The 62,721-nt window shown below is 37.9% G+C and overlaps 2 protein-coding genes across 3 annotated transcripts; one reads left to right on the forward strand and one right to left on the reverse strand.

Annotated features, from left to right (window-relative positions):
* Positions 1 to 5,336: 5,336 nt before the first annotated feature.
* On the reverse strand, positions 5,337 to 34,756 carry LOC140837261 (phosphoglucomutase, cytoplasmic). 2 transcript variants are annotated; one of them, XM_073203355.1, is made up of 19 exons: positions 34,591 to 34,756; positions 34,379 to 34,470; positions 33,349 to 33,430; positions 32,331 to 32,386; positions 21,161 to 21,274; positions 20,999 to 21,061; positions 8,164 to 8,283; positions 7,938 to 8,038; positions 7,596 to 7,655; positions 7,401 to 7,500; positions 7,146 to 7,303; positions 6,977 to 7,072; positions 6,813 to 6,876; positions 6,640 to 6,721; positions 6,348 to 6,523; positions 6,173 to 6,249; positions 5,957 to 6,092; positions 5,764 to 5,880; positions 5,337 to 5,625 (listed from the first exon to the last, which is right to left on the reverse strand). In XM_073203355.1, exons 2-19 carry the CDS (start codon positions 34,457 to 34,459, stop codon positions 5,554 to 5,556), a joined length of 1,755 nt encoding a protein of 584 aa, XP_073059456.1. In that variant the 5' UTR covers positions 34,460 to 34,470; positions 34,591 to 34,756; the 3' UTR covers positions 5,337 to 5,553. The 2 variants fall into 2 exon arrangements, with proteins under 2 accessions (XP_073059456.1, XP_073059457.1); XM_073203356.1 differs by lacking the exon at positions 34,591 to 34,756 and adding an exon at positions 34,560 to 34,578.
* A 2,314-nt stretch (positions 34,757 to 37,070) lies between these two features.
* LOC140835718 (uncharacterized) lies at positions 37,071 to 37,823 on the forward strand. The gene is made up of 2 exons (XM_073201123.1): positions 37,071 to 37,355; positions 37,434 to 37,823. The coding sequence occupies exons 1-2, from the start codon at positions 37,071 to 37,073 to the stop codon at positions 37,821 to 37,823; spliced, it is 675 nt and encodes a 224-aa protein (XP_073057224.1).
* Positions 37,824 to 62,721: the final 24,898 nt, after the last annotated feature.

The raw sequence follows: 62,721 nt of genomic DNA on the forward strand, positions 1-62,721 counted from the left end.
ACTCGATAAGTGATAACCACTTGAAAAGTCTTTTATGGAGGTTTGTTCAGTGCACTCTACCAGGATCACCTATCTGCATGATCGGACATCACAATGTCCCCTACCAATGAAACATGGTACTCACATCGCAGATACTAGTCTCGAACTCGAGCGGCCTATATCCTTCTTAAGTATTCCAAATATGAGTTTCACGATAATCATCATATGAGCATCTCATATTCTTTCTACTATTTGTATATTCAAGGGCTTTATCTATGCAACTAGCATGGGTATACAGATAAAGATGTGCCAAAATAATAATTTCAAATATTATTAAAATAAAGATCGTTTATACATAGAGTTTCATTGTGAACACTCGGACAACACTTGGCTCGACGGCCACCAACTCTAACAGAACCTTGGTTAACAATAAGCTCAGGGCTCTACACCATGGCTTGGGGCTCCGCACCTCGACCATTCCCATGTCCCGGGATAGGATCCCCGGCCCAAGGCTGCGTATATTGGTTATTAATAAGCCCAGGACTCTGCACCCTGGCTCGGGGCTCCGGCACCTCGACCATTCCAAAGTTTCGGGACAAGATCCCCGGCCCAAGGCTCCGTACCTTGGTTATTAAGAAGCCCAGGGCTTTGCACCCTGGCTCAGGGCTCCACACCTCGACCATTCCCAAGTCCCGGGACAGGATCTCCGGCCCTAAGGCTTCGTACCTTGGTTATTAATAAGCCCATGGCTCTGCACCCTTGGCTTGGGGCTCCGCACCTCGACCATTCTCAAGTCCTGGGACATGATCCTCGGCCCAAGGCTCTGTATCTTGGTTATTAATAAGCCCAGGGCTCTCCCCTGGCTCGGAGCTCCACACCTCAATCATTCCTAAGTCTCGGGACATGATTCTTGGCCCAAGGCTCCGTACCTTGGTTATTAATAAGCCCAGGGCTCTGCAACATGGCTCGGGGCTCCGCACCTCGACCATTCCCAAGTCTCGAGACATGATCCCCGGACCAAGGTTCTATACTCTGGTTATTTATAAGATCCAAGGCTCCGTAACCTGACTTAGGGGATTTACACCTCAATCATTTACTGAGCACCGGGATCTTTATTCAGCTCAGAGCTCCACATCCCGACTAATTATTTGAAGTTACCGGATATTTTACAACACTTAGAAAAATTTTGAGATTCAGAAGTAGTTCATGGTTAAGCTGTTCTAAGTCCGGTTATATTGCAAGTGATATTCATATGGAAACAAAGTATATTAAAGAGAAAATGAACTTTCATTAATGAAAGCCCGAATGCCAGGAGTGCAAGGAAATTAAAAGAAATAAAATAAAAACAAGTACAAGCCTATTATAAATCTACATGGCTTGACCACGGCTGCTCATCCTCTGTGGGGTCTTCATTCTCCTCTTTGACATCCTTGGAAAGGGATGCTATGACTCAGTCGAAATCGAAGAAGTTTTCCCTATCCTCAGGCAGAAGCCCGGCTTCTTCAAATTGTTCTCGGTATCTGTCAAAACCTGTCTTGAAGAGAGGATAGGCCGGATCTTCGACGACCACCTTGAATTCGAGAGACTGGAGAAAAAAGGCCTGCCACATATCTATGTTGTATTTGACACAGTCATGGTCCTCTCAGCTACCTCCGCCCGGCCTTTTCCAGCTACTGGTTGGCTTCGTCCAAAGAAGCGCGGAGGCCAGCAAATTCTTCTTAATGGGCAGTCCGAGCCCGGGCAAGCTCTCCTTGATCCTGCTCAATAAGCTATCGAGCAACCAGAGACTGATGGTTCTTTGCAGTAGCTGCTGCAGCCACCTCTTCAAAGGCTGACCCCAGCATTTGAAATACCTGTCCAACAAAGGGTTAGCAAAAAAAAACGAGAGCAAGAAAGAGGAGGGATTGGAGAACTTACGGATAAAAGCCGGTTTGAGCCCTCGAAGAATTTGGCGTTAGGACGGGAGCTCTTCAAGAAGGCCTCCTCAACAGGTTGTTCAGTCTGAAGGGGCTCGTGGAGGCTGTTCAGTCTGAAGGGGCTCGTGGAGGGGCTCCCTACTGAAAGATATTAGCCCGGGTAGGCTGTTCAGTCAGAAGGGGCTCGCTGATGGGTTGCTGGCGAGGAGTAGCTGATTGAGTGGCTTGAGAGGTGCCCTGGTCCCCTTCCTGGTTACTCTCAAGCAGTATCAGCTCCAGGCTTGTTATAGCCTTTCACTTCCTCTGAACGAGAGGAACGTGGTCTTTAGACTCTTCATGGGAATCTGCTCGGGCCATTTCCTGTTCTAGCTGAGTCTCCACTCGGGTAGACTCCTTGGCTCGTGCCGCCTCCTCTTCAGCCTGCTTCTTTTTCTCGGCAGCTGCCCTTCGAGCTGCCAGTTTCTTTTCTTTGGCCACCTTCTCGGCGGCCCATTTCCTAGCGAATGCCTCTTGCACAAAACTCACGTACGGTTCTGGAACGGAGATTCTTTTAATTGAATGTCGATCGTAACAGGAGTTATCTGCAAAAGGAAGGAAGCATGGTTATTGAAAATATAGTACGCAATAAAAAGTAAGTACAAAGGGGGAAGATTAAATTACCTGGTTAAGCGCCCGAGCCCGCGACTTCATCAACTACCCGATCTAAGGGGTCTTCAACCCGAGCACTCAACCCCTATGATACTAAATTTTCCTCAGAAATGAGGTTGGAAGAAAAAAAATTTGACCCTCCACCAACTCTTGGTTTCAGGTGTATGGCTCCTCGAATTTATAGGACCGAGGAAGAGTAGGTTGAGTAGGAAGAGAAGGGAGGAAGCCGGTCAGACAAGAAGAGGGAGCTTGGAGTTGAATTTTAAAGTAACGTTCTTTCCATCTCTTCTGAGAAGAAGGGATATTATCAAGGAATCGAGATTTGAGCTGCGCAGACACGGAGAAGGCGTTGTCTCCCAACCGACAAACAAAAAAAATAGTGAAGAATAAGGGGGTGATTAGAAGGTTGTGCATACGGAAAATGACGTAGGCCGAGGTCATAATCCGAAAGGAGTTAGGGTGGATTTGGTTGATAGGTATACAAAAAATTTGACAACCTCGATATAGAAAGAAGGAATGGGGAAGCGAAGCCCATTCCTAACCTGTTCTCGAAAGAAGGTGGTGAAACCAAGGGGGAGGTTGATTGGCCCCATCAGAAGGGTGGGGTATTAAAATTTGAAAAGTCGAAAGGATGGAGCCAAGAGTCCTAAGCTCCTCATCCACTTTCGAGCGCTGAGTGCTGCTCATTGAAGTGAACCATGGAACTCCCGGAGTCTTAGATTGGGGGAGGGGGGAGAAAGCCCAGGCTTTACCCTTGCCTTCGCTCTTTTTCAGAGCTCGGGAGGGCCAGGCAGAAGAGGGTTTTGATTTTTTGGTTTGAGTTTTGAAGAAAACTGGGTATAAAACGTTTTGGGGAGGGAGAAGGAGTTGAATCGGAGCGCATCGTGGTGTACTCATAACTAGATGAGCCTCGCGCATTTGCTTCGGAGGTAGAAGAGGTATAATCAGATATTTTTTTAAAATGAAAAATGGCAGAAGGTGGATTGAGCGAATGATTGGTGGATGGAAATTCGTCGGAGTGAAAGAGCGCCGCACGTCGGAGGAGTTGAGAGAAATCTTGAGAGAATTTGAAATTTCAGAAAGTGACAAATGAAGAGGGGTCGTTGTTTTATATAGGCGATGGGGGTATGATCTCCACCATTGATCTAAAGGCGAGTCGAACGATCATGAGGCGTTTTGGAAATTGTGCGGGTATATGAAAGGGCGTGCACAGATATCGAGGCATGTCAAACTTATCCTATTCTCGTAAAACAAAACGTGTCGGAATTTTTAAATTATAGGGCATACGTCATCATGACATCAACACAACTGACCGAGAATACTAAACGACAAGAATATTTAAAGACCGGGAAACTAGAGCTCCCGGCACCTCATCCCATATTTGGGATATGTGAAGCCCTCGATGCTTTTATAGTCAGGATTGATCATATTTATTATGGAGTCCAAGCATGACTGATCGGGACAGCGAGTAGGACTCTAGCCCGACTATTTAAGGGATGGATGGTGAACCACCCATAAGAGGCCGGGTCATGGATGACCCAGGATATTAAATGACTAGCCCAAATCAGAGCCAGTGTACAAGATGATTTCTTCAGAAGCCGGGCAGGTGGATGCCCGGGACATCTTCTCCCCGAGTTACTAAGTGCCCGGGCTCTCATAAAAATTCCAGGGAGATTTTCTACCGAGGCTACCTCGAGAAGCGAACCTCAATTAAGTGTATCAGTATGGGCTATCTTATGCTTGTCATTCATTATTGTCAGAACTATAGGGGTTTGACGTATCAAAGAAGTCATCAGAAATAGGGTATGGACAGTCATCTTACCGTACTTAGCAGGTGGACACTGAAAACAAGGTAATCATGAGATTTATTGCTGATATGTTTCTCATTTGAGGGATCTTTTCGGACACACATTCTGGAATTTTTTATATTCAAGAACTCACATATATCTCCACATATATTGTCATTATCCTTCACCTTCAACCTGCTGATTTAAGAATCGGAGTGGCTACGCCGGACACTCCTCTGACGCTCATTCATGAGTTCGTTTCTTTGTTTGTAGGTTACAGTTGAAACCATATTAGAGAGATATATCTTCTCCACAAGATATATCCCTTTGCTCATTTTTCCCCTAACAAAACTCTTATGCAATCCGATAGATTGCCTCGATCTTGCTCATTCAATTCACCCTGATTATATAATCAGTCATCCACAAAATTTGGACTAGTTAATAGGAAGATGAACCCATGCATGTTAGAAATCTTGAAACCGAACGAATACCAATATTATTACAAATTCTGACTAACGTTACTCTTTTGCGAAGAAATAATTCAAATTTTAAGCAATACAAATTAACTTGCTATTTTTCACTTTTCCTATATTAACCCAAGAAAAATAATATTTTATATTTAAAAAGGCATGAAGATCTCAAATTATTTCACTCACTGTAAATTTACATTTGGTTTCTAAAACATGCGAAGAAAAGATAAATATCGAGATTAAACATTAACCATAGTAAAATAAGGCATCTTATACGAATCTTAAACATAAAAAACAAAAAAAAAAATACCCAGGTGAAGATGATAAATAAAATAAATATAAATATGAAATTAAATACATAAATTTCTTAATGAGCGAAATTAACGTACCCAGAAATTTTCAAAGAATTTCAAATTAATCGAAATATTTTATATTATACTTTATCAAAAGTGTTATATTCTTGAAATATTAATCGTGAAATTAAAAAACAAATGCTTTCAATTCAATACTTTTTATCCACACTTCAAAATGCTTGAGACATAAAGGAAAGACCAAAAGTGGTAATGAAGGCACACCTCCCTTCGATTTATTTGATTTTTGCCCAAAAAAATTGTCTCGCCCTTTAATATTCTATTAAAAGATAAGTCTCGTTGCATGACTGGGATATTAATAGGTGCAGAATTTTTATTCCAGATCCGTAATTCTTTTATTTTACTTCATATCATAGGGAAAATTCGAGGTTGCTGCATCTATCTATGTGATAACTGTAGGGGCAGATCGACCTGTAAATTCTTGCATCTTAGAGAGCTTTAGAGCAACCTCAACCTGCAAGCCAATAATTGATAAAGTAAGTTGGGTGAGGATGCAGGATAGCGAGAGGCAATCGAATCGAGCAAACTTAAAATATACACTGAAAATAACCATTTCATACTTGGTCATATACAGCGAAAATAAGAATCTCACCAGCGGAGCAAGCGCTTGTTGGGAATCCCTCCCGGTCTTGGATGGATCCTTCTCGTATTGCTCGATGTAAAGGCGGATGGTCGCTCCCTCAGAACCCGTTCCAGAAAGCCGGAAAACCTGGTGCATTATCCCCAATGGATCAGCATCGATAATTTTTATCTTGACAAAATTGAATTGTTTCAAGATGATTTACCAGTCGGGAACCATCTTCAAACAAATATCGGATGCCCTGATGCTTTGCAACAGAACCATCAACAGGATCTTTGTACTCGAATTCATCAGCATCAATGACTTTAGAGACGTCGGAGCGTATTCCGTTCACAATAATACTAAAATTCATGGAGAATTGTTCAGAACTCGTCGTACCAATTCAACAGAAATATAAGCTTACATGGAAAAGAAAGCTTACTCGTTAACTTCACCAAGGGAGGATTGCAACTTGACCAGATAAGCCATAAGTTCCTTCGCACCACCAGCATCAACGTTCTAGAAAATGCAACAAATGTTAGCACACGATTCAAGGAAAATACAATAATGTCACGTATAATACAATTTATTATGGACCAGGTGAGTTTTGTGCATACCTCATAGTCATAACGAGTATAATAATGACGCCCATATGTACCCCAATGTTGGGTAACAATGTCTTCGACGGTCACGAGCTTGTCTCCCGCGAGAATATCCTTGTTCTTATAGGCGAGAATAGATAGCCAGGCCAATACAGCCCAGATTCCATCTTTTTCTCGTATGTGGTCCGAACCTGTGACATCAAGTGTTACATGAGAAACAACTGTGGTAGTCATCTCATTCCGGCCGAGAAAATAAATTGCCAGTGATTCACCTGTGCATTGTGGAGAATAAAACGTTTTTTCTTACCGGTTCCAAAGCTTTCTTCACCGCAAATAGAACACATTCCAGCATCCATCAGGTTGCCAAAGAATTTCCAGCCAGTGGGCACCTTACCAGCAAGAACAGAATCATTATCAGACCAATAAAACTAGTGCATTAAAAGAACAAAATCATCCTGGAAAGTTTATTTAACAAACTACCTCAAAAAATTTCAGATTCAGGCTTGTCGCTACAACGTCAAGAGCAGCTGATGTGGGCATGCTCCTGCACCAGGACTAAATATATAAATTGTGCATTATCCATAATTCACATGCATTCAAGAGCTGAAAAAGACTCGAAATATATAAAAGAACTAGAGTCAAACCTTGCAACTCCTTTTAGACCACCAGAAAAGTAAGGAATGGCTTCTACAGCATTTGCAGCAATGATAGCGACAGAGTCAGACGGAGTCACAAAAAACCTTAGAGCAGCGCACAAGTCAAAAGCATGAAATTATCGTCTGCAAAAACAAACATTAATGTCCAAAGAGTCACCTTTTGCCAAGAATCATATTGCGGTCTGCATCTCCATCAGCAGCAGCGCCAAATTCTGGTGGATCCTGCTCACTGTTTGTCTTACTGAGGCCCATACGTGCGACTAATTCTTTTGCATAGGTCAGATTGGGATCAGGATGACCTCCACCAAAGTCTTCCTGTTCGGATTACAGGGAAAAAGGAGAAAAAATATTGCATCAATGATTCATTACTACAACTATGATTTAGTCAAAAACCAGAGTAAAAGCAAAAAACCTTTGGCACACAGTTCAGTAGAGAGCTTTCATTTGCACCAAGCTCTTCCACAAATATACGTGTCGCATAGGCCCCAGCAACTCCATTAAGAGCATCATAACTAACAACAAATGCAAAATTTAATGCAAACAAACAGACTATTAAAGCAAAAGTGAAAAAATAATCTACACGTCATCAAAACAAGATTACGCATACCAGAAAGTGAATTTTGGAGATGACAGTAACTTCTGGATGGACGGAAAGTCAAAAATGGACCTGGGAAGTATCAGAAAACAAAAGTTGGAATGGAACAGCGATTGTGTCACAAGATTAGGAGAATTTCCATTAAAAAGACAACGCTGATATCAATTTCACGGGGAAATCATCATAGCTAAAAACTGGCATGTTTATTAATTTATTATTAGAATGGGCAATAATCTGATAGACTTCCAAATTATCATTCCCACTCAAAAGATATTATGGAACGTACGATATTTTTGTATAAATTTGGACAATAGCAGGAAAATACAAAGTTCAAATAATTTGAAAAGAACATACTTCATCAATTTGACATATTCGTCGGCTGAATCAAAAACATCAACGTCAAACTGCCCTTCCGGACCAGCAAAGCTAGTCAATCCTACCCTAGAGATATCCACCTGCGATGTAGTTTGAATGTCATGAGAAAATTGTTTAATTATGAAAATTCATACATATGTGTGAGTGCAAGTTCATGCATGAATGTCTGTATGCACAAATGGATATGAGTTCCAAGAGCTAATACGTCCGGCAGCCCTTCGGAGATGAAGTATTCCTTTATTGTAGTAGTGTTCTTGTAGATCTTGTCAGTAATTCCTTCCGGCGCAGGTCCACCGTTCTCCATGTTGTATTTTATTCCAAAATCCTGTTAAAGAAAGATATAAATATGGAATCAAATAATTATCTAAGGCACATGAAATATTGCAACAACATGCAGTTAAAGAACGAAAAATTCAGATACAGAAAATTTCAGAAATAGCTCCACAGCCATCCCCTCCTGCAATGATAGGTGCAAGAATGAGTCAAGGTATATACCGGCAGACTACAAGCTCTTATTACACAGTTTTCTTTGGTAATTTGTAGAAAATGAAAGAAAATATTGTAATTAGTGTCGGAATATTTGATTGATATTTATTCTCGCGGTTTGTCTCCTAATTAAGGTTAGACCGTGAATGTCATATAGAAATAAGTTTTGTATATATAGTGTAGGGTTGTTTTGTGATTAATAATTAAGAGTAAGATTATTTTGTACCTAGTCTCAGATACCCGCTGCAAACTTTGCGAGCATGTCAAAATCGAACGAAGACCAGAGTACAATATCTTCGGGCTAGAGTGGTGGTACGAAAGGTGCTAAAGCACCAAACCCATATCCTATGAATCATATTGGGTTCGAAGGCTCCGTTCAATTGACCATCTATAAGTTGAATGACAAAAATTATTTGGAGTGAGCTCAGTCAATCAAGCTTGACATTACCTAACGTGAGAAATGGCAAAGCCTGCCAAAGATGATCCAAAGTGGATAGGCTAGAAATCTGAAAATTCCATGGTAATCGCGTGGCTTGTTTCATATCCACCGCAAAAGAGGTTTGGGAGGCTGTTCGGGAAACTTTACTCTGATTTGGATAATTCATCCCAGATATTTGACTTGAAGACTAGACTCCAGCAGTCTAGACAAGGAGAAAAAATTGTCATCGAATACTATAAGAACTGGAACTGGATCTGGCAGGTGACCGGGTATATTTGTTTTGGGCAGGGCTTAACCGTGACTTCAATAAAGTTAGAGGAAGAATTCTGGGAAGAAATCCTTTGCAATTATTAAGTGAAGTGTTTGTTGCAGTAAAGAGGAAAGAAGGCAGAAGGAAAATCATGTAGAGCGAGAAGGCATCATCAGATTCAGAAACTTCAGCCCTGTTCAGCAAATATTTTCCTACTGCACCTCAAAACAGATAGCATATTGTACAGCCAAGATAGGGAGAAATTGTGTGTGAACATTGTAAAAAGCCCTGGCATACTACAGAAACATGTTGGTACTTACATGGCCAACCACCCAACTGGAAACCAAAGTCTTTCAGACAAAAAGGTAGTTGGGGTTTCAAGGGCTCATCAATCTGAACTGGAAGAACAAAACCGCGCTGAAAAATCTTCGGGAACTGCTTCTTTCAATAAGGAACAATTAGAATAATTGTATAAGCTTTTTCAATCCACACCTTTTTCACAATCTACTCCAGTGTCTTGTTCCATAGACCATAAAGGTACTGACTTGCGATCTACTTGTTTTAATCTTCCCACCCTATCTATATGTCCTTCGATAATATACTCAGGTGTTAGTGCTACTAATCACATGGCGGGATCATAGTTGTCAAGGGCGCAAGGCGCACCGAGGCGCACAAGGGCCATGGAGCCTGAGGCGCGAGCCTTACCGAAGCAAAATGCACATTTTTTTATTTTTTTAAAAAATATATTTATGTTAGAATAAATATTTTAAAATATAAAATAATTAAGTCACAGTGTCACTGAAAACAAAAAATAATTAATAAGTTTACAGTAATTCGTAACATGATTAAATTCTTCAATTATCCAAATAAAACTCATCTTCTTCCATCGTCACATCAGAGTCCCCCAGAACTTTTGGACTTGTATTGTAGTGCCCAAATTCAGTACACGTATAACCCATGCATTTAATTAATCATTAAAGTATTTACTAAATTTTAAAATGAGTCTTAGTAGTGCATGATTTATTTAAATGCATTATTTTAAATTAATTATGTTTATGTGATGCACGTTAAAATGTTTTTCGAGTTTCATGTTTCAGACGATTATTCGAGGCGGGATCGAGGAAAAGACTGGGGACGATTATTGTCAAATTAAAAAGCGGTATTTTTATTTTATAAGCTAGGAAGGGGCATTTTAAATAATTTATTTAGTTTAGCATTTTAAAACTTTATTTATGTGTTTAGTGATTTAAGAGGTTAAAACTTTTAAAATTAGCATTTTTGGTGTGCGTTATTTTACTTGAGGGATTTTATTAAAGTTTAAAGAGTGTTAGTATTTTAATTAGTAGTTAATTATTTAATTAAGCATAATTTACTCCCTAATTACTAAAACACACGCGCACACACACTTTTACACACACCTGTACACAACTAAACACACACACTCACTTCACATTCAGATTTTATTATTTTTTAGAGAGAAAACCTAGGGTTCCTCAAGCTAGAGCAGCCGCCCCCTTCCCTCTTCGATTTCCAGCAACTTTTCGTGTATTTCTCTGAGGATTTTAGTACCACGTTCGTCCCGGATCAAGCCTCGCTCCGTTCCCGCATCGGTATCGTTGTTTCGGTAAAGTTTATCATCAAAAGGCACGTATAATCTCTCTATTGCTGCGTCGATCATGTCATATTATGTGTTGCGTTGTTTTATGCATAAAAATTTATGTATGATGTTAATAGTTTGAGCGGTTAATCGTTTGGATCGATTTTGAAGGACAATTTTTAGATCTAAATCACGTTTTTACTGTTCTCTTAAAACTGCGAATTTTCGGTCGCGAATCTGAGAAAACTTTCAACGTGAAAAATGTAGAATTTTTCGATACCTTCGATTTGATTTAAAATTCGAAATTTTTGGACGAAAATTGAGTGAGTTATGACGCTTTTCGTGGGACTGCTCAAACTGCGTTTTCAAAAAATTATGTATTGATATGTTCTCGAGATTTTGTTGTTGCAGGCTTCGTTGGGGATCGACGGGTGATCGTTGCTGCGTATAGGTATATTGATAATGATGTTGGGATGGTCTTTGACGTTATGTTTCGCGTCGTTAGTGTAACGCCCCAGATTTGACGACTGTCCTCAGTCTCACTGTACCAAGACGAGTCTTTCCAGCGTGCTTATGTCCTCACTCACACGCACCCTAGGAAACTTCCCAGGAGGTCACCCATCCCAAAATTGCCCCAAGTCAAGCACGCTTAACTTTGGAGTTCTTATGTGATGAGCTACCGAAAAGAAGATGCACCTTCGTGATATGAGTAGTACCAATCAAATCTTTTAAGCCCTCTTCAACTGTTCAGTCCATTACATTGCCCAGTCTCGGAATCCCTCTCATTCCCGTGTGGGTCGGTTCATTCATGTTCCCTTCACCTAGAAGTCTGCCAGGAGCCGCTCATTGTCCGTGCAACTGATGGCACCGGCGTTCACCCCCCGCCCTCTTCGGCCCCGGGTCTCACATGCCCACCAGCTTCCGCTTGGTTCGTCCCCGAACCACACCGTACTAAGAGAGGTCGGCTCTGATACCACTTGTAACGCCCCAGATTTGACGACTGTCCTCACTGTACCAAGACGAGTCTTTCCAGCGTGCTTATGTCCTCACTCACACGCACCCTAGGAAACTTCCCAGGAGGTCACCCATCCCAAAATTGCCCCAAGTCAAGCACGCTTAACTTTGGAGTTCTTATGTGATGAGCTACCGAAAAGAAGATGCACCTTCGTGATATGAGTAGTACCAATCAAATCTTTTAAGCCCTCTTCAACTGTTCAGTCCATTACATTGCCCAGTCTCGGAATCCCTCTCATTCCCGTGTGGGTCGGTTCATTCATGTTCCCTTCACCTAGAAGCCTGCCAGGAGCCGCTCATTGTCCGTGCAACTGATGGCACCGGCGTTCACCCCCCGCCCTCTTCGGCCCCGGGCCTCACAGTTAGGCACATTAGAGATCGAGTAGTCGTAAAACTATTTTGTTGTGTCAAAATTTAAGTTATGAGTTTATGGTGTGGCGTGGGGTGCGTCGTCCCTTGGAGATGTTTGGGACATTTGTGGAGTCGATTCAGTGCCATAGTCTCCTAGGATGGGTCTCGAGGCGTTGTTCACCATTTGTGTAATCTAATTCGAAAAGTATAAGCTTTTAAGTTGCGGAGTCCAGTTTACTCGGCGCCCGAGCGGTAACTTTCTGCCGCCCGAGCGCCATTCCTTCTGTTCGAATGTTTTTCCCCGTAGCCTTAGCGCCCGAGCGGGATTTTATTACCGCCCGAGCGCGGACCCTAGCGCCCGAGCGGTAAAGTTTCACCGCCCGAGCGCCACCCCTTCTGTCCAAATAATCTGTTCTTTCTTCTCTTCAAGTTCTAAAAGTGAGTTCATGTCTTCTATGGTTGAGAAATGTTCGCACGGCATCTTAGAGTTTGTTTCGGGGTTTGATGTCCTGGTTAGTATGTTTAAACGAGGTCAAATCCCGAGTGATCTAGAATGTCATAAGCTATTTATGCACTTCGGTGGTGAGCTCGAGTACCTACGTCTAAGTTATGCAAGTGTTGAAATTCATGTTAGTGTGCAGCAGCGGCCCCAAATGAAATCCAACGAATCCCTCAACGCCAAGTAAGTATATTGACGTGCAAGAAAATATTTTTATTTTTGAGGTATGCTAAGTGTCTTGTGACCAAATTATGAATGGGTTTGGAAGTCGGTGAACGTGGCCGATGACCTCTCCACCCCGTTAAATTATGAACGGGTTAGATCGTGGTTGGAAAGCGTTAAATTATGAACGAGGACCAACCAGCCCGTTAAATTATGAACGGAGATCTCATGTATGTGGCAAGTGGATACGTCCTTGTCAGCCCAGTATTGTGGTTTGTCTGATCAGGCGTTTATTATGTATGGGTCACTTGCTTTGAAACATGCCTCTACGCAAAATGAAGTCATGTATGTTTAAGTATGATCAAGTATGCAAGCATGCTTATGAAAGCTTTTAAGTTATGGCACGTCTATGTATGTATGCAAGTTCAAGTTCATTTCAAATCCAAGCTTCAAGTATGTATGTTCTATTTTAAAGTTGCATGCGATTTTATAATGTATTATTTGCTATTCGCAGTTTATACGTGTTGAGTTTTTAGACTACACTAAACTTGATCGATGCAGGTGAGGATGTCTATGAGGAGACAGGAGGTGGGGACCAAAGAGCAGGCTTGGACTGAGCGGGAGGCTAGACCCGAGGACCGCCCACGTTATTTTAATGTTTTTATGCAAGTTTAAAATACTCTGATTTTATGTTTGATGCGAGATGCTTTGAGCAAACTTTTCTTTTAACAAGATTTTTATTGGTGAATGGATGATGTAGTGACGACTGTATTGATTTTATTTTCGTATTCAAGAAATTTTTTAATTTTTCCGCAAATTTTAAGTAGTAAAAAGTACGGTTCGTTACATGTATTCTTCTTGATATTCATAATTTTCTAGATCAACATCAATTTCTTCTTCCTCTTTCCAAAAGACGTGAAATCGCACATTTTCTGGTTGTTTTAGATGTAGATTCCCTCACCTTGTTCTTTTGATCAGTGCTCACTTTTTCCGATTCCAGTATTGGAGTGTAAGGGTGGCTAGGGAAAACGATTGGCATTGCTAAGGAAGAGGCCTTTGCTACTTTGAGGAAGAAAGTCACCCACGTGGCCAAGCCCAATAATCTAGTTCATACCAAACTCTAATTATAGTAGCGATGAGGTAATGATTTGAAACCGTAGATTACTGACACCCAAATTTTGATTATTTGAAGCATTTGTTTCCAAAGTTATTTAGTAATAAAAATTATTTTGTTTTCCAATGTTATATTTGTCAGTTTGCCAAACATCATTGTGCATCATTTCTTGTTCATCCGCATCAAGCATTGAAACCCTATGCAATTTTTCATAGTGATGTGTAGGGACTATTTAAAACGAGAAAACGTTTCACTTTTATTGATGATCACACATGTTGGAGTTGGGTTTTTTTGTTGATAAATCAGAAGCCCAACAAATTTTCAAAAATTTCTATGCAATGATTGAAGCACAATTTCATGAAAAAGTTCAAGCGTTCAGAAGTGGTAATGGGAAAGAATATTTCACTAAACTTTTGGGCCAATTTTTTCAAAAAAAAAGTATAATTCATCACAATTCTTGCACTCAAAACCCACAACAAAATGGAGTAGCAGAAAGAAAGAATAGACACCTTCTAGAAGTAGCTAGTTTACTTATGTTTGCCACTAATGTACCGAATACTTATGGAAGGAAGCTATTCTCAGTGCTACATATTTAATTAACAGAATGCCTTCAAGAGTGTTTTTAAAACTTCCTTTCCCATGTCTCATTTATATTTTGATTTACCTCTCAAAGTGTTTGGTTGTGTGACTTTTGTTCATGTGCATCATCATACTCGTGATAAACTAGACCCCCGTGCTGTAAAATGTGTGTTTCTAGGATATTCTCCGACCCAGAAAGGGTATAAATGTTTTGAACCCCATACAAAAACGTTTTTTTATCTATGGATGTCACATTCTTTTAATCTAATTTTTTTTCACGTCCTCTTCCGGGGAGAGTAAGTTGGAAGACTCGATATTTGATTTAGGCTCAAAGAATGCAGACAGAACTGAAGTTTTGGTTATAGAAACACCTCATGTAGTGTCAGAGCAAAATCTTGATACTAAAACACGAGTTGATGATGATAAGTTGTTTGGGAAAGTTTACAACTTTACAGGAGGACAAGACGGTCCCAAAGTAAGCAAGACTCCACAACTCCACACGACCAAGTGTCTGAACCAAGGACATAAACTGAAGTCCATACTCATTTTTACCCAATCCAGATAACGTACCAAAATCCACCTCTAACATACTAGACTCCTCTATGTCGTTAGAACATCTTATTGCACTTAGGAAAGGTGTTGTAACTTGTACTCAACACCGAATCTCAAATCACATGTCCTACAAAAATTTATCAACACCCTATTCAAGTTTTATCTCTCAGTTACAAAGTGTGGATGTTCCTAAGACTATACAGGAGGCTCTTAAGTGTTCCAGAATGGAAGAAAGTTGCCCTTGAGGAGATGAATGCACTGAACAAAAGTGGAACATGGGAAATAATGCATCTACCTGATGGAAAACGAATAGTGGGATGCAAATGGGTATTTATTGTGAACAGGCAGGCATATATTAATAGGACTCCTTACAAGCGTTGTTTCTATCTACTATTATCTAAAAATAAACAAATTCAGATGGATCATTGGAATGTTATAATGCAAGACTTGTCGCTAAGGGTTTTACACAAACATATGGGATTGACTACCACGAGACCTTTGCACCAATTGCAAAACTGAATACTATCAGAATATGGTTGTCCTTGGCTGCAAATCTTGATTGGCCCCTATATCAGATGTATGTAAAAAATACCTTCCTGGATGGAGATTTGGAGGATGAAGTGTTCATGGATGCTCCACCAGGCTTCGAAAAACAATTTTGAGAACAAATATGCAGATTAAACAAGTCTTAGTATGGACTAAAGCAGTCACCACGGGCTTGGTTTGATAAATTCTCGAAATCAATCAAGAAGCAAGGTTATGTTCAAGGGCAAGCCGACCACGCAATGTTTGTAAAGCACACTAGAGAAGGTAAGACGACAATCTTAATTGTATATGTTGAAGACATAATTCTCACAGGAGATGATGAAGAGGAAATAACCCCTTTAAAGGAGGCCTCGCATTGGAATTTGAGATAAAGATATGGGAACCTTGAGATATTTTTTAGGGATGGAAGTTGCTAGATCAAGAAAGGGAATCTATACATCCCAAAGAGACATTAAAGAGTGGATGCAGACCCAGTGATGTACCCATGGATTCAAATCAAAAGCTAAACTAAGTGTCTAGAGAAGAGAGTGGATGCAGACCCAGTGATATACCCATGGATTCAAATCAAAAGCTAAATGAAGTGTCTAGAGAAGCTTCTGTTGAGAAACAAAGATATCGACGTCTTGTACTTAAACTTATTTATTTGTCCCATACATGTTAATGCGGTTTAGGCATACACTGATGCAAATTGGGTAGGCTCTATTTCTTATACGAGGTCTAATTTAGGGTGGGTACTGTACTTTTCTATGGGGTAATCTTGGGTCATGGAGAAGTAGAAACAAAATGTTGTGGCTCGTAATAGTACAAAAGCTGAGCTTAGGGCTATGGCGAATGGAGTGTGCGAGTTACCATAGCTAACGCTAGTTGAAGTTAGACTAGGAAGTGCCAATGATGTTATTCTGAGACAAGAAGTCAGCAATTAGCATCGTGAATAATCCAGTATAACATTATCGTACAAAGTATATGGAAGTTGATAGACACTTCGTCAAAGAAAAGCTTGAAGAAGGAATAATTTATATACCCTTTGTTACATTTGGACAATAGATTGCCCATGCCTTAACAAAGAGTCATTTCAAACCAAATTTCGAAGATTTCATCTGCAAGTTGGGCATGATAGATATCTTTACTCAAACTTGATGGAGAGCGTAGGAAAGGAAAGAAAATATTGAAATTAGTGTCAAAATATTTTTAATAGTTATTCCTTATGGTTTATAAATGGATTAAGGTTAGATTGTGAATTTAAAATAGAAATAAGTTTGTATATATAGTGTAAGGTTGTATTGTGATTAAGAATAAGATTATTTTGAACCAGACATATGGTGTCCCAATTGTTCTTGTTTGTCCTCAAAATTATCTCTTAAAGAGCGGACCAATTACACACCCAACTGAGCATAAGAATAAGTGTAGAGCCCAAAATCATTACACGTAACTAATGTATTTATTAAATTGTTAAATTATTTATTTAATTTTAAAATGATTTTAACGATGCATGATTTATTATTTGCATTATTTTAAACTATTACATGTTTATTTGATGCGCGATAAAACGTTTTCTTGAGTTTTATGTTTCAGGCGAATATTGGATGCGGGATCGGAAAAACAGACCGGTGATGATTTAGACGATTTATTAATAATGTGATATTTTATTTCAAGTCAAGATAATTGGTTTTTTAAATTATTTATGAAATTTAAAGCATTTTAAAGCCTAATTTAATTTAGTAGGTGACTTTACAATTTTAAAATTTTCAAAAATACTAATTTGAATAGTTGGGGATTTAAAATTTTGAAAATTTGACACATGTGTATTTTATTAAAATGAGGGGTTATAGTAAAGTTAGTGGTGGATTAATAGTATAGAATTAGTATTTTAATTAACCTATTAATTGGTTATATCTATTTTTATTAGTCTAATTAAGCCCCTAATTAACCCCCTGATCACCGCATATACTCACTCACACGTTACAACACACACTCATCGGCTTGCACACACACACTTTGTAAATTTCTTTTTGAAAGAAAACTAGGGTTCTTAAGTTCCTCCAGCAGCCAACCTCTTTCCCCTACGATTTTTCAGCAGACCCACGTTTGATTAGTAGCAAGAAATGTGCCACAAGTCGTCCCGGATTGGTTCTCTCATCTCCTCGCTCAATATTCGTCGTATCGTGAGTATAAATCATTAAGGCACGTATAATCTTTCATTTTTCCGCATCGATCTTGTCATAGTAAATATTTTGACGCATATTGTGTGTAAAAATCTGTATATGTTATGCAAATCTGCTGTCATTTCGAATCCTGCGAATTTTCGATCGGTTTTCTTGAAAAACTTTCAACATATAAAAAAGTGTAGTACTTTTCGATATCTTCGATTTGACAGTAAATTTGTAATTTTCAGACAAGAGACGAGTGAATTATGATCATTCTCGTGTGACTGCTCAAACTGTGATGCTATCAAAATGTGTTCATGTTTTCTCGAGGTTTATTGGTTGCCGGCTTCGTTGGAACCGCCGGGTGGTCACTGCTGCGTTTAGATATGTCGTGTGTTGTGATCAGACGTTATTTGGTGTTTTGTTTCGGGTCGGAAAGGATTTGGTTACAATAGAAGTCGAAGGGAAGCGAATTATGTTGAATTTCGGGTTTATGGGATTGTGACGCGTTGTGGTTGCATGTTATTGCTTGGGGACGTTTGGGGCGTTTGTATGGGTTTGAGTCGATGTCATAGCGTCCTAGGATGGGTCTCGATGTGTTGGTTCACGGTCCGTACGATTGAGTTAGGAGGATTAAGCCACAAGTGTAGTGATTTCCGCTGGTTTACCATTGTCATAGGTACACGTACCCGGACCCGAACCTGGACACGGGGTCCATGCCATTGTTTCTTTCGAAGTGTGAAATTCCAAAGTCTACACTGACTCAGACCCGGTTGTGTACACAAGTTCTGTGTCTTCCATTGCTTGGGAAATGTTCATACTCCATATAAGGATTGTTTCGGGGTCGATGTCATGGTTTAGTATGATGATTAAACACGGTCAAGTCTCGAGTGGTCTAGAAAGTCCTAAGTTATTTAATTACTTAGGTAGTGAGTACGATTGGTACGGTTAAGTTATGGAATTTAAGTCGCATGAATATTGTGTTAGTATGTGCAGCAGTAGCCAAGCGAGATCCAATGAAGCCCTCAACGCTATGTATGAATATTCGACGTGCAAAAAAAAAAAAGGTTTTCTGTTTTTTAGGTATGGGTTTGGAAGCCGGAGAACGTGTCCGAGGACCTCTCCACCCTGGTAAAGCATGACCGGGTTTTGATCAGAATTGAGAAGCGGTAAAGCATGACCAGGGACCAATCCACCCAGTAAAGCTTGACAGGGGATCTTATGTATGTGGGAGTGGACGTTCGGTCGAAAGGCTGTGATGACCCCTGCCAGCCCAGTACTGTAGTTTAGTCTGATCAGGCGCATAATGTTATAAGTCACTTGCTTTGAAACATATCTCTACACAAAATTATGATGATTATGCATGTTTAAGTATGCACGTTTATGAAATGATGACACATCGATGTTTATGTAAGTATGTTCAGAGTTTAAGTATGTATGTGCTACTTTAAAATGCATGTGGTTTTACTATGAATTACTTGCTATTCTCACTTTATACGTGTTGAGTCTTTAGATTTACTAGACTTGATCGATGCAAGTGAGGACAAGAACGAGGAGGCGAGAGGTGGGGACCAGTGAGTAGGATCGGATTGTGCGGAGGACTAACCCAAGGACCGCTTAAGTTTTCAAGAATTTTATGCATGTGAAATTCATTTACTTTGATTTTAATGAAATTACTTCATGTTGTTTAAACAAGTATTTTTTGCAAGCTCGTTTTGATTGTGACATTGATAACACGGAAATAGTTTGTACTCGTTTATATTTCAAATATTTAGTCAAACATTTTATTTATATTTCATTTTGAAAGATTATTACTTATTTAAGAAAAAATTTTATATTTCGCAAATTTTACGTAGTTTTAAAGTACGGTACGTTACAATAAGTCAATGCATGGATGAAAATCCAAGGGGTATAAGTGATGTTGCCCATTCTAGGCCACCCTTTACTATTGCAAACCTTTCTATCCCAGCAATGTTCACTTGAAGACTAATTAGCCACGCATTAAATTGATCAACTTTTAAGTCAACAAAGGGAACCAAAATTTGAGGAGTTGGCGGCTTTAATTTTTGGTTGAGCTGTCAAATTTATTATTACAAACAAAAAATTGAAAAAGAAGATAAAATTCCCATTTGTGGTTAAATGCAAAGATATCAATCAACATAAAAGGGATGTTGTATGCTAATGAAGAAGGCATTTGCGTGCCTCATTTTAAAAATGGTGGATAAAAAATGAATAGAGTAGAAAACTGAGTACATTGACTACACTTTGAATGTACTGAGAGAAAATAGACATACTGTCACGCCCCGAGCCCGGGCCCGCACCTGTGTGACTGCACAATAGGCCCCTATAGCAACTAATTTGTATTCGTCCTCACTTTATAAAAATGATTAACTCAAGTTGCTATAGAAGTCCATTGTAGCTCATTATAAACTCATTTTGAATCTTTAATTTTTTTACCATGTGGGACGAGGTATCACATTCACCCCTCCTTCAGAACGCAACGTCTACGTCGCGCCTGACCCCTCGATCCACCAGCGCCGAGAATCTAGAAATGACTCTTACAGGTTCAAGAGCTAGCTCCCGTCATGTAGCACTTTTCTTCGAAGGTTTAAGAGGTGGCTCTCATGCACATAACATTTTGCCCTGCATAGCACTTATTTTCTGGTGTTCCTTGCCCGTGACCGTCTCTGATACCATCTGTCATGCCCCGAACCCGGGCCCGCACCTGTGTGACATGCGCAATTGGCCCCTATCGCAAAAATTTCGTATTCGTCCTAACTTTACGAATGAATAACTCAAGTTGTTATAGAACTTCATCGTAGCCCATTACAAACTCGTTTTAAATATTTAATTTTTACCATGTGGGACAAGATATCACACATGTTTTCAAGTTTCAAACATTTTCCTAAACAGAAGTATTGAATATATCTTACACGGTCAATTTTGGCAACTGTTTCCATAAATTTGTCATCTTCCATGACAACATATAAAAGTGGGCAACAGTAGCCAAAAACAGTTCAAGAAAATAGTCACTTTCTTCAAATATCAATGACTACAGCACATAAATTCAAGTGAAATTCGATTCAAAATTACAGACAATAATGAAAGAGGCATTAAGATATTTCTAATATATAATTAATGAAACACTTTGACAAGACAGAAGACATGGTTTTGGTCTGATAGTATGGGTCATCGTGATTAGATCTCATGAGTTCAATTAAACAGACATATGTCCATTTCGAATATCATCTGAAAATGCTTCAGGACATATAAAGCATATAGAAAGCCCGTAACATCAAGAACATACCTCATAGGGCCCACCTGGGTTATGGCTTGCTGTCAGTATAAATGCCCCAGTTGCCTTGGATCCCTGCACAGGTTTCACAAATACTTTTCAAAAATTACATTTGTGAATGTATATAAAAATTGGAGAAATGGTTCCATGTAGGTTTTTCAAGTTGTTGCTTACATCATGGCCTACTCTTTCACGTACGACACAAGATACGGCAGGAGTGGACAGCAATCCATTTTGACCAACCCAGATACGCCTTACTCCAATAGCAGCAGCCATTTTTATAATGATCTACCATTGGGTAAGGAAAAAAATCATATTAAGAATCTCATTACAGAGGAAAATCATAATTATCCAAAACCCAGATGTAAAGACACTTAATTTATTACAACAGAATCAATAAATTATCATCATAAACTATAAACTTTACAGTTCTGAAGCGACACAAAGACATCAAAATTAAATCTCTTGATACAAGTGAACCAAGAAAAAATTATTGCTTTAGCTTAGGAAACACTCTCATTATTCAAAACCTTCAAATTTAAAGAACGCACAAGAGAGATGCTCTCCATCTAATTAATTGTTCCATTTTTTTAATCCAAAGTAATGACTTGCGTATCTTAACTTCTCAACAATGTGAGCATGGAGCTTTGATAAGTGCAAGCTTTGCACTTAAATTACCCAAGGAATTGGCATGAAAATGTGCGAATATCGATGAAATTTACGTGTTTTGGTAGTTTTTATTTCGTTCGCTAGAATCAAGCATGAGAGCATAACGTACGACCAACGAGGAAGTGTGGAACAGAAGACACTCGCATCCGTGCGGGTTGATCATTCCAGGGCAGAAGCTCGCGCGCAGCTGCGCAGCATCTTGCGAGCAGATGAATAATCCATAGGCGGAAGTGCGCAATCCTGCAACCGGCGCGGGCCCAAGAGGCGCAGGAAACAGAAGAGCGTGTTGTGCAGCTGCACGCGGAGGAGAGGAGAGAGTGGAGTCGCGATCACCTGCGCGGAAGTTCGCGCACCAGCGCGCGACGCAAATCTGACGGGCTTTTTCTTAGGCTTTCACAACCATTCACGCACTTATAAAGATCGAAACCCTAGCCACAGAGAGAGGAGAGCCACAGTCACACACAAAAATATAGAGAACAGGAAAGAGAGCGAGAACGAATACGAAGAGCGCATCTATCGGGGAAGGATTCGCAACTCTGATTCAATTCTTCTTCCCTTCTTCTTACTTAATTTTAGTCTATTAGTGATGTTGAATAACATGAATTTATTTTCTCGTTTTTCATTCATGAACTAATTTATTAAATCTAGAAGACGACGTATTTTGGTTATTTATGAATTGTTGATTTATATATGCGAATAACTTCTTTGTTTATTTATATTTTCCGGATCTTATTACTTTCAATTACTTGATCAATAATTAAATTGTCATATTTATTTGAGATCTATCACTCGAGAGAGAGATTTTCAATAAGTCCGTAGGAAAATATATCGTTGGTATTTGTAGAGTTCGTAAGGATTATAACTCCAATGAATAAATTAAAAGAATTATTGTGCTATTGAAATTATTTATTGTTTGATTTTTAATAGGGATATTGAAATTGACTTTAGGTATCTAAGCACAACTTGGGAAATGGATTAGGAATAATTGAGAATTCTTAGACAGTAAACGGGTTGAAATTATAAATATAGATGTCAATGATAATTTAATATAGCGAAGACTAAGTGAAATCGTACCTCTAGATTCTTATTCTCACTAATTTTAAATCATTTGCACGCTTTTATTAATTTTAGTTCATAATTAACAACAAACATTCTATTAAATTTTCTAAATAAAGTCTGATTATTTTAATTGTGTAATTAATTTATAACTAAATTGCACTCTCTGTGGGATCGATATTTTGCTCTACCGAGTACTACACTTAACATTGTACATTTGCGAGTAGCAAAATAGTGCAACAAGTTTTTGACATCGTTGACAGAAAGTGCACTAATTAATTTTAATATTAATATCGCTAAAAAATTAGTCTAGACTTTAATTTAGATATGTTTTTTTTTATTATCGGGTTTTCTATGTTACTATTTATGCAAAAACCTCAGAGCCTCGACTCATTGCTTTTTGACCCATTGAGAAAAGCACGAAGAGAAAGGTTAAATCAATGGCTGAACACATAAAGAACGAAAACCCACTCCCTCTTGTGGTGCTTATCAGAGACCATCTCAAACCGGTGATCAACGCTCACTACTCTGGCATAGCTCGTGGAACGATAAATGCTAACAATTTCGAGCTAAAGCCAGCACTGATTAACATGGTTCAACAGAACCAGTTTGGGGGAGCAGCAACTGCAGATCCTCATCTGCATAAGAGGACATTCCTGGAGATTACAGACACGGTAAAGATTAATAACGTTCCCGATGAAATTATTAGATTGCGTCTGTTTAAGTTTTCAATCAAGGATCAAGCTAGAGGTTGGCTCCAATCATTGTCGCTAGGGAGCATAACTATTTGGCAAGAATTGGCTACAAAATCCCCTGAAATACTTTCCACCTGCCAAGTCTGCAAAGATGAAGATCGAAATCAGCAGCTTCCGGCAAAACGAATATGAGCAGCTGTACGAAGCTTGGGAGCGTAAGAAGGAACTGCTCAGAAGATGCCCAAACCATGGATATCGAAACTGGGTGCAGATTGATTTGTTTTAAAACGGGTTGAATGGCCAGACATGGACGACAGTTGATGCAGCTGTTGGTTGTACAATATTTGCGAAATCTCCTGACCAAGCATACGACTTGCTTGAGTAAATGCCTATCAAGAGCTACCAGTGGCCCAGTGAGAGATCGGGATTGAAGAAGACGGCCTGATTTTATGCAGTGGACCCCATCACTTCACTTATTGCACAAGTTTCCGCAAACTGCCAAACTCGCATCAATGAATAAAGGCCAATATACATCTGAAGTAGCAACTGTGGTTACATAAGAAGGGCCAAGCATGGAAACATCACATTACGTCAATAATGGCTATCGAGGTAACTCTTTTCATAATCAATACCATCCTAGCTTACGTAACCATGAGAATTTTCGTATGATAACAAGAAGAAGTTGAATCCTCAGGGGTTCAATGCACAAAAGGTAGAATGCAAACCATCGCCTGAGGACTTGGTCGACTTGGTCAGTACTTCTGTGAGTGAGTCTTCAAAGAGGATAGAGCGGAGAGAGACTAGGCTTGACGACCTAGAGACGCACACGGCCAATGTTGGCACTTCTTTGAAAATCCTTGAGTTGCGGTTGGGCAGATAACGAGGCAGTTTGCGCCTCAATCTTCATGCACAATACCAGTGAACGTCGTTTTCATACAGCATGAGGAGATTGGAATGGCAGAGGGAGAAGACGAGAAAGTTGAGCCCACACCCATTTGGGAAGAATAATCAACTCCAAGAAAAGGCATCCGAGGTAAGAAAGGTAAGGAATGAGATTTGGATCAATGCATTGATATTTCCTTACTTCCCTACCCACATATTTATGTGGTTGACTGCTGAGTTTCAAAAAAAAAGTCTCGAAGATTTCAAGAACCTACGAATTAACATTCATTCCGCAGATACGGCGGAAGTGACACTTACCGAAGGAGCCGATGAGGAGATACAAAGAAATTTTTCACAGAAGCTACAAGACCTGGAGAAATTCGTTATACCATGTGCAATAGAGGGCCAAATGGTGGGAGAAGCTATTTGTGATTCAGGGGCGAGCGTGAACGTAATGCCAAGTTCTCTGTACGATAAACTCATAGTTATTTAGGACACAAGGCGCACTAAAACGTAAGGGTACCCTGGAGCCTACAAGACGAAGTACGCGCTTTATCGAAGTAAATTGCATTTGGAAAAATTTTAAAATTCAATATATATAGTGATTTATACTACAAATCTATAAATTACATAAATTTGTTAAAAGTAAAAATTTACGATAAAAAGTAAAAATCTCAAACTCACAAAATATATTAAACTACACACTTTATAAATTTACTACATTCAATTGTGTTTTTTTTCACAAATTGAGAGACCTATTTATAGAATTTCTTTGGAAATAATCCAAAAATAAATACATCATTACATACATCATCACACATTAATTTTCAATATTTAAAACTCTTATTTTCAACATTCAATAATTTCAACCCTCATTTTCAACACTCCCCCTTGTGATGATGATCATGATACAATGATTGTTCTCATTACGTGTTTTTGTAATGCCTCGTTAAAAACCTTCAGAGGAAAAACTCATTGGGATAAAAACCATAGTAAGAGAAAATGAGTGTAATCACGTAAACTCCTCCTCATGTTAACACAAACGACTCTTCAAAAATTTCGTAGATTTCGCATCTCAATATTATATATATGATTTCAAAATATTGTCGTAAGAAGTGCCTCAGTGAAGAAATCTGATAAGTTTTCACTTGATTGAATGTAACGAATATCAATATCTTTATTCTTCTCAAGCTTTGGGTGAATGCGAATATATTTGGTGGAATATGTTTAGTTTCGTCGCTTTTTATGTATCCTTCTTTCATTTAAGTAACAAATCAAACATTATCTTCATGTAGTGTCACAGGCTTCTTGTCGAATGATAATCCGCATGAGATTTGGATATGTTGGGTCATTGATTTTAGCCACACATTCACGGCTTGCTTCATGTGTGCAATAATCTCAGCGTGATTTGGTTAAGTTGTTACGAGTATTTGTTTCTGTGAACGCCAAAAAATTGCAGTGCCTCCACGAGTAAATAGATATCCGGTTTCGGAACGTGTCCTGTGTAGATCAGATAAGTACCGGCATCAGCATAACCAATTATACTTTGATTGGTATCTTTTGAAAACAAAAGTCCTAACTCTGTCGTTCCTCGTAGATAACAAAATATATGTTTAATTCCATTTCAGTGTCTCTTTGTTGGATATGAGCTAAATATTGCCAATAAATTTACAGCAAAAGATATATCAAGTCTTGTACAATTTGCAAGATACATTAAATATGGTACTTCTGGACTAAGAATAACTTCTTCATCTTCACATGGACGGAATAGATCCTTTCTATGTTTAATGATCTAACAACCATTAGAGTACTTAAAGGATTTGATTTATCCATGTTAAAACGTTTAAGGACATTTTCTGTGTAATTTGACTAGTAAACAAATATTTCACATTCTTTTTTTTCAATTTGCAAACTCAGAAAATACTATGTTTTTCCAAGGTGCTTCATTTCAAATTCTTCCTTCAAGCTCAACACAACTTGAATTTTTTTATTCGTACGAATGTTGTTTAAATAATCAACATATACCGCAATAATTACGAATCCGGATGTTGATTTATTAATGAAAACGCAAAGGCATGTTGAATTGTTTACAGATCCTTTTTTCATCAAGTGTTCACTTAGCCGATTATACCACATTTGGCCGGATTGTTTTCATATAATGATCATTGCAAATTCACAGAATAACATTCTTTGGGTTTTCATCTTTGTGCTACAGGTATCTTAAATCTTTCGGGGATTTTCATATATATATTACTATCGAGTGATCCGTAAAAGCAAACTGTGACAACATCCATAAGAAGCATTTCTAAATTTTCAGATACCGCCAAACTAATCTAATACCGAAACGTAAATGCATCCATAAGAGAATATATTTCTTCATAATCAATTCCAGGTCTTTGAAAAAAACCTTGTGCAAGTCGAGCTATACTATTTCATTTTTCTGATTTCGCTTTCCAATAAAAACTCGTTTGTACCCAACATGTTTTACACTTTCAGGTATAAGGACTATAGGTCCAAAAACATTACGTTTATTTAACAAATCCAATTCAACCTGGATGGCATCTTTCCATTTTAACTAGTCCTGTCGATTTTTACATTTACCAAAAGATTTTGGTTCATGATCTTCATTGTCATTTATGATGTCAAATGTCATATTGTACGAAAAACATATCGACTTCTTTTATATCTTTTCGGTTCCATATTTTTCCAATATTAATATAATTGATAGTAATTTCACGATTCTCATCAGTTTGTGGTACTAACAGAACATTTTCATCATCATTTATTTCTGCCGGAATATCATTCTCTATTTTGTGATCATCGTGTTTCTCTATGCTTTTTCTTTTTCGAGGATTTTTATCCTTGGAATCGATTGACCTTTCACGCTTCCAGCGTTTTATGACATCACGAGTGTCTTCAATTTATTTTTTGGAATTTCAATTCGAGCAAGTGCATTTACAGCATGTATATATGATTTAATTACCCTTTTTGTATCTGCAAATGCATCTGGTATTTGATTTGATATTCTTTGCAAATGCACAATTTGTTTTACATCTTTTTCACATTGTTTAGTTCTTGGATCCAGATGTAACAATGATGATTGATGATGTATACCATGTAATTTAATTTTCGATATTTTTCTTTTCTCCTCAGAACTTACTCATCAAAATGACAATCAGCAAAACGTGTTGTAAACACGTCACCTATCTGAGGCTCAAGATATCGAATGATTGATTGTTTATCAAAACCGATATAAATTCCGATCTTTCTTTGAGGTCACATTTTTGTTCGTTGAGGCGGTGCAATATGCACAATATACCATACATCCAAATTCTCAGATGAGAAATGTCTGGTTCTTTACCAAAGTCCAGTTGCAATTGGGAGTATTTATGATATGCACTTAGTCTGATGCGAATTAATGCAGCAGCATGTAAAATTGCATGTCCCCATAGGTCTAGCAATCAATTGTAGACGTTTAATCAATGATTCAGCTAATCCATTTTCTGTATGTACATGAGTAACAGGATGCTCAGCAGTGATTCAGATTGACATACAATAATCATTGAAAGTCTGTAAAGTAAATTCACCAGTATTATCAAGTCTAATTTTCTTGATCGTATGATCGAAAAATTGATTCCGCAATTTTATTATTTGAACAAATAATCTTGCAAATAACCACATTATGCGTTGATAATAAACATAGATGTGACCATCTGCTTGAGGCATCGATCAATACCATAAAATATCTAAATGGTCCACGTGGTGGATGAATTGACCCACAAATATCACCCTGAATGCGCTCAAGAAAACATGGTTGATTCAGTTTGGATTTTAGCTGGTGATGGTCTTATAATAAGTTTTCCAAAAGAACATGCTTTACATTGAAACTTATTACTTTGAAAAATCTTCTGGTTTTTCAGCGGATGACCATGTGTATTTTCTATTATTCTTCGCATCATTTTTGAACCAGAATGTCCTAAACGACCAAGTCAATTAATCAGTATTGAAAAATAACCAACTAACATGTTTGATTCAATTGGACTTATATGTGTATAATGCAATCCAGTCCATTGGTAATTTTTCAACTACATATTTCTTTCCTGATTTATATGTGTTAAGACATATATTTCTTATTTCCTTCATTTATTGTCTGAGTACCATACCCATGGGAATATGTCATGAAAATCAAAAAATTTCTTTTCGATTGCGGTGAATACAAAGCATCATTTATCATAAATTTTGTAACATTAGGTAACAAAAAATGTGTTTTACCACAACCTTTGATCAAGTCTACAGGACCTGATATTGTATTCACCGTTGTTTTTGTTGGTTTTAGTTCCACGAAATATCTTTTATCTCAGAGAATAGTTTACGTTGTACCACTATCAGGTAAGCAAACATTCATGGGATAAGTTCCTTGTTTAGCTTTGTTAATAGCAGTTTGCATATTTGAACTTCAAAAAAAATATGCAATAAAAAAAATTACTGACAATACATATGTAATTCATTGATAAATATAAGGCATATCATATTTGTACAATAAAACGGTCTCTGTGTTCAGTGAACTTGGTCTCTTTTTCTTTTCCCTTTATTGATTCTTTATAGACCTTACAAAGGTGTTTGGGGCTCGACAAATACGAGACCAATGTCCTGTTGTGTCGCATCTAAAACAGGAAATTTCAAATTATTTTGAGTGATTTTCATTAACACTCATGTTCTCATGACGTCTTTTTATTGGGTGGTTCGTGACCCCCTTTTGAAATGAGTTCTAGAAGTAACTATCTCGATTATTTTCAAAACCACAGCCTCGACAACGACCACAACCACTTCCACTTCCACGTCCACGACTACGACCTCGACCTCGACTTTGAATTTGATTTTGGTTTCCAGGTTTAAATTCATTTTTGCTTAGCATTTACTTCTAGAATGTTGTTGATCCAGTAGGTCGAGACTGATGATTTCTCATTAGCAACTCGTTGTTCTTTTCCACCACAAGAAGACATGCTATAAGTTCAAAATATCTCCCAAATCCACGCACTCTAGATTGTTGTTGTAGAGTTATATTTTATGCGTGAAAAGTGGAAAATGTTTTTTCGAGCATTTCCGTCTCTGTAACCTCAAGTCCACAAAATTTTAATTGCGAGATTATTCGATACATCACCGAATTGTAATCACCGACTTTCTTAAAATCTTGGAATCTTAACATATTTCATTCATCACGGGCTGTCATAAGTGTAACTTCCCTTATATTTTCAAATATTTCATTTAATCTTTTCCATAAAGCAAGGGATCTTTTTCAGTGAGATATTCACATTTTAATCTTTCATCAAGATGTCGACGCAAAAATATCATAGCTTTTGCTTTTTCTTGAGATGATGAGATACCATTTTCTTTAATGGTCTCATTTAAACCCAATGACTCAAAATACATTTCTAAATCGAGAGTCCATGACATATAATTTTTTCCCGTAATGTCGAGCGCAACAAATTCGAGCTTTGTCAAATTTGACATGGTAGTACTATAAAAATAACAATGCATGTTATTAGTTAAGTTCAAATCTATTAATATGACAATACAAAGTAACAGATAAATTATAAGTACAAGCATTCTTAAAAATAAAGAAAAAACATGAGGCGGATATTCTCGGATAAATAAAAGACTAGTAAGTATAATAACCAAAATAATTATAAAAAATAACCTTGAAAGAATCTTCTTCTTCGAAAATTTTGATGAAAAAATTTTTAGGGAGGAAGAGTAAATTTGGAGTGATTAAATGTGTTTGTAAAATCATATTTATAAGGTAAAAACTAGCCATTTAAGAGCGTTACAAGTTTGTATGGCTTGTGTGTTTTCGGTCCATGCATGTATCTCCTTGCATCTCACGTTTGATTTCCTCGTGTAAGGGGTTGCTGACGAGGGCCCTGAGAGGCCATAAGCGTCGAGGAGGAAAGGTTAGTAGGCTGGAACAGAAGCTTGCTCGTGGTAAGAGGGCCAATCGAAGAGCTGTGAAGAGGTGCCACGTTTTTTTAGTGTAGATCGAGCGAATGGGAGTCGCAGCAGTGCATGGTTCGTCCTTGGCCTTGGAACTGACCCACATGGCTCTGTGACAGGTCCTGGAGTGAGCCGTGAGTTGCTGGTGCTGTGGTGGATCGATGGTAGTAAATGGCTGTTGGTTTTGGTGTGCGCGTGGGTTTTGGGTTGTGCAGCGTGTGGTTGGCGAGGCATTATGATTGATTAAGTGGGTTCTAGAGGAGTCTCCTGGGTTCAGTTGGGGCTCAAACTTAGGTGGTTAGTTACTGGACACGTGAGGATAGAAGGGAACCAAAGCATTTAAGAGGTGAGTGATGTGTTGAGAAATAAGTGTACAAGAGAGGGGCCGAGTGGTTTGGTATCTTTCTGGAATTCAACTGTGAGTCTATGGGCTGGAATTGAGGGGTTTCAGGATCTTTATAGTATTCTTAAGTCATGGTTAAAAGTTAGGAAAATTTGGGTGGAATTTCGAATCGATTCGGGTTAAAACCAGGACCCCGGTCCAAGTTTTAAAACGAATCAGTTAAGTTTTAGTTTGGACTCGAGTTTACGTCTAGGAGTGCTTTTAAAATGTTTTGGGATATTTTAAGGAGTTTGGTATGCTTCGGGTCAATTTTAGAGGCCCAGGGTTGAAAGTTGAAACGATAATTCTTGGGTTTCCAGGGGAAAATGGTCATTTTGCACCCGGGGTGAGATTTTGGTCATGACAGTGCCCTGAGCACAAAATTATGATATTTTAAATGTTTATGCATCATGTTTACGATTTATATGAAATTATGATAAATATGGTACATGCTTGGTTTTAAGAAAAAAAGATACGTATATGCATTTTTTAATTAAGTGATGAAAATGATGACACGTTTTTGAAGGAAAGAATTTAGTTATGACTAACACGATGACACGATGATATGATTGGAGATATATTGAGGGAAAAGGCCCAGAGGGAGCCCGTTTACGGGAGAAAGCCCCCGAGGGAGCCCGACGATCGTATTTCCATTGACATGATATGATGATATGATAGGCCCAGACTCAGTTGACGGGTGAGAGTGTTGCTGATGTCCCCCGCCGCCCGGTACCGTGGTTACACGTAGATGGATCCATCGACTGACATGATGACATGATGATACGAAAGTCACAGCTAATGAACAGAATTCAAATTAAGATTTTAACACGTATATGCTGATGCGATGATACATGCTATTACCATGTTTTGACAGGTCACGGTTACGCATACGATATGATAACATGATGAGACATGTTTTAACACGTTATGATTTTACACGACACGCTTATGTTCATGTTTTTAAACTCATGAAATGTATGTTGATTATGCTATTTTTCACTATTTTTTCACTATTGTGTGCTACGTATACGTATGAACATTTTGATCAGGGGACCGGAGGTGCCGAAGACTGAGTACGCAGGCGGGATGTGCGGTGACACGACCAGAGGACCATTATTTTTCCGCATATTGATTCATGTTTTTTGAGAGGAGTTACATATTTTTATATGTTGATGATATTACGATTTTTATACGTTTACGTTTACGTTGATTTTGGATGACTTTAGTTATTTTTAAATTGCGTCATTCTTGTGGGCAAATAAATACGAATATTTTAAATGTTATCTTGTAATTGCGAGCTTAAAAAAATATTTTCGCACTTTTAAATGGTAGACGTTTCATAACCAATAGATGAGGGATAAGACCTATAGATTCCAAAATCTTGTATATCTTAAAAAAAGCATCAACATTCTTACAAATCGGGACTCTGAAACAACCATGCATGGTCCAAACTTTGTTTTTCCGTGATATTGAAAACATCAAGTTGTGCTCATGCAAAGATATGTGTTATCGTGATTTCAGATTATGAAAAAATTAGAGATGTCAAACATTGTATTCAAACAAAGACTAAAAGAACTTATATATACATAAATCATACAGAATTACCATTGACATCAAAAATAACTATCCAAACTATGAATGATAAAAACAGAAAGGGTTATTGGTTTACCTGAATAGCATCCTTTGAGAAGTAGCGACCATCACCCGATACAACAAGGGTAGCACCTGAAAAGAAATCCAAGCTAATTTAGGTACTTACAGCAATTGACATGCATTTAGTTCATGGGTGTATGCCATATAGGTTTGTGTTTGCGCGCATGCGTTGTTCAGAACCAGTTGACACAGACATGTATGCCGCTCTTTCTTGTCCATCGCTCTATTAATAAACCAAATCATAACTGCATTTATACGAAAAGTTCTCTGACAGGAAAATCAAGTCAGATACAATCCAAATCTCATAATGACTAATAAATATCTTCCTCTGATTCGATTTATAAAAGTTCCAAACAGGAGCAACTCAAACCGCCAAAAACGAAATAGAAGTGTAACGGCCAAAACATGTTTGTTTCTCTATGCAGAAAAAGAATCTAAGACTCGGTCAGTAGTAAAAAAAAAACTTGAGTTGAAAAAAAGATTGATATTGGAACGATCGGAAGAGTCATAAGATAAATGAAAAGGGCAGGCACTTTAAGCCTGCGGATAGCCTGTTTATACTATACACAGATTTGAAATGATCATTGTAATTTGTTTCTTTGTGGTTACATATTCAATATAAAATGACCCTAGGAAGACTTCACACCGACATGTTCATATTATTAAAATGAGTATGCATCCAAATGAAAAGAGATGAAATGCATTAACAAGTGTGTGCCAGCATCATATACAGAAAAAGGAAAATTATTCACATATTCCTTAAAAACGGTCGATCATTTGATATGCCTGATAAAAAGTCAAGACCTGTTTTCAGACTGTTAAAATACATTAAATCTATGCTGATCTTCATGTTTTCTAGTAAACACAGCAGTGTCTTTCACAACAGAATATAGACATTAAAAAACTACAGAAAAGGAGATGCAAAGTTTTCTACCTCAGAATTCATGACAATTCACTTTTGGTTCAACTCAAGAACAGGAACAAAGGAATTTGACGAATCACGAATATAATATATATGAATGAAAAACACCAACCTCTGACTTTGTCATCCCCAAGGGCATTAAACGTGGCCTGAACAAAGTTTTGCAAGTAATGTGGTTGCTTAAATACCTTAACCTGAATCATACATGACAACTTTATATCAGAATCAACTATGAGAGAGCATCAACCACTACTTGAGACTAAGTCTAACAAATAAACCACTTTGAAAATTTCAAAAATAAATGAATCGGGGTCCTCTCTTGACATAGAATTGCATAGTAATTGCTTCACCTGGACTTCTCATTCAAAACTGACTGTACCGCCATTCCCAAATAACTAAATACACTTTCTGTTACTAGTTACTACTAATCCATGGAACTGCATATTTGGGAAATTCCCATTGTGATGTTCTGTGATCATAGCAGAAACCACAAGATTCAGTTCATTCCGCGGATGAATTAAAAACTTAGGTATTATGATACTGATTTCCACCATTCTGTATTTGATAATTAGAGCTATTAATTATTTATTTTTCTTTTCTAGAAGATGATCATGTCAATCCTTCTATTTTCCTCTCCATATGATTCAAGACAAGCTCACAAGATAATTCATGACATAAAAACATCATGTAGCATTTGCACCAAAAGAAACTTAAATAAGACAATCCACCAAACAAAAACATGATATCTCACTTTACAACCATACATAATTCGCACAGAAATCAGAGATTATGGCATCATGGAATGAGATTCCACGCTAACAGGATCTATTTTATCCATCTTATGATGCTACTCCATGACGTTAAAACCAATAGATCTATCAATGTTGATCACTAACCCTTAAAAATAACACGCCAAATCTAGTTTTGATGAGCCAATCAAGTCTTTCACCAAAAAGAAAAGAGAAGAAAAGATATACAACACCGTAAGGCTTATTAATCAACAGTAGCCAAGAGAAAAGGCCACATTTTTAAACAAAAAAACAAACAAACGTCCCACAAATCAAAAGTTTCTCATTGAAGTTCATCTCTAAAATAAACACAGCTTCACATTCCCCACAAAAAAAAAAATCCAAAAAACTCGCCTTCTTCCTAAGACCAGATGTCCCGGGTTTCTGGCCATCAAAAGGCGTGGTTTCGACGCGGACAACTTTGAACACCGCCATCTTCACTCAACCTGAAACAGAACCCAAATTTTAACACCAAAAACAAGAAGGGAACACAAATGGGCTCAAGCTAAGAACAGAACACGATCATCAAACTAACTGCAAGAATTCAACTGAATCAGATTACGCACGCGGGTTATGAGAAAGAATCTTTCGGAAAAGGGGTGAAGGGACAAGAAGGTGACGGATTTAGAGAAAGTGTAACGAAGAACATTAATAAAAAAGAAGTCGGGAAAAGCAAGTATATAAAGAGACGATGAAGCGATGAGTCATGGGTGAGAAATGGATTATTCTCGGCCGCGTCAAATATTCTATACAGTTCTCGTAAACCACAAGATCCCCAATTTTCACTCCTGTTTTCATCCTCTATCTTGATTATTTTTTTTATCTTTTTTTCTAGCTATCTTCTTGGATTATTGTTTATTTAGACCATCTCCAACTCACTGCAGTACATTCTGCACTATATTCTGCACTACAATAATATAACACTAAATTCATCTCCAACCTATCTACACTACATTCTACATTAAAAAAGAATATTATCAGAATATTCTTAATAAAATAATTATTTAATGATACAAATATTTTATTTCAATATAATTATTGAAAACGATATAAATATTTATTTCAAGAATAAAATACAATACAAGCATAACATTATATATAAGATAAAAAACATTGAAAATGATACAAATATTTATTTTAAGAAATAAATACGATACAAGCACAATATTAAATATTAGAATTACTATATTCTTCCCATAAGTGCTCAATTAACGCATTTCGTAGTTCATAGTGAGCATCTCTGTTTTTTATTTTTTTATACCGAGAGAGAAATTCTTCGAATCTTGTACTTTCGTCATTGACCACCATTTCCACATCGGCAAGCGGTGCTTCCCTTGCATCTTCAATTGGTGCACTCAGGTCACGTTCATCTTCAATAATCATGTTGTGCATGATAATGCATGCTGTCATTATATCATGCAAATTGTTTTTACGCCACGAACGTGCTGGATTTGCCACAATTGCAAATCGAGATTGAAGAACACCAAATGCTCGCTCCACATCTTTCCTACACGACTCTTGTTTCATAGCAAAATATCTTTTTTTCGGTCCAAGTGGGTTACTGATAGTTTGCACAATAGTTGACCACTTTGGGTAGATACCATCTGCTAGGTAATAGCCAGTATTATATTCTTTGCCATAAATAGTATAATTGGCAGGAGGAGCAATGCCTTGAGCCAAATTTGAAAATATATTGGATGCCTCTAAAACATTGATGTCATTATTTGATCCAGGCATACCAAAATATGCGTGCCATATCCAAAGATCATAATCGGCCACTGCTTCTAAAATAATTGTTGGAGACCCACTTCGACCTGAATATTGCCCAGCCCAAGCAGTAGAATAGTTCTTCCACTTCCAGTGCATACAATCCAGACTTCCCAACATTCCTGGAAAGCCTCGTTGTTTACCAATATGCAAGAGTCGAGCAACATCGTTGGCTATTGGAGCTCGTAAGTACTGGGCTCCAAAAACTTCCACCACTGCTCGACAAAACCGTTGCAAGCATTCAATTGCAGTTGACTCTCCTATTTTGATGTATTCATCGGTCGCATCCGCGGCCATGGCATATGCTAACATTCGAATTGCAGCTGTTGCTTTCTGATTAGTTGATAACCCTAGTCGTCCCAAGCCATCACTGCGTTGTATGAAGTAGCTATCATGATTCTTGACACCATCTACAATGTGAAGGAATAGATGACGAGACATCCGAAATTGTCGTCGAAAAATACCTTCATGAAATCTGGGATTTTCAGCAAAATAGTCGTTGAACAAATTCTGATCGGCTATTTCTCTATCGCGGTGAATTACAATGTCACCTGGAATGGATCCTCTTCTCGGACCTTCGTTAACTTGTTGATTGATGTAGGTGTGTAGTATCGTATTGCGTGCATGAATATGGCTAATGATTGCTCCTTGAATCTCATCAATGGCTTTATCGATGATCAAATAATTAGTTATTTAATCTTCATTATCGGATAATGACGATGAGCCTAATGAAGAATTCATTTTTTTTAATATAAATTGTTTGAAAAATGTATACCACGAATTAGAGTTTATATAGAATTTATTACGATAATATGGATGAGATTTCTTATTTCGAAATCTTTCCATCCATAGAATTAGATTTCATTAGATAAGGAATCTCATCCAATGGCATATATCTCTTACCATGTGACTCAACGGTCACGAGGAAAGCAGAACTGCAATTTGAGTTTGTCCACTAGTTATTAATGAATAAAGAAAGGTATATAGTAATAGAATTTGGTGTTTGATAAAAGAATTCTACCAAATAAATAACTTTTAAAATGTCAGGCATTTGCTTTTGGTGATCTCATCCTTGTACCATCTGTAGGATTAGATTTTGGTAATCTCATCCGACGGATGGCACACAGATGAGATTTCAATGGCTGATGTCCATCGAAATCTAATCAAACGACTATCATTTCTTTTGCATATTTTCTAAAGATAATCCGAAATACTATAAATAGTAACATTTATATTCAAAACATATCAATACACCTATAAGCATATTAGCGAAAGATAGATGGAAGAAAGTTCAAACTACACCGTTGATGAAGATAAGTTTTTGTGTCATATTTATCTTGATGTTTCACAGGATCCCATTATAGGTATAAGTCAATCGAGAACTCAATTCTGGTCTCGGATTGCTGAGAAATACAACAAAGAAAGAAGAAGTGATTTACATCCACGACCTCAAAGATCAGTTGAGAAGCGCATGGGAAACATCCTCACTTTTGTTGCTTGTATGAGAGGATGCATTCGACAAATTGAAAACCTCAAGCCTAGTGGTGCATCTGAACAAGTTATCGTAAGTTATTTTTTTAAAAAAAGTTATGAGTCATTCACATTCAATTTTCTTAACTAATTTTTAATGGTTTTTATGTAGATGAACCGCGCAAAAGTACTGTATGTACAAGACAGTAAAGATAACAAACCATTTTCATTTTATCATGTGTGGGATATTGTGAAGGATTGTGAAAAACTTTCAGGAGATAAAATTTCGATAACCAAAAAATCTAAACTATGTGCTACTAATCTGGATACTTCACAGTCTGATACTCCAGCTGAAGAATCGCCACAATCAGGTTCACCTAGCTTCTCTGCATTTGCAATATATTTAAATGACGACAATATTGATGACAGTTTTCAAAGACCAATTGGAGTGAAAAAAGTCAAATTGAAGAAGAAAAGAGATGAAGATATTTCTCAAATTCAGCGTACAAATGGAAGAACAACATCGCGAACTTTTGGATGTTTTGAAACAAGGAACCGTTGAAAGACAACAAAATTATGACCTTCAAAGGATGAGACTTCAACAAGAGGAAAGAAAAATGGAGGATAGAATTTTATACAAAGATTTTAGCAAAATCATTGATCCAAATTTGCGTGAATACACTAGAACTCAACAAGAAAAGATTTTGCAAAAGAGACTTCAAGCTGAAAATCGAGACAACTTTGGATCTTATTTTGGTGATATTGGAGGATCAAGATCTGGTTTACCAGATTACTAAATATCATTTAATAAATTTTATTGTTTGTATCGTAATTTTGTTGTTTATTTGTTGTTGTTTTTAAAATTATTTCGTATTATGTTGTAAAATGTATCATTTTAATGTACTAGTAATATAATTTGGTTGTTTATTAAATTAATTTAATATCTATTTAATTTTTAAAAAAAAGTTTTAAAAAAATTTAAATTAATATTTAAGTTTCAAGAGGAAATTATTTTAAAAATTTAAAAAATAAAAATATTAATTATATAATTAATATATAATAAAATATTAAATATTTATAATTATTTAAAAACAAATAAAAAAATTTAAAAAAATAAAAGAGATGTGGTGCAGCACTTTGTACCGCGCCACATCTAGAGTGGATTTTAGGACAACTCCAATCCAGCACCATTTTTTGTGCTGGATTGGAGTGAAAAACCTTGCTCCACAATGGAGCAACTCCATTGTGGAGCAAAGGTTGAAGTTGCTCTTAATCTTGATTCTCTAATAGGTAGTTCATCTATTTGGAAAATGAGGAAGACGGTAGTGATGGAATTGTTTATAAAATAAAAATAGTGAATGTAATTTATTTTTTATTCTTTGTTTTAGATTTGTTTAAAAACTAATTTTTTTCATTAATGTATTTAAATTGTTATTTTAATTTTATAAAATAAAAATAGTGAATGTAATTTATTTTTTATTCTTTGTTTTAGATTTGTTTAAAAACTAATTTTTTCATTAGTGTATTTAAATTGTTATTTTAATTTTATATATAATAATTGTTATTTTAATTTTATATATAATAATATATAATTTAATTAAATAAAAAAACTTACTCGACTCAATCTTTTTCGTCTTTCCCGACTCAACCCTAGATCTCACTTCATTCATTATCTTCACAAAAAATCCTTTTTCTTCTCAACCTTTCATCGTTCATACATTGTTCTGGTTTTTTGACTATCAATTAACAATGAGTCTACGAGGTATTCCTCTGCAATAAATCCAACGAGAAAACCACGTATTGGTAAGAAATTTATTTTGAGATATGAAATCTATTGGGTCTCGTCGTGTGAAGAGCTCGTGCTGAGTAACAATTAACAATGAGTTTACAAGGTTTTCCTCTACAATAAATCAAACGAGAAAACCGTGTATTGGTAAGAAATTAATTTGAGATATGAAATCTATTGGATCTCGTCAGTGTGAAGAGCTCGTGTGCTCGAGCTCTTCACGACCCAGGGTGAAGAGTCGCTCTTCACGACCCAGGGGTCGCATGGGTCGTGCTTCAGACCCGGGGTCGTGAAGGGGGTAGTGCTTCAAGACAAGACCCAGGCTGAAGCTTCACCAAGCTCCCTGGGGCGTGTCTTCTGCACGACCCAGGGTGAAGGGTCACTGTAACGTACCGTACTTTTAAAATATTTAAAATTTGCGAAAAATAAAAATTTTCTGAAATACCAATAAACTTTCAAATTGTGATCATAAATGAACTGTCCAACCAAAAGTATTTGCAAAAGAGTGAATACAATTAAAGTTGCTGAGGAAAAATACTTGTTTAAACATTGTAATCAAAACTTGAAATCAGAGTATTTTGAACACTTCATAAAAAAACTTAAAATATGACGATTCTCGAGTTTAGCCTCCCGCTTAGTCCAAGCAAGCTCACTGGTCCTCACCTCTCGTCTCTTCAAACTCATCCTCACCTGCATCGATCAAGTCTCGTGAGTTTATAAACTCAACATGTATAAACTGGAAGTAACGACTACTAAGTAGTAAAATCACATTCAACTTTAAAATAGAGCGTACATACTTTGAACTTGAACATGCATACATAAGATTGAACATACGTACATACATACTAGACGGGCCATCAACATAAAACTTTTCGTAAACATGCTTGCTTCATACATACTTGAGCATACATAACAACATTTTACGTAGAGGCATGTTTCAAAGCAAGTGACCCATACATAAATATGCCTGATCAGACTAAACCACAGTACTGGACTGACAGGGAAGATCCACTGCCATATACATGAGATCCCCGTTCATAATTTAACGGGTGGATTGGTCCCTGGTCATACTTTACCGCTTTCTAGTCCTGATCTAAACACGTTCATAATTTAACGGGGTATATTGGTCCCTACTCATACTTTACCGCTTTCCAATCTCATACATAATTTGGTCACAAGACATTTAGCATAACTCAAAAACTTAAAAGTATTTTCTTTGCAGGTTGAACTTACTTACTTGGAGTTGAGGGATTTGTTGCATCTCGCTTGAGGCCACTGCTGCACATACTAACATGAATTCAAATACTTATCTTACATAAGACGTATAGTCATGCTCACACCCAAAAGTGACAAAACGTTCTAAACTTCTCGGGACTTGACATCGTTTAATCATCATACTAAATCATAACATCAAACCCCAAAACAATCACTAAAAAAAAGAATTTTTTTTTATAAAGGACACGGACCCCGTGTAAGGGTTCGTTTCGGGGTTCGTGTAGGTGCTGTAAAATCGAATTTTGAAGAAAAAAGTGCACAAACCGCGTGCCACGGTCCGTCTACAGGTCCGTGTAGGTGCTAGAATCGCGAACCAACGAAGAAACACTACACTTAAGGCTTATTCCTCCAAACTCGATCATACAGACCATGAAGCAATGCCTCGAGACCCATCCTAAGATGCTATGACACTTATTCAAACTCAAACAAACGCCCCAAAACACTACGCAGCACAAACAATGCAACCCAATCCATGAACACGACCTTTGACACCAAAACAATTCCTACGACTCTTAATTCAACCAAGTGCCTAATGACACGAAATGAAACACCAACAATCATAACAGCATCATTCTCTATATACCTAAACGCAGCAACGATCACCCGTCGATCCCCAACGAAGCCTGCAACAATAAAACTTCAAGAATGCATTTTAGAAAAATGCAGTTTGAGCAGTCCCACAAAACCGATCATAACTCACTCATTTCTTATCCAAATATTTCGAATTTACTGTCAAATCAAAGGTATCAAAAAGTTCTACGTTTTATATGTTGAAAGTTTTCCCAAAATCGCGACCTAAAAATTTCAGTAATTCAAAATACAGAAAAAATGAAATTCTGAGATCTAAAAACGTTGCATAGATTGATCAAACAATTTTCTGCTAAAACCATTTACATCCCACATGAATTTTCCCGCATAAAAACATCACAACACATAATATGACTAGATCGACACAGGAAAAACATAATATACATGCCTTTTGATGTGTAAAACTCACGATATGGCGATACCGAAGCGGAAGACGAAAGTTTGCTTGAAACTGAGAGGGATAGGGGTGGCTACTCTATGGTAGAAGAACCCTAGGTTTTCTCTCAAGAATAAATTTCTGAAATTGTGATTTTGTGTGTGTGTATGTAAGTGTGGGTGTGTGTGTGTGTTTAATATAATTAGGGCCAAATTATTGCTTAATTAAAAATTAACAAGCTAATTTAAAATACTAACTCAATTAACAAGTTTATCAAAATGGAAAACTATTACACACTCTAATAAAAATAAAATTCACAACTGCTAGACTTTAAAAGTTTTAAAATTCTAAAATCACTCAAATAAATAATTTAGGCTTTTAAAATACTAAAAAATTAATAAATAATTTAAAATGTCTCATCCTTAACTTAAAATAAAATTCCACGTTTTAAAGTTGCCAAAATCGTCGCCGGTATCTCCTCCTCAATCCCGCATCGAATAATCGCCTGAAACATGAAACTCGAGAAAAACTTTTAACGTGCATCACATAAGCATAAATAATTTAAAATAATGAAATCTCATAAATCATGCATCACTAAAAATCGCTTTAAAATTAAATAAATGATTTAACTATTAAATAATTGCATTGATTTTACGTATGCTGATTTTGAGCTACAATTCCTCCCACACTTATATAAATTTCGTCCTCGAAATTAAATCTTACCAAACAGTTCTGGGTAGCGGTTCCTCATATCCGCTTCTGTCTCCCAAGTGGCTTCTTCCACTGATTAATTCAACCACTGGACCTTGACCAACTTGGTCACCTTGCTCCGGAGCCTCCGCTCCTGTCTGTCTAGGATTTGGGTGGGTCTTTCCTCATATGACAGATCTGGAGCCAACTGCAACGGCTCATAGCTCAAAACATGCGATGGGTTGGCTAGATACTTCCTCAACATCGAGACGTGGAACACATTGTGTACCCCGACCAGATTTGGAGGTAAGGCTACACGATAAGCTAGTGTCCCAACTCTGTCAAGAATCTCGAACGGTTCAATAAATCTCGGACTGAGCTTGCCTCTCTTCCCAAATCTCATAACACCCTTCATGAGTGCTATCTTCACGAAAACGTGATCACATACGGCAAACTCTAGATCCCTTCTCCTCTTAACAGGATAACTTTTTTGACGACTCTGTGCGGTATTCATCCTGTCTCGGGTCTTGACCACCACATTTGCAGTATGCTGAACAATCTCTGGACCAAGTTCTGATCTCTCACCGACTTCATCCCAATTAATCGGAGATCTGCACTTCCTCCTATACAATGCCTCGTAGGGAGCCATATCAATAGATGCTTGGAAACTGTTGTTATAGGTAAACTCCGCTAGAGGTAGCTTAGATTCCCAAGTCCCATGGAAATCAATCATGCATGCTCGCAATAAATCCTCCAAAACCTGAATCACTCGCTCAGACTGGCCATCTGTCTGAAGGTGAAAAGCTGTACTGAATAGCAACTTCGTCCCCATGGCTGCATGCAAACTCTTCCAAAAGGAAGATGTAAACCTCGGGTTCCTGTCGGACACAATGGAAACTTGGATTCCGTGCAATCGGACTATCTCTCGGATATAGAGCTCTGCATACTGCGTCATGGAGAAAGTCGTCTTCACTGGTAAGAAGTGTGCCGACTTAGTAAGTCGATCCACTCTAACCCAAATAGCATTGGATCTCCTGTCTGACCTCGGAAACCCAACAACAATGTCCATGGTGATATTCTCCTATTTCCACTCGGGAATAAGGAGTGGCTTAAACATCCTTGCTGGCCTCTGATGCTCTGACTTCACCTGCTGATAAGTGAGACATTCAGACACAAATCGACGGATGTCTCTCTTCATACTGGCCACCAATACAAGATCTGCAAGTCCTTGTACATCTTGGTACCTCCTACATGAATGGAATACAGAGATGCATGTGCCTCTGTTAGAATATCATCTCTGATTGAATCAACATTAGGCATCCACATCCTTCCTCTATATTTTACAATACCATCAGACACTGTGTAGAGTACACTGCCCTTGGACTCATCCTTCAGTCTCCGCTTCTGTAACTGCTCATCTGAGGGCTGACCTGCTCGGATTTGGTCAAGCACAGAAGACTGGACTGCCATATTAGACAGCTTAGGAGTTCTGCCCTTATGATAAACCTCTAGGTCAAATCTCTGAATCTCACACTGAAGAGGTCTTTGCACTGACAATTGTGCTACGGCTGCAACCTTTCGGCTCAGACATCTGTCACAACATTAGCTTTGCCCGGATGGTAGCTAATTTCACAATCGTAGTCCTTCACCAACTCTAACCACCGTCTCTGTCTCATATTTAATTCTTTATGCGTTAAGAAATACTTGAGACTCTTGTGATCAGTGAATATCTGGCATTTCTCGCCGTACAAGTAGTGTCTCTAAATCTTCAAAGCAAAGACAACGACGGATAACTCAAAATCATGGGTCGGGTATTTCTTCTCATGCATTTTCAACTACCTGAAAGCATAAGCTATAACCCGACCAAGCTGCATCAACACTGCGCCTAACCCGAGCTTAGATGCATCGATGTATAACACAAAATCTCCTTGTCCTGATGGCATGGCTAACACTGGGGCTGAAATAAGAGCTTGCTTCAAAGTATCGAAGCTCTTCTGACATTCATCACCCCCACACAAATTTAGCATTCTTCTTAGTCAATGAAGGCACTGCTATCGAAGAAAATCCCTGAATAAATTTCCTGTAGTAGCCTGCTAGGCCTAGGAAACTGCGAATCTCTGAAGCATTATTCGGTTCAACCCATTCGTTGACTGTTGCAACCTTAGCTGGATCCACCTCAATACCACTACTAGATATTATATGACCCAAAACGCTACCTTCTACAACCAGAATTCACACTTACTAAATTTGCAAACAACTTGCGACTCTACAAGACCTGCAAAACTGTACCCAAGTGCTGACTGTGCTCCTGATGGCTCTTAGTTAGATAAGAATGTCGTCAATGAATACTATGACGAACTGATCTAGGTAGGGCTGAAATACTCGATTAATCAAGTCCATAAAAATTTCTTGAGCATTTGTCAGTCCGAATGGCATCACTAAGAACTTGTTATGCCCATACCTGGTTCTGAAGGCTGTCTTATGAACATCTGCAACTTTCACCTTCAACTGATGATACCCCGATCGGAGATCTATCTTATAGAACACTGTAGCTCCCTGCAACTAATCAAACAAATCTTCGATCCTTGGAAGTGGGTATTTATTCTTGATCGTTACCTTGTTCAGTTCTCGGTAATCGATACACAGCCTCATACTCCCATCTTTCTTCTTTACGAAGAGTACTGGTGCGCCCCATGGAGAGAAACTAGGGCGGATGAATTCTTTGTCTAAGAGCTCCTGAATCTATTGTTTGAGCTCTAACATTTTAGCTGGAGCTAAACGGTATGGTGCCTTAGAGATTGGCATAGTGCCTGGCATAAGATCAATGGAAAACTCTACCTCTCTCTCTGGTGGAAGGCCTATGACGTCATCTGGAAAAACTTCGGGAAAATCTTTGACTACTTGCACATCAGATATAGACGGAGTGGGTACGTCAGGTGCAGAAATAACCCTAGACAAGAAAGCTTGACACCCCTTGTGAATGAGTCTCCGCGCCTGCATGCAAGAGATCATGCGAGAGAAACTCCTCCATCTTGCTGGCTCAAAGAGAAACTGCTCCATAGCCAAAGGTATTACTAACACTGACCTTTTCTAGAAATCAATAAGAACTCTATTCATCGTCAGCCAACCCATTCCCAGAATGATATCAAATTCTGGCATCGGCAACACAATCAATCGACGTACACTAGGTGGCCCTACAGTTCCAGATCGATGTCTCTGACCACACTAGTAGCTGACAATTCTTCCCTGATGGAACTGTCACTGAATAGTTCACGTCGAGTCCAATAGACTGGACGTCCAGGTTGAAAGGGATCGTTTAAGGTGCCCGAAATGCGCAACGGATGTTTCAAAATTTTTATAGCAAAAATGAGCACCCTAAACACTACAATGTGTAGCAAATACAATAAACACAAAATGACATTCATAGTGTGTTTAGAAAAATTACCTACCAATCACAAGGATGGATGTTTGGCTCCAACCAAGTTGTAAACAACTTGACTCTTGAATGGTTGACCTTCTACAAAATTTCCTTGCTTTTGGAATCCTTCCTTCAAATAAAGTTCACCACCAACAAGTTAAATCCACCTTACACTTGCACTAGAAAATGTAAGGCATTTTCCTTTTGAAAAGAGTGTGTTTTCTTTAACAATTGAAGGACAAAATTAGGGAGAAAAGAAGCTCAATATTTCGGCCAAGGGGGAGAGAAAAAGGGGATGGGAGACTTTTTTTTGTGCTTGAAAAAGTGTTGCATGTGCATGCCATGCCATTAACTCAAAAGTTGCCTCCAACCCTTCACCTCCCAAGCATGCAAATCTATTTGGGCTTGTAACAATTACAAGGCTCATGGACTTTTATTTAAATGTCTCAAACACATTTGAGTCCATTCAAACTTTACATGATTTTGCTCAAGTCCACTAGTTTAATAATTATTTCTATTTGGGCTCTACAAGATCCAATATTGTTTAATAAATTCAACACTTGAATTAATTTAATTATTTGAACTCTACTAGGTCCACTAGTGTTTAATTAATTCAACACTTGAATTAATTTAATTAAGTCCATAATAATGTTTATGAAAATCACAATTTTCAAATACATTATTTGTTTGGTTAACTTTTAATTTAGGAACACTTTCTCCAATTAAAAGTTACATTCCCCTTATAGAAGTCATATTTCTAATTTTTTCTTGTGCTTATAAACTCCTTTATAAGTCGTTCAACACATTGAACTATTTTTACTTCTCAACGGGATTTAAAAAATTAGCACTTGTGTGACCCTCAATGGTTCATTGATACAACTAGTCGTGGGTTCACATCTTAATGTGATTCGGGACTAAACATGAAACGTCTACTCGTTTTAAAAAGCCCGGAAATAATTTTTATTTTATTTTATATTTAACAGTAAAAATAGTGCAGTTTAAAACAACCCAACTAATCCCAAAATCATACGTAAACATGAACTAGTCAAAATCTTATAAATCATCAAAGTAGGAAAATATTCATCTCCACTCAATCTAATAAATTATAATACGGAAAATATGCGGTCCTTGGGTCGTGTCACCGCACCAAGTCTGCCTACTCAGAGTTCGGCACGTTGAGTCCCCGCATCATTAACCTCACTGCATCACACACGCCTAGTGAGTCTAAAGACTCAACACACCTGCACCATTAATAGCAAATACATATACATAGCACACAGCAGTGAAAAATACCATACTCAACATACCTTTCATGAATTTTAAAAACGTAACATAAACGTGTCGTGTAAAATAATGTCGTGTCAAAACATCTCATCATTAATTATCATTCATCGTTTATCATTTATCGTTCATCATTCATCATTTATCATTGGTGAATTCAGTTCATTAGAGGTGACTATCATACATCATCATTTACGATGGATCTGTCATATATAGAACCGTGATACTCGGCGGCTGCCAGATATCAATGATAGGATCACCCATCCACTGTGCCTAGGCCTCATCATCATCATTTACATATATGTCTTACATATTTACATATACTTCGATGGCCACAACTAATTCCCATCATTCAAAACATCATCATTTACATCACTTATAAAAATCATGCATGCATGCCATTTTCTTTAAATTCAAGTAGGCAACGTATATTTTCATAAAATCTTAAAATTCGTTATCATGATGCATAAACATTTAAACTATCATAAATTTGTGCTCAGGGCGCTGCCAGGACCAATATCTCACCTCGGGTGCAAAATGACCATTTTGCCCTTGAAAACCCAAAAATTACTGTTTCACCCCCGGACCTCTAAAATTGACCCGATCATAAATTTTTGCTCAGGGCGCTGCCAGGACCAATATCTCACCTCGGGTGCAAAATGACCATTTTGCCCTTGGAAACCCAAAAATTACTGTTTCACCCCCAGACCTCTAAAATTGACCCGAAACTAACCAAACTCCTTAAAATATCCCAAAACATATTTAAAATCATTCTTATACATAAACTCGAGCTCAATTCATAACTTAATCGATTCGTTTTAAAACTTGGACCGTGGTCCCGGTTTTAACCCGAATCGACTCGAAACTCAACCAAATTTTTCCCAAATTTTTTGTAATGGCCGGGATTTTTATTTATTAATCTGTGATTATTGATTAATAGTTTGATGTGATTATAGACAGAAAGGATCGGATCGGGAAAAGACGATAAAAGACATGAGTTATGTGCGAGGACAACACACCTCGCGCATATGCGCGACCAGGAGGAGCACATATGCACGAGATGGGCAGAGGGCCTCGTGCATATGCGCGAAGTGAGTGCGCGCATATGCGCGAGCTGTGCGGAAGCCAAATAATAATTCCAAAGAACCTCGCGCATATGCGCAGAATGAGGGCGCGCGTATGCGCGAGCTGCCGAGAAGAGATATGCGTAGACCAGTAGGTCTCGCGCATATGCGTCGGTTGAGGTCGCGCATATGCGCGAGACGTGCAGATTGGAGGATGAGCCATTTGTCCTTAGACATGCATGATATATATATATATATATATATATATATATATATATATATATATATATATATATATATATATATATATAGTAACATTTCTTCAGCTGAAACAAGAAGGAACAGTGGAAACGGCCACGGGGAAAGTTTCAAGTTTTAAAATCATAGATTTTGATTTACGAAGAATCCGTCCGTCTGATTTTGAATCCGACTTCAGTACTGTGTTCCTATCGACGCAGGCTTCATACGGACGTAAGTTTCTTATGTTTTTGATATGATTTGAAATTATGCTATTGAAGGAATCAGATAGGATTCATATATGGTGTTTCTGATATGTTAAACATCGTATAATAGAAACCGGATTTAAGAACAGATACTGTATGAAATTGTTATGATTTTTTGAGTTGATTTGATTGGAATTGTTATCGATTATGGGTATATTGAGATTGTTCCGCTATGCCGTTATTTTGAGTTAGATTCAGATTGATCAGATTCGGTATTGATTTGAGCAGTATATCGATATTGTACTTTTTGATATTGTTTTTTCCAGATTGAGTATTGACAGACTTCGAATTCCAGACTCAAACGTTGTCAAAACTGCAACTATAGAAAGGTATAAGTCAATGTCGAACCGGGAGAATGACTCGAGTGTGAAATACTTGAGTTTCCCTAAACCACATACTTATTTTTATTGTGTGCATTGATTTGGATTGATATGCTTGTTCTATTGATTTATAGAAAACATGTATTAGACGAATGCTCTTGTGACAGAAGGGCCAGATGGTGATGGAATCGTCACTGGCCCATTGCACATTGTCACAGAATAGTGATTGGCGTTGGTGCCAAAGTCTTTGACGGATAGGCCAAGACACTGGATGTTTGGTTTATATCGATGTTTGATTAGAAGTGGATTTATTCTATTACTGAGATTCGATATAGTATGCCAACGTCTGGAAATTGGGATCCCTAGATTAGGAATGAGTCTAGTCTGAAATATGGAATCACGAGTTCATTTACAGTGTTATATTGATTATGTTTTTAGATTTTGATACATGTTACTGATTTGTGTTTCATGCTTTATATTGATTATCTGATTACATGTTTCGTTGATTTATAATGGGATGTATTTCTCACCGGAGATATCCGGCTGTTGTCGTGTTTGTATGTGTGCATGGCAACAGGTGAGATAGGATCAGGGTCGAGGAGATGAAGAGAGATCGTGTTTAGGGTGGAGACCACGGACTTTGTTTATAAATAGGGTTTGAGCACTTGATATGTAGTTGTTGAACCTTAGTTGTAGATGATTGTATATGGTACAAGACTTGTACTTTATTTTGATATGTATATCAAAATGAATTACATTACGTTTCTGCATTTGTATTAAAAAAATAAATTTAGACCCTGTTTATCTTAATTGATTGAATTATTCCCAAGAAAGATTAAGAAATGAATTAGCGTCCGGGTCCCCACAACAGGTGGGATCAGAGCAATAGATCCTTTAGATTGAGATAGAAGCTAGGGAGCGGGGTAAATTGAGTTTTCTTTCCTGCTTTTGATTGCTAGCATGTGTTACTGCTTTAAATAATACATGTTTACCTGAATTGTTTGATTTGATTGGTAATGTGTATTATTTAGAATGAATCAGAACCAATTCTTGATCAGCAGTAAGATGATCAGAGGAGGATTGAAAACAGGTATGTTGTATTGCAATTGCTAACCCTTTTGATAATCAGATATGCCTCCTCGAAGAATACTAGAACAGGGTAGCACTTCGAATCCTCCAATGGATTGCTGAAGAGATTTCAGTCATTCCATCCACTGACTCTGAAGGGTACTGAGACTTCAGCGGATTGTGAGAGTTGGCTAGATGACATTGAAATGTTGTTTGAGCCTTGGATTACACTGATGAGTGGAGAGTGAAATTGATCGGGCACCAATTGCATGACGTCGCGAAGAATTTGTGGCTAACCACAAAGAGGGCGTTGGAGCATCGAGGTACAATAATTACTCGGAAAGTATTTAGAACTGAATTTTATTAGAGATTCTTTCCAGTATCGTATAGAAAGGACAAGGGAGCAGAGTTTGCAAACTTGAGACAGGGTCAACTGAACATTGAGGAGTATGTGGCCAAGTTCTCTACCTTGTTGAGATTTGCTCCACATGTGGCTGAGAACGACGAAGCTATTTCTGATTAGTTCACTAATAGCATGAATCCTGAAATATTTACATTGGTGAATACGGGACGAACGAACAATTTTACTGATGCCTTGAATAGAGATAAGGGAGCCGAAGCTGGTCTGATAAGACAAAAAAGAGCTTCATTTGTGCCTCCAGCACCGAGAACACAGCAACCACCTCCCCAGTTTGAGAGTGGCAGCAGTAGTGGTAGAAAGAAAGATTTCCTGAAAGCCAGAGGGAAGCAGTTTAAGAGATCTGGAATTAGTTCATCTAGTACTAGTGGCTCGAGACAGATCGGTCAGGGCCAGAGTTATATAGGAGACTATTGCAGCACTTGTGGAGGAAGACATGTCACAGAGCAGTGCCGAGGAGTGTTTGACATTTGCCGTATTTGTAGACAACAGGGACATTTTGCTAGAGTTTGTCCCCAGAGAGATTCTCAGATATCACAGGGTGCCGAATCATCTGGATCAGTGGCTCAGACTGGTAGACGACCACCATCTGCAGCTCACTCTTTCCAGCCAGCACCAGCCCAGTCACAGCCGAGGCCAGGAGGAAGCCAGATAGTTAGCCAGCCTCCTAGACAGCAGGCTAGATTGTTCGCCTTGACTGAAGAACAGGCTCAGGACGCACCAGATGATGTTGTTGCAGGTAACTGTTTTATTTCTGGTTATCCTGCATATGTATTGATAGATACCGGTGCATCACACACATTCATATCTGAGCGATTTGAATTGATGCATTCATTGCCTATCGAGTCATTATCTGCTGTAGTGTCTGTCTCTTCTCCTTTGGGGACATGTTTGATATCAGTGAAGTCTGTGAAACATTGTATGCTACAGTATGATGGGCATGAGATTGAGTTAGACTGTATTGTGCTTGGGTTGTCTGATTTTGACTGTATTATCGGCATCGATAAGTTGACCAAGTACAAAGCTACTGTTGATTGTTTCTACAAGGTTGTGAGATTCGGACCTGAGATGGCTGATGAGTGGAAATTCTACGGTAAGGGTTCACGAGCCAGAATTTCTTTGATATCTGCGATGAATATGACTCGATTCTTGTAGAAAGGAGCAGAGGGGTTCCTTGTATATTCAGTTGACTTACTGAAACTGAGACTATCATTGGCTGATTTGCCAGTGGTGTGTGAATTTGCTGATTTCTTCCCAGATGAGATTCCGCGTTTGCCTCCGATTCGAGAGATAGACTTCAGTATTGAATTGATGTCAGGTAGAGTCCCGATTTCTAGAGCTCCGTACAGAATGGAACCAATCAAATTGAAAGAGTTGAAAGATCATTTGGAGGATTTACTGGCCAAGGGGTACATCAGTTCGAGTGTTTCTCCTTGGGGTGCTCCAGTACTGTTTGTGAAAAAGAAAGACGGTTCAATGAGACTCTACATTGACTACCGGCAACTGAACAAAGCAACGGTAAAGAATAAATATCCCTTGCCTCACATTGATGATTTGTTTGATCAGTTGCAGGGTTCTTTAATATATTCCAAGATCGATATGAGATCTGGATATCATCAGTTGAGAGTCAGAGATTCTGATATCTCGAAGACAACATTTAGAACCAGGTATGGACATTATGAGTTTATTTTCATGTCGTTCGGTTTGACTATTGCTCCAGCTGTATTTATGGGGTTGATAAACCGCATATTTCAGAAATATCTCGACGATTTTGTGATTATTTTCATTGATGATATTTTTATTTACTCGAAGAATATGATTGAACATGCTGAGCATTTGAGAACTGTGTAAAAAATTCTGAGGGCTGAGAAATTATATGCTAAACTGTCGAAATGCGAGTTTTGGTTGAGATAGGTTGTATTCTTGGGTCACATTATATCCAGAGACGATATTTCTGTTGATCCCAGTAAAGTCGAGGCTGTGATCAGTTGGCCAAGACCGAATCAGTACCCGAGATTCGTAGTTTTATGAGTTTGGCAGGATATTACCGTCGATTTATTAAAGATTTTTCCAGCATTGCCAAGCCGATTACTCAGCTGGCTTAGAAGAATGCTCCATTTGTTTGGTTTGAAGAATGTGAGACCAGATTTCTTGAGTTGAAGAAAAGACTGACCAGTGCACCGATACTGACTATTCCATCAGGTACTGGTGAGTTTGTGGTTTATTGTGATGCATCTCACCGAGGATTGGGTTGTGTTCTGATGCAGCGATGACATGTTATTGCTTATGCCTTGAGACAGCTGAAGCCACATGAGACTCGTTACCCAATTCATGATCTTGAATTTGCTGCCATTGTATTTGCTTTGAAGATATAGCGACACTACCTTTACGGTGAGAAGTTTGAAATTTATTCTGATCACAAGAGCCTGAAGTATATATTTTTACAGTCCGAGTTGAATATGAGGCAGCGAAGATGACTTGATTTATTGAAGAATTTCGATTGTGAAATCAAATACTATCCTGGAAAGTCCAATGCAGCAGCGGATGCACTGAGTCGAAAAGTATGTTCTATATCCTTATCGACGATTGGTGTTTCGAATTTGATAGAAGATTGCTGTTTGTCTGGATTAGCCTTTGAAACAGATTGGCAGCCTCTGAGATTATGTGCTATTCGGGTTGAACCATAACTGATATTGAGAATCAAAGAAACACAGAAAGTTGATCGGAATATACAGAATTTGACTGCTATGGTCAGAGCTGGACATCAATCGGAATATCAGGTTCATGATAGTGTTTTGTATGTGAATAACCGTATTGTTGTGCCGAATGTTTCAGATTTGAGACAGCGGATACTGGCAGAAGTGCACAGCAGTCGTTTTAGCATTCATCATGGTGGCAGGAAGATTTACAATGATTTAAAGACACAATACTGGTGGAAACAGATGAAAGCTGATATTGCTACATTTGTATCCAAATGTCTGAATTGCCAACAGGTGAAAGCCGAGAGAAAGAAACCAGGAGGTCTACTGCACAGTTTATCTATTTCTAAATGGAAATGGGATCACGTTTCCATGGATTTTGTGACATAGTTACCGCGTTCCTCCAGAGTTGTGATGCGATTTGGGTTGTGATTGACAGATTGACCAAATCCGCATGTTTTATTCCATACAAGATGACGTACAGACATGACCAGATGACCGATATTTATGTTAGAGAAGTGGTCAGATTGCATGAAGTACCGAAGTCGATTGTATCAGACCATGATCCTCGGTTTACTTCGCACTTCTGGCAGAGTTTGCAGCAGGCTCTAGGTACGAAATTACATTTGAGTACCGCATATCATCCACAGACCGATGGACGGTTAGAGCTGACTATCCAGACACTGGAAGATATGCTGAGAGCTGTAGTGCTTGATTTTAGCACTAACTGGCAAGAGCATTGCCGCTTTGTGAGTTCTCGTACAACAACAGCTATCCGATGAGTATTGAGATGACACCATTTGAAGCGTTGTACAGAAAAAAGTGTTGACCCCCTTTGTATTGGGATGATATCTCTGAAGTTCCTGAGACTGGACTTGATATGATCAGAGATATGACTGAGAAGGTGAAGCTGATTCAGAAGAAAATGAAGGCAGCTCAAGACAGGCAGGCCAAATATGCCAACATCAGACGACGACCGTTGGTATTTGAGGTAGGAGACCGGGTATTTTTGAAGATTTCACCTTTCAGAGGAGTTGTCAGATTTGGCAAGAAGGGGAAGTTGTCTCCTCGATATATTGGTCCGTATGAGATCCTCGAGAAGATAGGAGATCGTGCCTATCGACTTGCCCCACCGCCTTCTTTATCTAGGTTACATGATGTCTTTCATGTATCATTGTTGCGGAAATATCTTTCTGATGCTTCACATATTATTCAGCCAGATGAGGCCAAATTGGATGAGACACTGAGTTACTTTGAAAAGCCGATTCAGATTCTCGACCAGAAGGAAAAAAGGCTCAGAACAAAGACAATTCCGCTTTGAAGTTTCAGTAGAGTCGTCATGGCATTGAAAAAGCTACCTGGGAAACTGAATCAGACATGAGACAGCGATGCCCAGAGTTATTTCACTGATGTAAGTTTTCTGTTTAGCTTCTTCTGTTATACCTTCTTATGGTATGATTTCACTGTCTGTGATTTCGGGGACGAAATCGTATCTTAGGAGGGAGAAATGTAATGGCCGGGATTTTTATCTATTAATCTGTGATTATTGATTAATAATTTGATGTGATTATAAATAGAAAGGATCGAACCGGGGAAAGACGAGAAAAGACACGAGTTATGTGCGAGAACAGTACACTTCGCGCATATGCGCGACCAGGAGGCGTGCATATGCACGAGATGGGCAGAGGGCCTCGCGCATATGCGCGAAGTGAGTGCGCGTATATGCATGAGCTGTGTGGAAGCCAAATAATAATTCCAGAGAACCTCGCGCATATGCGCGGAATGAGGGCGCGCATATGCGCGAGCTCTCGAGAAGAGATATGCGTAGACCAATAGGTCTCGCGCATATGCACTGGTTGAGGTCGCGCATATGCGTGAGGCGTGCAGATTGGAGGATGAGCCATTTTCCCTTAGACATGCATGATATAATATATATATATATATATATATATATATATATATATATATATATATATATATATATATATATATATATATTAAGTAACATTTCTTCAGCTAAAACAAGAAGGAACAGAGGAAACGGCCAGGGGGGAAGTTTCAAGTTTTAAAATCATAGATTGTGATTTACGAAGAATCCGTCCGTCTGATTTTGAATCCGACTTCAGTACTGTGTTCCTATCAACGCAGGCTTCATACGGACGTAAGTTTCTTATGTTTTTTTATATGATTTGAAATTATGCTATTGAAGGAATCGGATAGGATTCATATATGGTGTTTCTGATATGTTAAACATCGTATAATCAAAACCGGATTGAAGAACAGATATTGTATGGAATTATTATGATTTTCTGAGTTGATTTGATTGGAATTGTTATCGATTATGGGTATATTGAGATTGTTCCGCTATGCCGTTGATTTTGAGTTAGATTCAGATTGATCAGATTCGGTATTGATTTGAGCAGTATATTGATATTGTACCTTTTGATATTGTCATTGCCAGATTGAGTATTGACAGACTTCGAATTCCAGACTCAAACGTTGTCAGAACTGCAACTAAAGAAAGGTATAAGTCAATGTCGAACCGGGAGAATGACTCGAGTGTGAAATACTTGAGTTTCCTTAAACCACATACTTATTTTTATTGTGTGCATTGATTTGGATTGATATGCTTGTTCTATTGATTTATAGAAAGCATGTATTAGACGAATGCTCTTGTGACAGAAGGGCCAGATGGTGATGGAATCGTCACTGGCCCATTGCACATTGTCACAGAATAGTGATTGGCGGAGGTGCCAAAGTCTTTGACGGATAGGTCAAGACACTGGATGTTTGGTTTATATCGATGTTTGATTAGAAGTGGATTTATTCTATTACTGAGATTCGATATAGTATGCCAACGTCTGGAAATTGGGATCCCTAGACTAGGAATGAGTCTAGTCTGAAATGTGGAATCACGAGTTCATTTACAGTGTTATATTGATTATGTTTTTAGATTTTGATACATGTTACTGATTTGTGTTTCATGCTTTATATTGATTATCTGATTACATGTTTCGTTGATTTATACTGGGATGTATTTTTCACCGGAGATATCCGGCTATTGTCGTGTTTGTATGTGTTCATGGCAACAGGTGGGATATGATCAGGGTCGAAGAGATGAAGAGAGATCGTGTTTAGAGTGGAGACCACAGACTTTGTTTATAAATAGGGTTTGAACACTTGATATGTAGTTGTTGAACCATAGTGGTAGATGATTGTATATGGTACAAGACTTGTACTTTACTTTTGATATGTATATAAAAATGAATTACATTACGTTTCGGCATTTGTATTAAAAAAAATGTAGACCTTGTTTATCTTAATTGATTAAATTATCCAAGAACGATTAAGAAATTAATTAGTGTCCGGGTCCCTACATTTTTACCATAACTTAAAAACACTATAATGTTCCTGAAACCCAAAAATTCTAGCCCCTAAACCCACATTTGAATTCCAGAAAATTACAAGACATTTCGGCTGTAGAACCCGTAAATTAGACTACGTATAAGTCATGCATAATTTCTAGCATTTAAAGTAAAATTATTTTTATTATTATTGCATGAGTATTTATCCTTTCCTTTAAATTTAATTATTTTATGCAGTATTTTAAATTTTTATCTTTTCAGTTAATTCAGTGAGGCCAGACTGGAGTTGGAGTTTTGAGATAAAAATTTAAGATTAAGAAATCATTCCCAGAGTTTATTTTAGCTAGTTAATAAGTTAATTTAAGTTAAAAGAATGTTTAACGTATGATTTAAGTAACTTGAGGTAAATAGGAAATAAGTTCATTTGGGTTCCATAATTAAAGTGTTAATTCACTAAATTATTCGAAGGATAAGTAAGGCTCTAAAGATTTAAAATACACTAACTAAACAATATTTCCTTTCCATTCATTTGATTAATTTTCGGCCACCCCTTAGATGATCAAACAATTCTTTGACAACTCATCACCTTTGACTCCTTCTTTATTATTTCTTGACATGATAATCCTTTCATTTATTAACCACCATTAATTAATAATAGATCATTATCCTAACCTTGTTTAGTATGTAGAATAGGTCATGATCCCTCCAACCATCTCTAGGATATCAAGCCATTTCAAAATTCAAAAAGGAGAGCAAGACTTGGTCTTGCCATCCCTTTTATATTGCAACCCCTCCCCTCACTCTCCTAACCATCATTTCCTCTCCCTCCTCACCAAAATTCAGTACACATTTCAGAGCATTTTCGTGAGAAATAAGTGAGAAAAATCGAGAGCATTTAGAGAAGAAATTGAGTAGAAGGAAGGTAGATCACTTCGTCTCCTCCGCGCCGCGTCGTTGCGTTTCTTTTGTTTTCTTCGAAACAAAAATATCCAGGCATGTATATATTTTTATTTACTCTTCAATCAAGCCATATAGATATTTTTAAACATTACTTGTACATGATTTTAATACAAGAAACCGAAATCTATCCATACTATTTTCGAAAGAAATGAAATGTAGATTTCGGCTCCTCCATTTCATGCTTCACGGGTTGGCTCTTTTTTCATTGTTTTAGGTATTGGTTGGATTCCAGGCTTCCAAGGCTGCTCCTAGGCATGTACTAGGACATGTTAGGAACACATTTGTCCATTGATTCAAGCCCTATGCATGCTGAAATTTAGAATTTACAGCAACTCATCCTTAGTGTCACTTTGAGTTTCGATTTTTGATTCTTTCTGTCAAAGGAGGATGTATCTGGTCTTGGCTGCCCTAGGGGCTATAACCATGGTTGGGACACCTCCTTGGCATGCCTAATACGTGACCAAGTTGGCCTTTCAAGGCTTGATCCATGGTTTCATCGGTTTTCAAATCAAAAGTAACAAGAACAGCCCCCCTTTCGGCCCTTCATTTTCTTTACAACAAGTGTAGTTCGATCTTGTGTAGTGATGTGGATCTTGGTTGGCCTCTGGACCTTAGCCATGGTTCACACCCTACCTCTTGATGTCTAGATCGTGCCATGGTCAATCAAATGGCCACTGGAACGACACGAGACAGCAAGCGAAGCAAAACACCACACGCACGCAAGGGTGCTCTCGGGTGGTACTTTTCGGTCGGTTGCATGGCGTGGTTCGAATTGTGGCTGGCCTAGGGCCCTTAGCCATGGTTCAAACCATACCGTAGGATGTTGGTAAGAGCCTCTGGTCGGTGGTTCAAGCCCCAATGGCCGGTAGTCTCGAGAACGAGACAAGGAAGCGAAGGCACAGCTGCTGTATTTTGTGGACAGCAACTTGCTGCTTCGGTTCATTGGCTCGTTCGAGTTCTTGGTTCCCTCTAGGCTGATTGCTTTTTCAAAGCTGATAAGAATTATGCATGCCGTCTCTATATTTTATCTTTTCACTTGTCAACCCTCATCTCCGTCTTCACTGAGCTTCGACTTCTATTATTTGGTTGAACGTACAGTGAGACTCAGTAAATGAATCCGTTGCAGTTTGAATTTGTTCCCCCTAATATATATCTGGAATATTTAGCTTTAAGTGCTGCTGCAACGTCTATTATTGTAACTTGATAGTACAATAGTTTTTGTACCTGTGTGCACAGCTGTATTAAACTTGTCGTATCTGTAAACTGGTTCGTTCCTAACTGATGTTCTGAGCTGGTCTTGAACTGTTCTTGAACTGGTGAGGTGAAATCAGTTGACTCGTCATCTAAACTGATTTCACTGACTCAATTGAACTGGTCAGTTGGGATCTTCATCAGTTGAACACTTCATCAACTAGCCGGGCTTCTGAAGGTGTTATGCTGAACCACTTATCAACTGGACAATCAGTTGAACTGCTTTCGATACTTCATTTGAATTGGTTTAGTACGATCAATCAGTTGGAACTTTCAGTTTACGTTACGATAGCTTCAGTTTAAGCTTGGTAACTAATCAGTTCGAAGCTTGATCAGTTTCATTTTCTACGCACTTAGATAAATTCATTAGAAACAAATAAACAAGTTTTGTTAACATCAAAATCAAGATTGTGAACATGAAATGTTCCAACAATCTCTCCCTTTTTGATGATCACAAAACTGGAACAGTTAAAGCGATTTAAAATAAATTTAAACATTTAATAATTCTCCCCCTTTGTGATAATAAAAAAGTTTAAAAACGTTAAATCAAATAAAAGAACTTTCAGTTCGAGGGGTAACAGAAAGAAAAGCTCCAATAAAACGATTTGAAAAACAATTTTTCAGTTCGAGGGATAAAAAATTTAAAATCAATTTTAAAGAACATCTCCCCCTTAAGAACTGAATCAAAAACTCCCCCTCAAAAATATAATCGTTGCGCGATTTTAAAAAGAATTATAAGCGCAATAAACACTCAAGCAATTAAGGCAACATATAAACTGAAAAAATCAGTTCAGTTACATGCAAACTAACTGGATACACATGATGTTAATTTAATCCATTACGCGTCCCTTGTATTAATATAAATCACACCATCTTATGTAAGGGAATTGCTACTACACTTAGCAAATAGCAAATAACATTAATTATCAGTCAGTTTATATAAAATAGAACTGAGTTTCTTTTGCCAAAAGAACAGCTAATAGCCTTGAACTTGATCTCTGTGCTGGCTAATTGGTTTAATTGATGCAAACTGGACTCAACTGATGTTGAACCTGCAATGATCAACTACTAGCATCTGATATGGCAATGAAGCAGTGGCACTTTTGATGATTAAGCTCCACTTAACTCATCAGTTTCAGCTGGTAGTTGGGTTTCGTCTGTTGATCAGTTGAACTGGTAAGCTGGCAACTGAAGTCTTGTCCGCTGATCAGTTTAGCTATCCTGCTGTCAGTTGAACTCAAAAATCCTGCAAACAGCTAAACAAAAAAGTAGCACATCAAACATATAAAATATTATCAGAGGGTTTTGAAAACCATTTTAAAAATACTATCAGTTTTCAAATGTCTTTCTTAGAACAGCTATCTCTGATACCAATTGATGGATCGGTTTGGACACCTGCGAGGATGATTCAAACACAATATTCTCAATGAGCTGCAATAGCTCGTGTTCTAAAAATTTATACATCGATTAATTAGATCGAGTTTTCTTTCAAATCAAGCGGAAAACACTCGAAGTAATCATTCGTTAAGAAAAACTGGTTGGTTTTATATCTTGTGCAACTGAATAACTGAAAATTACATGGGATCAGTTCTGGCTTATATCAGTTCAGTTATGGAAAGAACTGAAACGATATCAGCTGAACTGATAAAATCAATTAAGAACAAAAACAAGCAGTTAACAGAAATAACACAAGATATGTTTATGGATGCTCGGAGACTTCAACTACTCCTACGTCACCCCTTCTATCTCATCGAGTAGGATATACTAGAAGAATTTGATTTATACAACACCTTGTACAAACTCACCCGACTTAGGACTTACCCACTGCCTAACTGAACTCCTAGTCTAGACTTAAGGCATTACCTTCCAGCCAACACTTGTTTAACGTCTATGTGTCAAAGACTACATATACATGTTTTACGTCTTTGTGCAAGACAAAATTTGAGTGATGGTGAGTGTGTGTGTGAGAGAACTGATCTCTGAAAACTATCCGAAGGTGTTCTCACACGCTGAGGGAAATATGCTTCTAAAACTAGGCTGATAACACGTTGAAGTGTTCCCTCTTAATTGGTCCTTCCGGCAACTTTAACGGGTCTCATTCTGCTTTCTTAGGAGCATAATTGATCGCATCATACGTAAGAGCTTATGCATCATAATCGGAGATTCAGTTCTCACCTATAGATGTTGATATACTATGTAATCTGATGAGTTAATAGTAGAAGAAATATCTAGCTAGACTAAGACATGTCCATTATTGAAATATGTATCCTTATGCGATGTCATTGTGATTGTTCAAAGATACATGACAGAGTTATCGAATTCATTTGCAACTCTCGATATACCAATGTTTGTTGATTTGATCGGAAAATATGTGTTGAAGAAACCATAATGTATGCAACCATAACCTACTGTTTTTTGCAGTCACTATCAATAATAACTATGGGATATTGGGCGATGATACAAAGCACTATTATTATGATCCGATGGGTCAAATCAGAATTGAGTTCTCCTGTTCTTTATCTAGGGTTTTATGGAAAAAATTTAGATAATTAGGATAAGCTAGAGTAAAAAAAAAATATTGTCTTGAATCACATGAAGTTGTGAACCCACGACTAGTTGTATCCCTAAACCATTGATGGTCACACAAACATTGAATTTTGTGTTCGTGTTGAGATAGTCAAATTCAAGGAGTTAAAAAAATTGAATTTGATGGAGATCAAACATATTGCTTATAATAGAGTTTGTAAGTGTTTTCTATATTTGAAAGTTATGGAAGTTAACATGACTGCTATGTTTTGTGATGAGAATGCAACTGCCTGATTTAGTGAAGGAGTTACCATATATACAGCTGCAAAAAATAAGTGGAAAATTCACTTTTTAATATATTAATGACATTTGTACCCTCGTCAAATCGGCACTGTCTGATCGTTGTTCAGAATTGTAATAGAGTCACAATTATTCAAACTATAAAATTAGATTCTTCTTATTAAATATTAATTATGTATTTTTGACTACTATGTAAAATTTCTATGAAATATTCTAGAAATGTTTATAATAAATTAATTAATTAAAAATAGGTATTTAATTATATCACGTTTTGTCAAAAGTTAAAAATACTATAAAAGATATTTTACAAGAGAGAAATATAATTGGATAATTACTAAACCGTGGATTATTTGCTTAATAAGATTGGATAATACTAATACAACTCTAACTTGTATGATTCCTAATTAGACAATAAAACCTAATGGAGATTTTTGACAATGCAAAACTTCAAAAGTAAAAGTCTAGTAGGATTCTCGCTTGGGAATCCTAGTATGATTCTAACTTTATCCATGAAAATAAAAAATATGACAATACATTTCAAATTTAAATGCTAGAAATTTTCTCTCTCAACACAACAATCAAATTTCAGCAATTACCTCTTGTTGTTCAACTATCGGCCAAGCACCGCCACTTCCTCCACTGTGCGTCTTCATTGTTCCACAGCAACGTCACCGAGGTGCCACAAGAATCTCAATAATTTCCCGTGATTGTTCCTCAACGGAAATTTTGTCTAGATTTTTTGTGTAATCTAGGAGAGGGACAAATCTTCTCATTAGTTACCTAATTCTTAGAGATATTAAAAGGCGACTTTCGGTAGAAGGTTCATAAAGATTTATAAGAAGAACATAATTATTTAAAATCCGGAATATTTTGGTGTCATGCATTTAGAACACACAAAAGTAATAAACTCTTGATACCCCATGGATGGGCCCACTATCCCTGGCCCATCCCTAGCCCAAATAAAACACAGGCCTATTAAGGGCTCATGTATTCTCCTATAAATACCAGGTTTGAACGTTCAATTGATTCATTCAATATATTGTTTTCAGCAGCACCCTTAGCTGCTCCCCCCATATATCCCCAGTCTCTGACTTGAGCATCAGAGGAGCTATGCCAAGACACCCTCCTGGCCCTCTTCTAACGATATTATTTGTGATTTCAGGAGCAGGTTAATTTCAAAACCTGCGTCTGGATTAGTGACACTTACTGGAAGCGGATCCTAAATTTCCTGTGAGTATCACTTGGCGCCGTCTGTGGGAAATTTTTGTTGAGACGTAGAGATGGTAGGCAAGAGAGGGAGTAGAAGAGCTACCTCAGCATCATCGCTTCCTCAGAGGGGACTCGAACAATCTCACGTCGAGACAAGACAGGAACAACCACATCTCGGGATGAGACAGGAATAACCTCGTCAAGAGACAAGAGCCGAGTAGCCCCTTCGCTAGACAAGGGTCGAGCAAACCCTTCCCAATGAGAATGTGGGCAACTTGACCCTAGAACAGTTAGTTTAACACCTTCCAACCCAACTCCATATGTTCTTTTGAGGAATTCTCAGCTGCCTTCTTGCACCGATTT

Source organism: Primulina eburnea, chromosome 7 (assembly GCF_022965805.1).
Source record: "Primulina eburnea isolate SZY01 chromosome 7, ASM2296580v1, whole genome shotgun sequence".
NCBI classification, from domain to species: Eukaryota; Viridiplantae; Streptophyta; class Magnoliopsida; order Lamiales; family Gesneriaceae; genus Primulina; species Primulina eburnea.

Excerpts from the sequence above, each read along its gene's own strand:
- LOC140837261 (XM_073203355.1), bottom strand. The coding sequence starts at position 34,459 with ATGGCGGTGTTCAAAGTTGTCCGCGTCGAAACCACGCCTTTTGATGGC. Across the intron at positions 8,284-20,998 it reads ACCCAGGTGGGCCCTATGAG|GATTTTGGAATAAAATACAA; the intron begins GTATGTTCTTGA and ends TTTCTTTAACAG. Across the intron at positions 6,877-6,976 it reads GGTCTAAAAGGAGTTGCAAG|GAGCATGCCCACATCAGCTG; the intron begins GTTTGACTCTAG and ends GTCCTGGTGCAG.
- LOC140835718 (XM_073201123.1), top strand. The coding sequence starts at position 37,071 with ATGGAAGAAAGTTCAAACTACACCGTTGATGAAGATAAGTTTTTGTGT. Across the intron at positions 37,356-37,433 it reads GTGCATCTGAACAAGTTATC|ATGAACCGCGCAAAAGTACT; the intron begins GTAAGTTATTTT and ends GTTTTTATGTAG.